Source organism: Octopus bimaculoides, chromosome 1 (assembly GCF_046866305.1).
Source record: "Octopus bimaculoides isolate indiv1 chromosome 1, ASM4686630v1, whole genome shotgun sequence".
Classification (NCBI taxonomy): domain Eukaryota; kingdom Metazoa; phylum Mollusca; class Cephalopoda; order Octopoda; family Octopodidae; genus Octopus; species Octopus bimaculoides.
Window position 1 is genome coordinate 94,619,351 of NC_142928.1, and position 62,977 is coordinate 94,682,327.

At 37.3% G+C, this 62,977-nt stretch overlaps 3 long non-coding RNA genes and 1 other non-coding gene across 4 annotated transcripts; 2 read left to right on the forward strand and 2 right to left on the reverse strand.

The window, feature by feature from the left end:
- Positions 1-10,442: 10,442 nt before the first annotated feature.
- Positions 10,443-38,275, reverse strand: LOC106875280 (uncharacterized). The gene is made up of 3 exons (XR_016242307.1): positions 37,870-38,275; positions 24,319-24,449; positions 10,443-10,638 (listed from the first exon to the last, which is right to left on the reverse strand). It is a non-coding gene; the product is annotated as an uncharacterized LOC106875280 (long non-coding RNA).
- Positions 38,276-38,563: 288 nt separating this feature from the next.
- Positions 38,564-41,647, forward strand: LOC128249889 (uncharacterized). Its single transcript, XR_008266024.2, has 2 exons — positions 38,564-38,703; positions 41,446-41,647. It is a non-coding gene; the product is annotated as an uncharacterized LOC128249889 (long non-coding RNA).
- Positions 41,648-49,212: 7,565 nt separating this feature from the next.
- Positions 49,213-54,614, forward strand: LOC149137629 (uncharacterized). Its single transcript, XR_016242341.1, has 3 exons — positions 49,213-49,347; positions 51,403-51,485; positions 54,480-54,614. It is a non-coding gene; the product is annotated as an uncharacterized LOC149137629 (long non-coding RNA).
- On the reverse strand, positions 52,454-52,584 carry LOC128250068 (U4 spliceosomal RNA). Its single transcript, XR_008266184.1, has one exon. It is a non-coding gene; the product is annotated as a U4 spliceosomal RNA (small nuclear RNA).
- Positions 54,615-62,977: the final 8,363 nt, after the last annotated feature.

The following is a 62,977-nucleotide window of genomic DNA, read 5'->3' on the forward strand; positions in this document are numbered from 1 at the left end:
CTAATTTCAGTGGAATCTATCCACTGGTTTTCAGAAATAGAGTTATTAATATTTCTAAGTCTCTCTAAAGGAGACTACGGCAGCGGTACTGGAAATTAATAGTTATCGCCAAGCCAACATGGCAGTCCCAAAATTAGGACGAAAGCTGCCGTGAATTAGCTCCAAGAAGCCATCGCCTCTAGCATACTAATAAAAGTAAAGTTCAATCTTGCTTGCTTGCAGCCAATGGGAAAAGACTATGAATTGAGTAGCCCCTGGAATATTAATACGAACAGAATAAAACAAGTTTCGCGTAAACCGGACCAGTAGTTATTGAGATATTCGGGATTTGAGGGTATAAATACCCAAAAAGTGCATAATGGGAAAATATTTCGAATATAATTTCATCCTGAAAGGGATGAAACTCTAACCTTTCGATTAGACATAGTGACTTGACAATGAAAACATGCGATTTGTTTTTTACAGTAAATGTTTCTATTTTCGCTTTTGTTAAGCAACATTTTAATCATTTAGAAATATTTTAAGTGAATGTGATTTCAAAAATGTAAGTTGTTTGTACAGTAAGTATTTATATTTTAGCTTTATTTAAACAGACAATATTTTCATATTTCTTTAAATTATTTTCAAGTTAATACCATTACAAAAAATTTTTTGGCATGTTTACAAAATATTTCAAAGTAAAAATGACTTGAAAAATACGGCGAATATTTCATAAAAGACCCGTTCGTAACCTCGGTGTGAAATAATTTTTTTCCATAGGTTTTTTTCGAGTGCATTCAACGTATCTCACCTCCAAAGATTTGGCTGCTATTTCTAGCAGGCCCTGCTAAAACGTAACAGTTATTTGCGATAAAGGACACGAAATACCTGTTGCGTGGTAACAGGGTGTGCAAGAAATAGCAGCCAAATCTTTTCTTTTCAGGGGGAAAGAAGCCGTTTACGCGTGATTTCGATGTCACATTCGTTGAAAGCATGCGAAATAAACTGGAAAGGAAAAAAACTCCGTTGCTGGGAAGCTCAGACTTTCCTGGTGGCCCAACGGATCATGGGTAGTCTAGTATATATATATATATATATATATATATATATATATATATATATATATATATATATATATATATATAATGACAGATAAATATTTAGATGAATCTTTATTTAACGATAAAAAATCCAAATATCACGACAAATTTGTTTCATATATATACACGATCGGCTTCGTTCAGTTTCCGTCTATCAAATCTACTCACAAGGCTTTGGTTGGCCCGAGGCTATTGTAGAAGACATTTGTCCAAGATCAGACGCTGTGAGACTGAACCCAGAACTATGTGGTTGGGAAGCAAGCTTCTTACCACACAGCTATGCCTGCACCTTCTCACAGCCACACCTGTTTCTTTGCTTTCTTTTACTTGTTTCAGTCACTGGACTACGGCCGTGCTAGGGCACCGCCTTAAAGGGTTTTAGTCGAACAAGTTGACCCTAGGACTTATTTATTTCTAAGTCCGATACTTATTCTATCGCCGAACCGCTAACAATGCAACACAGGTTGTCAATCGATAAGATGACAAACACACTCCACACACACACACGAGGTGCTCAATTAAAAAGATTGTCATAGAGAAATAATTAGAAAGGCTACAAATGTGGGAGGAAAGATATTGATAAATCAACCAATAAATAATTCAAAAGGTGAATATCTTGTGCAGATGACTTCTTTGGAAGAAGGAACCTCCGAAAAACATAACCAGCACCGTACTATTTCACGTCAAAAATCTTTTGAAGCTTACAAAAAAGAAATGTGTGTGTGTGTGTGTGTGTGTGTGTGTGTGTGTGTGTGTGTGTGTGTGTGTGTGTGTGTGTGTGTGTGCGTGTGCGTGTGCGTGTGCGTGTGCTTTTGACGAAAGATAAAAGCATAGACGAGGAAAACAAAAAAACGCAACTAAAAAATATAGCTTAAGCGGTTTTAGAAAACCTAGCCTTTCCATTTTGTCACTTTGGCATTTACAAAACCAAGTGCACCAATTATTATTGATATAAATATGAATTTATAATCTGGATATAGAAGCATTAGTATTTTAACTGAATAGTCGCAGTAACTGAGGTATCCACAAAAGTGCAATGCATTAGTAGTGTAAGACACACACAACCCGCGAAAGACCCAATGAAAAAGACTGAAGAAAACGACAAACCAATACTCTGTGTGGTATCTGTTTGGCCAGTTTTTGACAATCTCGCCGCCAGAAATTAAATAAGCCAGTGATTAACTCATTGGAAATCTGTCACCAACGACCCTTTTCTTCACCGAATGCGATATAAACAACGAAAAATAGATGATCTCTACCAATCTATATAGTTTGAGCATTTAGTTCTTCTTCCACTCTACTTCCAATAGAGATATCTATTTCCAAGCCTTTGAACATTTATTTAACTCACATATCACTCCATATTTCTCCTTTATCAGTTCTCTCCTTATTGATTTCTTTACCCCTTCTCTTCATATGTGCTACCTTTGACGTCATAACTCTAGCCCTAACTCTAACCCTAACCCTAAACCTAATTTACAAAATGATTCTGTATTTTTCAAATGTAATATGGAAGTGAAAATTACATTAAGGAAATATGTGAAGAAAAACCTTCCCAACTTCTTTGAAGTGAAACATCTTTTACTCTTAGTGTTGTTGAGAAAAGTTTATACTTTCAAAGTTATTTCGTATTAAAGTTGTCATATTTCCGTAATTTCAACCAATCAATGACATGTATTCAGCTGAATAAAATTACTGCTGTTTTTTGTCAACAACAACTTCCGGCGGTGTATATTTCGTTTGTTACTGTTATTTATGACATATTTCATCTCAATTACGTTCGTATGAATAAACGTGTGTATCTGAAGCATTACCATAGTCGTTCGTGCATTTCTACTGCTTTTAGGTTTTTTTCCTGTTTTTCAGCTACTATTTTCGGAAAGACCTCCTCCTCCTCCCCCATTTTCTCGCACGGAATTTTGAAATTGTTTGCCCCCCGTTACCTGTCCCCGCCAGTTTCTTCATTTTTCACTTTTTCCGTAACTCTAACCCTAAAACCCCAACCCTAACACCCCTACCTTGACCCTAAAACCCTAACCCTAACCCTAACCCTAAATCTTAACTCTAAAACGCTCACCCTAACCCTAACTCTAAAATCCAAACCCTAAAGTTAAACGCACGAACGATGTCATAAGTAACAGTGACAAACAAAATATACACCGCCGATAGTTGTTGTTAACAAACAACAGCAGTAATTTTATTCAGCTGAATACACGTCTTTGATTAGTTGAAATTACCGAAATACAACAACTTTAACACGAAATTACTTTGAAAATATAAACTTTTCTTAACAACACTAAGAGTAAAAGATGTTTTATATGACACATTCTACCAGTGTCCGAAGTTTGAAAGTGTTTGGTTACAAAAAAATTAATTTCTCGATCTGCCGTTGAAAGGGAAAAGATCCTAAATCAGTATTATATTGAGCAACTTACCTCGAAAGACAAGTTCCCACAAAGTAGAGACAGGCTAGTGGGGGGAAACGCCACTAAAGCTTCTAATTGCAATAAGAAAGTCATGAACGTTATCCAATCGTTTTTATTTTTTTGTTTTTGTTTTTTTTTCTTTTTCTACCCTTCCTAAAACATACGGCCTTTGAACCTCGTCTAAAAGAAACCGATTTCATGGCGAGTGCCTTAGCACAAAAAGTAATCTCTTAGTAGTCGTTTCAGTGATGTAGTTTCGAATCTCGGTCGAATCCTTGCATTTTCACGTATGTCGCTAATTTCCTTGAGAGTGAGTTGTCATAATATTCTTTTTCTCCTACGTCTAGCATATAATGACCTTGTAGAAAATAAAAGTCCTTACTAACGATAAAGTTCCATTTAAAAGTATCTATTATCAAATAAATACCAAAATGAAAAATGGGACGAATGTCACAACATCCCATTTCCCTTCGCCTGCGAGTATATAAATAAAGCCGTTAGTATCAATGAAAAGAAACTAGTCTAGAAAACGAGCAATTGAAGTAATATAATGATTAAAATTGAAAAGAAGATTATTGAAGAAAATTGAATAAATTCTCAATTATTATTAAGCTAACGATATTGAAAGGGTTAAAAAATGGAACTAGCGTTATGTCAAATCATTGATTAGATATGATTCGAGTATTTTGAGGGAGCTTTCTTTGATTTTCATGCATTATTTTGTTGTTATTAATTATTATTATTATTATTATTATTATTATTATTTATTGACCGTTATTTTCCTATTTATTCTATGTGTTGATGAAATCTTCCTAAATATAGTAAAAGAAAGAGTGAAAGAAAAGGGGGTACAAAATAGAAAGAAAAGAATGTAGGGGATGAGCAACCAAAAGAAAAGAGATAAAAGAAATGAATGCATGAATGAATGAACGAACGACTGAATGAAGAAAGAAAGTGAGTGCTGGGGGGGGGGGGGGGAGAAAGGAGCGAAAGAAAAAAATAGAAGTGAAAAGGAAAGAGAACAAGAAAAGAAAAGAATCAAGATGCTGTCAGTAATATTTTTGTAAGAGCTTGTAAGAAATCAATATTTTTATTAATGTTAGAAATCAATACCTTCCCAAGAACAACGTAGAGCAGGAGTAAATTCATAGCAAGCCTGCGATCGCGTTTCGATTCCAAGTTGTCGTCATTCCGTACTGATTGATCGTTCTCTCTTATTACGAATGGTGTGAGGATTACACAACTTAATTTCTGCCTGAAAGAAAATATTGTTTTCTCTTACAAAGAAAAGTCGCTGGTTGTAGCTGAATGAGTAAAACATTTAACTGAGTATATTTCAGCATTTATTTCCAACACTTCTATGTCCTGAGATGTGGAGGCGCAATGGCCCAGCGGTTAGGGCAGCGGACTCGCGGTTATAAGATCGCAGTTTCGATTCCCAGACTGGGCATTGTGAGTGTTTATTGAGCGAAAACACCTAAAGCTGCACGAGGCTCCGGCAGGGGATGGTGTCGAACCCTGCTGTACTCTTTCACCACAACTTTCTCTCACTCTTACTTCCTGTTTCTGTTGCGCCTGTAATTCAAAGGGTCAGCCTTGTCGAGGTCGATAAAATAAGTACCAGTTGAGCACTAGGATCCATGTAATCGACTTACCCTATCCCCCCAAAGTTGCTGGGATTAAGCCAAATTTTGAAACAAGTTTTACCAAATCATTCAAAAAATGTGAAATTTTGAATGCACTGGCGACTTCAAAGGATGAATGTCTGTGGAATGAAGATGATAAAGGAAGAACCAGCAGACAATTGGAATATTATAATTATGGACTGCAATGATAAAGAGAATCCGTAGAGAGAATATCATTCACTTTGATAACTATAGTATTGTTGATAAATGAAAGAACTATTGTTAGGTCGCTAACACCTTTGACCAGTAATAACAGCTAGCAAGGGTTACTTTCGACAAGGAACAATAAAAAGATGCAAGTTCAGTTTTTAAAGAACGACACAATAGTGACGCATTATTATGCAAATTATGGTAGCACTGCGTATAAGCTGATCAAAGTTATTTAAGGACAACAAGCGACTTTTGTGGCGAATAGTGCGATATGACAGTAATAATTCCATTTTGAATATGATGAATGTTGTGGATTTGCAAGGTTTTAATGAATTGTTGCGTAGGATATGTTTAATATCTACCATATAATTGTAATTTAAAACAATAGCTAATTTCCAATTCAGGTTTCTGTGTATATATTAAGCTAACGAATTCATTTTGATTCATTGTAGTTATCATCTTCGTTTTAATAGTTACAGCGTTATAAGGCGGCGAGCTGGCAGAATCGTTAGCACGCCGGGTGAAATGCTTAGCCATATTTCGTCTGCCGTTACGTTCTGAGTTCAAATACCGCCGAGGTCGACTTTGCCTTTCATCCTTTCGGGGTCGATAAATTAAGTACCAGTTACGCACTGGGGTCGATGTGATCGACTTAATCTCTTTGTCTGTCCTTCTTTGTCCCCTCTATGTTTGGTCCCTTGTCGGCAATAAAGAAATAAGAAACATTAGCACGCTGGATGAAATTCTTAGTGGTATTTCAATTGTTTTTATGTTCTGAGTTCAAATTCCGCCGAGATCGACTGTGCTTTTCGGGATCGATAAATTAAATACCAGTTGCGTATTGGATCGATCAAATCGACTGGGTCCCTCCTCAAAAATTTCGGGCCTTGTGACTAGAGTAGAAAAGAATATTTATACTTTATTGAATAAACTAATTAGAAATTTTAAAAACTTTTGCACGGATATACTGTAGTCTGATGGATGGGAGTTCCATAATGGCAATATTTCAAATATGACATATCCCAGTAAAACAGCAAGTTAAATATTCATAGGCGCTATAGCGCCATGATACCTTAGTAGGGTGTGTGTTTTGATGGATATACAGGATAATAATTAATAGGCGCAGGCGTGGCGATGCAATAAAAAGTTTACATCCCAACCAAATTGTTTCGGGTTCGATACCACTGCGTGACACTTTGGACTGGTGTCTTCCAGTATAACCTTGTGACGACCAAAGCCTTGTGAGTGGGTTTGGTTGACGGAAACTGAAATAAGTTGCTAATATGTGTGTGTTAACAATAACGAACATAAGAATGGGCATTCAACACCGAAAGTAGAGTATAAATAATTTGCTTCACTGTGCCGAGACCAAAACTGGCTGAAACTCCGAGTTTTTCATCAAGCGTGGATACGTTTCAACCACATTTAATTCATCTGTTGGCTATTTTGATGGAATACATACATTAACAAATAATATGGATGCAATATGATCTTCGATTAATCAGCGCAAATCCCGTGTTCGCATATTATGAATATAGAATAAGGGAGATTAGTCGTGCTTCGTTTAAAATAGTTATATCCATCGCTAACACCCTATAAGTGTCTTTGTGAGTAATGAGTGCGTGAATAGCGAAATTAATTATGATTGATAAGTAGATAAATCCAGTTTTTGTTACGATGTGGTGGCTCGTATAATCTCAATGACCTTGAGCGCTTTGTTAGCGGAACATGAGCTCCTAGGAGGGCCACATATGCTGGGCAAGTCAGACTAATAAGAGTCACCACTTACCAGAGGTAATAAGTTTGTGTAGGGTCAGCACCCCTACCTAGAAAAGAATTAAAGTTATTTGGAGCATCGACAATTCAATACCAAGAAGACCGGAAATAGAAAAGACTTCCCTCGGAGAAACAAGACGCGTCAAGCCCTGACCTGGAACCTACTAGGGAAGTGGAAGAGAGGACAGTCAACACCAGTGGTTCTCAACCGGGGTCCGTATAAGATTTCGTTGTTAAAGTTTAGGAAAAATAAGTTGATTATTCATCTACAATACACAAAATATGTTTAGCAATTTTTTATACAATTCCTAAAAATATTTATAAAATATAAAAATATTGTAGGGTTTTTAATATGCGGGTCCAGTAGAGTAAAATAGGAACCAAAGGGGTCCATAGACAAAGTATGGTTGAGAACCACTGCTCTAAGCAGAGCTGGAAGTGAAATACTGAGGTAGAGTTGAAAAGCAGGTATTCAAAAAGGGAGAAGCAGAAGGCAACCCAGAATAAGGAACAGCGAAAAGGCGTTCATGGCCTATGCTCTATAGGGAACGAAGGGCTTGGGTAAGTAAGTATTAAGTAAACAATTGATGAATAATGAGTTGTGGATGAGTAGTGCAATATTTTTAGGGATTAGGTTATGTGTGTGTGTGCGCGCGCGTGTGTGTGTGCGTGTGCGTGTGTGTGTGTTTACAATAACATAACGTTTACATCTGTTTCGTAGGCGTTCACTTATTCATTTCTTTATTCTCTTTGCCACACTCTGCTTTCGGGTTGCATTTGGATAGACCATCATATTCATGAAAGCAGGAATGGACAATAATTACGTGCACCTTAAACTGGTCTAGGCGCATGTCCCTACTATATTTCCACAAGAAGACATGCGCAAGCACTATACTAGTATTTTATTTCTCCTTACGTAGTCGCACTTCGTCAATCGTTTAGACTTTCATAAATTCGCACAAACATTCCGGCGGGAATGTTTGTGCAAATATTTCGATCTTACATTCAATGCTCGGAATACGAGTTTGAATAGCGCACAACAAAATAAATAAAATAAAATGAGATAAAATAAAATAAAATACGCTATGTGAGGAAAGACACTCACATTGCAGCCAGGTGGTTTCCGATTCAGTCCCAGTGTGTAGCAATTTGGGCAAGTGTCTTCTTCAAGAGCCCAAGCCGACCAATGCCTTGTGAGTGAATTTGGTGGAGGGAAACTGTGTGGAAGCCCGTCGTATACATATATATATATATGCGTGTGTGTGTGTGTGAGTGTGCTTTGTTTTTCTTACCCACACCGTTTGATGGTCGGTGTTGGTTTGTTTATCTCCCACATTAAATAGCGGTGCGGCAAAAAAGACCGACAGAATAAGTACCAGATTTTAAAAATGATAAATACTGAGGTCGATTTATTCGATTAAACCCATCAAGGTTGTGCCCCAGCATGGCCGCAGTCCACTGACTGAAACAAGTAATAGATAAAAGATAAAACACATTTAAATAAGATATACATAAAAGAAATAAAACGTGATGGATAGTCGTGAGAGATTATATGGAGTTATACAAAGCTGTTCCGTGGAATAATCGGGTAAGTGTTCGTATGCTTAATACCCACAACTGTATTTACAGGCGAATTTGGGTCCCAAGCGCGCAATAATATATTCAAATGCACAGGCGTGGCTATGTGGTAAGACGTCTAATTCCCGACTACATGCTTCTGGGTTCAGTCCCACTGCGCAGCATCTTCAACAAGTGTCTTTTACTATAGCCTCAAGCCGACTAAAGCCTTGTGAGTGGATTTGGTTGACGGAAACTGAAAGAAGCCACCTTATATATAAATATATATATATATATATATATAGAGAGAGAGAGAGAGAGAGACAGACAGACAGACAGACAGACAGACAAATAGACAGACACGGTTAATTAAAGAGAGTGTGTGTGAGAGAGAGAGTGTGTGTGAGAGAAAGAGAGGAGAATGAAGAAAGACAGATATGCTGAGATGGCTAGATAGAGAGAAAAAGGGGAGAGAGAGAGAGAGAGAGAGAGAGAGAGAGAGAGAGAGAGAGTCAGACAGACATCGACTGATAGAGAGGTTGATAGAGTGAGAGAGAAAGGGTCAGACAGACAGACAGACAGACAGATAGACCGACAGGCCGCGACGGATACATAGACTGAGAGAGAGAGATGTTTGTACGTATGTATGTATGTATGTATGTATGTACGTATGTATGTATGTATGTATGAACGTATATATGTGAGAGTGCATTTGTTTGACCTGTGTGAATACGAGTGTCAAGCGCTCGGTAAACATGTAAAATACTGAAACTTGTATTGTAATACTTTTATACAAGTATGCTGATACTATAGAGAAATTACTGAATAGGAAAAGTAGATTACCGAGCGACCTGGTAAACTTGTACTGGCTCTGCTTTTTCAAGAATAAATATTTCCAAGTTTCAGCGGCTGAAAATTTTCAGTGTGAACGATGCATAATGAAATTTAAAAGAATGGAAAATTTATGCGATCTCTAGCAATAGATTAGAGATCAAATCAAGCATCATGTAGAAATCTTTTAAAAACAGGGAAGAAAAATAAAACGAAATACGCAAATTTTCTTTGACAAACGCATGCATACACAGACATGTACACAAATACACACATGCACGAATACACGCACACACAATTGTGCTCATACACACACATATATGCATTATATATATTTTATGCATACATATATATACTTATATATATATGTATATATATATATATATATATATATATATATATATATACATACATATACGCAAATAAACATTCATACACACACACACATTCATACACACATATAGTACATATAATAATTATATATATGTGTGTATGTATAGATAGATAGATAGATACAGATATATATATATATATATATATATATATATATATATATATATATATAAACATATAGATATAGATATATATACATACATATATACACATATGTATCTATATATATACATATATATATATATATATATATATATATATATAAAATTGTTTTTAGTGCGAGAAAATGCGTTTAACACTACAAGTTCCTTGCTAGCAGACAATGACGTCTTCACGTAGGTTGTTGCTAGACCTGCTAGAAATAGCAATCATATTCCCCTGAAATAGTACTCTAGTGTCTTAAAAAATAAAAGGTAGGTCAAATTTGTTCATATAATCCTAAGTATACAAAAATACGTGATTATGATAGCTGGCATGCCTTTGATCATTGGTTTTGCTTACTGAAAACAGATCTAAAACTAAACAAAAACAACAACCAGATGCTATTTACATTTCTACAATTCAACAATTTTTAATTCTTCAACGAAAATCTCTTGTATATTTGTGGTATGTGTTAGCCTTGTATTTGGATTTAAGTTTTCTTTATTTTATTTTTTTTTCCTTCTTTTGCATTTTTACTTATTTTAGTTTATTTTTCATTTATTTTGCTTTTTTCTCTCAAATTCATTCACGGACAGAAAACTGTTAGAAAAAAAGTAGAAATTTATTCATGTGTAACGTGTTAAACATGAATGAATACTAAAAGATTAAGATAGCTACCATTTATTTTTATCTTATGCCTACATGACAACGGAATTGTTACATTAATTCAAGGAGAAACGGAAAAGAAATAAAGATGTTTGAGTGAATGACAAATTTAAAGTCTTGTGGTTTCTGAATTATGAAAAAAAAAATAATGATAATGATAATAATAATAATAATAATAATAATAATAATAATAATAATAATAATAATAATAATAATAATAACCAGGAAAAAAACGTGGGATAAGAAATGTCAGGAAACTCAATTTGAGTTTTCTGACATTTTTATATTCAAATGAATGCCGATGATGATGATGATGATAATGATGATGATGATGCATGACGACGACGACGCGGAGGCGGCGGCGGAGGCAGTGGCGGAGGCAGCGGCGGAGGCGAAGGCGAAGGCGAAGGCGAAGGCGAAGGTGGTGGTGGTGCTGGTGGTGCTGGTGGTAGTGCTGGTGGTGCTAGTGGTACTGGTGTCGGTAGTGGTGGTGGTTGGCGAGTTGGTAGAATCATTAGCACGCCGAAAAAAAAATGCATAGCGAAATTTCCACCACAACTTTACGTTCTACGTTCAGATTCTACTGAGGTTGACGGTGCCTTCTTTTCGAGATCGATGAAAATAAGTATCAGTCAAGTACTTAGGTCAATCTAATTGACTTGCCTTTCTCAAAATTACTGGCTTTGTTTCAAAATTGGAAAGAATTATTATTATTATTATTGAGTTACAGAGCGGTCATGCCATCAAAGTGACACTGGGGTAAAATATACGAAGCCCAGTATACCCATCATGACTATCCGTCTGATAAGGGTGCACCAGGAACATGTATCACAAACCATATGTGCGCGACATGGTGATCTCATATCAAGAAAAACAGTGCATGACCTTGCAGGTGGGACCCAATTACAATTTTCTTCAGGTTGAGTAGCCCATCCCGCTCAAAAGGTCCCTGAATAAGGGTCGTTTAAAGGTGCTGAACGAAACACCCGTGTTTCTTGAGGTGAGTTATTCAAACCCCACAGAAATCTTCTCAACACATGGCAATGATGTTCCCCCGCTACTTCTGCTCATGATCAGAGATGCACATATCATCAGCCACTAAGGGACATTCTCAACTGGTTAAGGTCAAACAACTGACAAACAAATTTGAGCAGAATATTTGCTGTAGCCCATCTTTTATACCATGACAAAACAATGTACATGATAGCATTTTCAATCAGTTAATATCAGAAGCCATGAGAGCCACTGCCTGGTACGGCATATTATTATTATTATTATTATTATTATTATTATTATTATTATTGAAGGAGAGAGCAGTGCAAAGTGACGCTCGGGTGCAAATATGTGAAGCCCAATACACCCATCATGTCTACTTTCTGATAAGAGTACACCAAGAACATGCATGACAACCATACGTGCGCAACATGGTGATCTCATATCAGCTGTCTAGAGAGACTGACCATTAGAGAGCTTTCCACTAGAAAAGGAAAGTCAGGAGGGAGAGGGAAGTGTTGGCCCCCACCCCACCCAATACCCACCCAGTATTTCTATTTAAAGATGAGTAAATGTGACGATGATGGCCCGTGTGAAGGGTCAACTCTGAACATACGCTTATAAGCCGGAGGGGGTGAAAAGAGACAGACGTCTGCCCTTGGTGGTTGGGCATGACCAGAATGTGGGGGGTTCCTTGCTTGGCCCTCCTGGAGGGAACTCCTCACTTTTGGGGAAATTTATTGCTTAAATTTTTTTGTCAATTGTTATTGTTTTTATTGTATACACGTATTTTTGTGCTAAACCTATTTCATCCTTGTTTTATATTGTCCCTTTATATTTTATGTTCGGCCCTCGTGGTCAACAAAGAAAAGATTATTATTATTATTATTATTATTATTATTATTATTATTATTAAGGCGGCATGCTGGCAGAATCGTTAGCACTCCGGACAAAATGCTTAGCGGCATTTGGACCGTCTTTACGTTCTGAATTTAAATTCCGCCGAGGTCGACTTTGCCTTTCAACCTTTCTGGGTCGATAAATTAAGTACCAGTGAAACACTGGGGGCTGATGTAATCGACTTGCCCCCTCCCCCAAAATAGCTGCCCTTGTGGTAAAATTTGAAGCTACTATTATTATTATTATTATTATTATTATTATTATTATTATTATTATTAGGTAGCGAGCGGGCAGAATCGTTAGCACGCCGGGCGAAATGCTTAGCAGTATTTCGTATGTCTTTACGTTCTGAGTTCAAATGCCGCCGGGGTCGACTTTGCCTTTTATCCTTTCGGGGTCGATACATTAAGTACCAGTTGCCTACTGAGGTCGATCTAAGCGACTGGCCCCCTCCCCAAAAATTTAGGGCCTCACACCTAGAGTAGAAAAGATTATTATTATTTGATAATGATGATGATGAAGAGGAGGAGGAGGAGGGATATCAGCAACATGTTCGTTTCGACTTGCTCGTAATTTTGGTTTTAATTTAACCAATTTCCAATGATTTGTATTCCAAAATTTTTCCTCCGCATGTCACATAAAAAGCTCAAGGGTTTCGGGAGCCGCTTGACTTCTAGGGAAGAAATTTCTCATTTATTTTGAATATTTACCGATTTCTTTAAAAAAAAAAATAACCAGAAAAACATGGTGTCGATTTTTGCGGGGAAAGTGTCAAGGGAGTGAGATCAGAAATTTGAAGAGCTGTTTTGACGCAGACTTCCCACCTTTAAAACAAAACACCACCATCACTGCCACCACCACCGCCATCACAGGCACCAACTGAAACAACAACAAAAACAAGGCAAATGCGAAGGAATACAATAGCAACAAGAAAGAAGACAACAACAACAAAGAAAACGAAGTGAGAACTTGGAATAAAAAAACAAAAAATTAAATCGATTTTTCAACACATCTGCACATTTCACCTCTACCACCACCGTTAACACCAACACAAACAATGAATACACTACAACTTGCAAATGCAGTGTTGGTGGGTTCGCCGATACCGTCCGCCAGATAGAAGAAGAAATTATTTTATCGTCAGAGGAGTTTTAAAATCCGAAAAATATACTTACAAAGTCTGGATGAAATGTTGCATTAATTATATCAGAATCAAGAAACCGACCTCAAAACTGTGGTGTATAAAACTTTAGCAGCAAAATAAGAGAATAGAACAGGTGACACAGTAGTTAATATAAAAAATGTCTCCGCTCAATCTGGGACAACAAAGCATATATCGCCAGGGAGAAAATGTATGGCACAGAAGAGGTAAGATTCCGTACAGTGACTGAAGCCAAGAAGTATTCTCAACAACCCTAACGAGTGATCAACTGCTTCTCAAATCAATATACCTACGTCATAAGGTAGTAAAAATAATGATAACGAATGTGCTCCTAGAATTAAACATGTGCTGCTTGGTAGAAACAATAAAAATTAAAAACACTAGTGGTTCACGTACACCAAAATATAAGCATCGTACACAGCTCCATTACATTACCGAATATCGTTCCACCGCATATCAAAATCATCCAAATATTGCAACATACGTACAACGTTTTAAAGAATAAATATCCCCACTGGAGTAGGGGACTTCAGAGGAAATATAAACGATAGACTGCCTAAAGAACTGCACGTGGAAACACCCACAAGTAGGCAGGAGAATAAGGCAAGTAAGCCTTTTCTCACCTCTTTCTTTCAGTCAAACATAGCCTTACTCAGATTAGGTAGTTTAAATGCAGGTGTCTTTGGGTTACCATGAAACAACGTCACCTGAACGACCTCATATCACTAGATATAGATGTGGTGGCCATCAGCGAGACAAGAGTTTCCGATCTACACGTCTTCACGCCCTATGACGAAAAGCCATTCCAGCTGTGACACTACTATCGGATTGTCTTCAAAAATAATTTGTCTAGGACTATATTATACAGTATCCTTCATTTTAAAAAACCATAGAATGTGATTTTAAGGAGATTTGGGTGGTATTTTTGGTTGTCCTGTAACCACGCATAAATAGGTGACAGTTTGTAAATAGGAGATATAGTTGATGATATCCCACCCACCCAGTATTTATGTTCAGTCGTTGCATATTTTATCTATCTCAGAGGAATGACCCTAATAGTATTTGAATTCACAACAGAGACAAAATTAAATGCTGCAAAGGATTTAGTTTATCATTCTACTACTGATGGCACTCAAACATAATCAAAATATACGGTGATATTGTCCGATAAATTTTCAGTTTCAGAAAATTTTGCAACGAAATCGAATCAACTTAATTCAAAAGCATTAATCATAAAACACAAATTTACAATTCAGTTCCTGTGCATACACCAAATTATTAAATGAAAATTTGATTTTAATATTTTTGATCTATTGGGTCATCCCATAAATAATGCGGTTTTATATACTTCTTATCTTTCAACATTAAGATAAACAAAGTTCTTTTTTAATCTAAAATATACTCTCCTTCATTTTCTACAATGCTCTTCCAGCTATCAGGTAGACTCGCAAGGCCCCTCTTCCAAAATTCACTTGTCCGTCACGAAAAATACTCCTCCAGTACTGTTCTGATCTCGTCTACAGAATTCATATTTTTTCCGTCCAAATGATTTTGAAGACTGCAGAATAAATGATAATCAGATGGGACAGTATTCGGTGAATGTGAGGGTGGGGAACTGTTTCTCATTCAAACTGTTCCAGCCTTTGGAATGTCATCCTCGCTGCATATGGCCGAGCATTATCCTGATGGAAGATCACCTTTTGTCTTGAAAGCAAAGATGGTCGTTTTTCTTCTAGCGCTGACTTAAGCCGCTCAAGTTGCTCGCAGTAGATCTTTGTTATCGTTTGGTTTGGGTTTAAAAGTTCAAAGTGGACTAAACCTTTCATATCCCACCAAAAAGATAACACCTAACGTGGGTGAAGATCTTCTTTAGCCTGGGGTGTCGGTGTTTCTCCTTTCCCTACCCACTGTCTTCGGTGCTTGACATTTTTATAGAGAACCCAGTTCTCGACACCAGTCACTATTCGGTCCAAAAGGTTCATTCGTGAGACGTAACAGCGAAGAAGAACACACATTCACACTCTGCGCACGATTAGACTGAGAAAGTTTGTGAGGAACCCATTGACCTAATTTGCTGACTTTTCTGATGCCAAGCAGGTGTCGATGGATGGTTGAATAACCAAATCCAAGCTTTTCTGCTAGTTCATCAGCAATTATTATGAGATTTTGTTCCACCAGAGTTTGCAAGACGTCCTCATCGAGCTCTACAGATCTTCCAAGATGAGGCTCGTCTTCTAGGCTGTAGTTTCCGGCTCGGAATTTCTGGAACCACTGTTGACACTGGCTTACGCTTATTGTCCGATCCCCATAAACTGCATTAATATTCCTCGCACTTCCCGTTGCGTTGTTGCCTTTATCGAAGTCATAAAGCAAAATATGCCGAATATGCTCCTTTGTCACTTCCATTATAGCTTTGAAAATATAACTGTTAGAATCGAATTGCACTCTTCAAAACTTGCACTAAGAATAAGGACAAGGTAAAATTACTATATGCTTTTATAGAAAGTTGATGCAGGTAGTTTATCCCGTCCCCCTCCAGCTTTTAGTTCACACAATTAAAAAAACCACATTATATATGAGATGACTCAATATAAAGTTTTATATATAATAGTTCTAACAATTCCCGTTAATACATTTTATCTTACCTGGGTGTAATAGATTTAGCGCAAGAATTTATGTTTCTGTGAACGTTTAGAACATTACAAATCTCAGTTTTTCATCTATAACCTAAAATTTAATTAAAACTAGTCGTAGTATTTCAGTGTGTGTAGCTCTGACACAAAATATTGCAGCATGCTGTTTACTATATTCTACTCTAATAGAAATTAAAAGGCCTAATTTAACATTTGATGGGGGAAATATTACTTTTTTCTTGAAAGGCTATTTGATATTTCATTAATTACACTCCGTGACTTATCTTTGAGGTCAATACTTGCATGTATAATGTTTGTTATGAAGTCATCGTGGACCCACATACGTATAAAAAAAATAGCGAGATTTTTTTCTTTTTTGTAATTCTTTTAAAATGGCCGAGTATTTTTTTTAATCTGTACACAGATATGTTATTTATGCAGGGTTCATTATTAATTCTATCTATTATGAGAGCAGAAAGACTGTGTGTTTTGTAATTTTCTTTTAGTGATGAATAAGTAAATGTTATTGACAGAAGAATATTTTAAATATGAAGCAGCAAAGGTTTATTAGTTTGGTTAGATAGTCTATAAAAAAATTCGGATCTATTTTAAAACGGGGGCCACATTTTTCATTAATGTTTTACGTAGTGTTTTTGGTACCGAAAGACTTTCAAACTTCGTATATTTATCTATTTTGTGTTATAGAACAGAAAAATATTTTTGTATTCGAATTTATTTCATGTAAAAAATTGTCTTATTTCGATAATTTCAACCAATCACTGACAAGTATTCAGTTGTTTACATTTACTCCTTTGGCTGATTAAGCGATGTAAAGCGTATTTAATCTTCATACCTTCGTTTTATTTGCTTTTTTCATTTTAAATTTGCTTTAACCCTAACCCTAACCCTAACCCTAACCCTAACCCTAGGGTTAGGGTTAGGGTTAGGGTTAGGGTTAATTGTTTCAGAATCGTTTGTTTATGTAGTCGGCACTTAATGTATATCGGCTGAATGGACGTCAGTGATTGGTTGAAATTACAGAAATACGACAACTTTAACATGGAATAACTTATGGATTTCTTTTTTTTTTTTAAGAAGACTAAGAGAAAAAGATGTTTTATATGACACATTCTACTAGTGTTCCAAGTTTCAAAGTGTTTCGTTAATGAAAAATGTGGCCCCCGTTTTAAAAAAGATCCAAAAATTCTACTGCTCCTTTAACCACAAAGTCAAACACGAAATAACAAGTATGGCTACTTTGAATATGAATTCCCATTCCAGAACCGTTTCATAAATCTGAAAAAAAATTGACCTAATATTCACAGAAATGTTAAGGATGAAAACAAAAGGCAATTTATCTCTGCATTTGAATGTATTTTTCATTACTATTATAGCCACCAATATTATAAGGAAATTGCAATAACATGAGGAGCCAGTAGCAACGGTGAAACGTCCGATTGTGTTTTGTATTCAAATAGCAATGTAATGGAAATTACCTCCTTTTTTATCTGCTTTCTGGAATCAATAAAATATGTAGCATTAACATCAATAATTCAATCGGTTTTACTGACCATGCTTATCCGCCTCTGCAAATATTGATCCAGTTCTCAAACGAAAACAAATATGTGTATAAATTGCAAGGAGTTAGAGCATAATATACCTGCACTCATGGTTCTGGTTTGGTGAGGACTCAATTAGTAACTGGCGTGACGTTAAGATACTCTACATACCACAGATACCACTTTATCGTTATCATAGTATGAACAGCCCATATCACTTCGACACATGATTAACTTGAACCGTAAATGTCTTCGACGCAACAATTTTCCATTAAAAAATATGAACTAAAGGAGGAAGCCTTCATGTAGTCGCACGACATGTTAAAAATAACCGTAAAATCCTCATCATATCACATATTTTCTTTAAAAGGGAAGGGAACAATCGAAAATATAGTCCGAGATATATGTATGAAGAAACGGCGAGACGGTCACAACTAGGATGCTTTGATCATCGGTCTACTCAATCGAGACTGGTCTGGTCTAAATAACAACAACATATCAATAATGACGATAATGATCGTCTCTACATTGGCCACTAAGGGCTCCACAAAAGGTGAAAAGGACATTAGTGCAAAACAGAAAAAAACATACAGAAATTTATACATATACACAGATTTACAACAATGAGATAAGAAAATTTTAGCAATGAAAATTCTCAAACAAGAAAGAGAACCCCAGAAAAAGCACTGTCAGCCTGACCACTTAGGCAAGCACCCTCCCCATTCAGTTCTCCTCCAATCCAGAAACGCATGCGCAGAGAAGGCCCATTCGCTTGGACCCTGCTTGTCAATGTCATCCACCGTTCAACGAATTTGTTAGAAAGTAACACTTGCCTCTCCACCCTCAGTTTTCTTTTCAAGTGAAACCTGTAAAAAGCTGATAAGGATTTGACCATTGAAGAGAATGGCAGTCTGCAGCTCTTTCAGTCTCATCCACCACACAACCTTTTTCACCATGGTCACCAGACAGATATACACTGCTTGCCCTTCGCGGCGAAAGGAGGGCGACGGAATGATCCACATCTGAACTCAGCTGATAAATATTACACGTGACAGCAAATGTTCGATATAAATCTATAAATTGGCAATAGTATGGCACTGGATACGTGAGCTCAAGCCTGTTTCGTTGCTCTCCGGGCACCTCGTGGATTTCGACACTATTGTGACTATAGAATTTATCTCGAACTAGCAACGCCCCCGGTGGTAAAGGTAAAGATTACCTTTTCGAGTAATAAGGGTTGGTTTCCCAGTTTCATGGCGTCCTCACCTGGATGGGACGCCGGTCCGTTGCATGATTATTCCTTTTTGCCGGCTGATTGGACTGCAGCAACGTGAAATGAAGTGTTTTGCTCAAGAACACAACGCGTCACCCGGTCCACCAATCGAAACCACAATCTTATGGTCATCAATGATGGACTCTTCAGTCGAAAATGACTTATGAGTGTTCAGTTTCTGCTGAACAACCTGCACATACAATTTGTTTATAGTGACCAAATGTATGTACTGTGCCTTAGCTAATTCCCCCATCAAATCGACATTGCCTGTACTGGTGCACAAGTGTGCCATGAATCACATGTCGAAATGATCACAGAGCAACGTGAAATGAACGTGAAATGAACGCTGCTCGGTTCGGGAATCGAACCCGCGATCTAGCGCTTTCACAAGAATAATATTATCATTATTTGGAATAATAATAATGATAATCCTGAAGTTTTGTGGGAGGAGACTACATCAACCCCAGTGTTTCACTGGTATTTAATTTATCAACCTCGAAATGATGAAAGGCAAAGTCGACCTCGGTGGAATTTGAACTCAGAACGTAAAGACAGACGAAATGCCGCTAAGCGTTTTGTCCAGCGCGCTAACAATTCTGCCAGCTCACCTGGATTTTGTGGGTAGGGGGATAGTCGATCACATCGACCCCAGTACTCAACTGTTACTTAATTTATCGATCCCGAAAGGATGAAAGATAAAGTCGACTCGATGGTATTTGAACTCCGAACGTAGCGATGGGCGGAATACCGCTAAGCATTTCGTCCAGTGTGCTAACTTCTTTTCTACTCAATGCACAAGGCCCGAAATTTTGGGGGAGGGGTCAGTCGATTAGATCGATCCCAGTACGCAACTGGTACTTAATGTATCGACTCCGAAAGGATGAAAAGCAAAGTCGACCTCGGCGGAATTTGAACACAGAACGTAAAGACATACGAAATACCGCTAAGCATTTCGTCCGGCGTGCTAACGTTTCTGCCAGCTCGCCTCTTTATTAATAATAATAATAATAATAATAATAATAATAATAATAATAATAATAATAATAATAATAATAATAATAATAATAATAATAATAATAATAATAATAATAATAATAATAATAATAATAATAATAATAATAATAATAATAATAATAATAATAATAATAATAATAATAATAATAATAATAATAATAATAATAATAATAATAATAATAATAATAATAATAATAATAATAATAATAATAATAATAATAATAATAATAATAATAATAATAATAATAATAATAATAATAATAATAATAATAATAATAATAATAATAATAATAATAATAATAATAATAATAATAATAATAATAATAAGAAGAAGAAGAAGAAGAAGAAGAAGAAGAAGAAGAAGAAGAAGAAGAAGAAGAAGAAGAAGAAGAAGAAGAAGAAGAAGAAGAAGAAGAAGAAGAAGAAGAAGAAGAAGAAGAAGAAGAAGAAGAAGAAGAAGAAGAAGAAGAAGAAGAAGAAATTGATGGGAAAGGACTTTGATTTCATCGACTCTAGTACTTGATCAATATTTTATTAATTCTGGAAGGATAAAAAGCAAAACTGACGTCGGTAGGTTATGAGCAGAAAACATAAAGAAACGAAAGTAAGTACCTCAAGATATTTCATCTCAAAGTTTTACCGATTCCACTAAACCAGCCACAGAGAATTTGGAATTATGTTAACGTTGTAGTATCGAAATATTTTTCAAGGACCTTGTAAGTCAAATAACAATTTCTTCATCTTAGGATTTTATTTGACAAAATAAAATATTGAAGTTATTTTCTTTGTGTGTGTTATTTTCTTAGAACTATATTGATTTTTACATTCGAAAGAAAATATTGAAAATCTTTGAGCTAGTAAGATTTTAACCACAAAAATATACAATCCTAAAATCTAAGTTCTCAAAACACGATCTGTCTTCTTGTTTTGTTTTGTTCTCGTTTTTTTTTTTAGATGAGATCTTTAAAAGATGATGGGTGGAGGAGACGAAACTGGTATATTACTGATATTTATTTTATAAATATTTATCTTATATGTAAAGTGATGGTATGTTGTCAACTTAATGTGACAATCTCATGAGAGGGAAGAATGCTACTGCTATTTAGCCCTAGGAAACACCGTTTCCTGTGTCCTTATGTTTACAAAGAGGGAGATAGGCACCTCCACCCATCAAAACCAGCATCCAGAGACTAGTTTCAGAGTCATTGCTCATCATCAGTCTGGAGTAGCATGGCTTGCTAGCTTAATTCTTTATTACAGGTACAAGGCCTAATTACAGAGGGGACAAACAAAGACATGCGGGAATATAAAACATATGAAGGATGAATGTGAAAATTATATATTTACAATGCAAATGAGCCGGCCATCTCGCTCTCGCTGCGAGATGAAACCGTGTATTTCTTTACCATTAACTTATTACACAACTTCTAGCCTCGCTCCGAAGTGAAACCGCAACTACCCTTTTCGCTTCCGCCCTATAATTACACCTTTTAAACAAATGTTCAAACAGGATTTACTTCTTATTTTCCTTTTTTTCAACCAAATGTATATCACATTATTTTTTAAAAAGCATTTTGGAAACCTAATTCATTCAACACTTGCAAAATGACTTGTTTTTTCCTTTTTTCTTTCTTTTTTTCTTAAAAGTTCAAATAAATATTTTCTGAATTACAGTCTTTACAAAATTGTATCGACTTACCTCTTCTGTCTCTCACAATGTCTTTCACTCTTACACTCCTTTACGTTGGAGTATCCTATCTCACTATAATTTGCCTTTTGTTTGTGTTTTTCATGTTGTCTCTTTTTGTTTCTATTTTCCTGCTGTTTTGTGAGTTCTTCTATCTTCGCCTCTAAGTCTGTGTGTTCGTGTTTTTGTGTGTCTGTGTGTTGGTTTGACTGTAACTCTGCGTGTTTCGTCTGTGTGTCTATGGTTTTAGGTTTCCGTACTTCTGAGTTGTCTTGCTTCTGGTCTGCATGATTCCGTTTCTGGTCGTGGGTTGAGTTTCTTCTTCCATTCCTTTACATTTCTTCATTTTCACTGTCGTCGGTGACTTTCTTCTCTCTCTTTTCCTGGGTTTTACTCTACCAAATAGCCATCATATTCTGTTCTCTGCTTCTGCTTTTTTTCCACCACTGTATCTTCCTGTACACTCTCTTTCACCATTTCTCCTGCTGCTCTAGGGCATTTCCTTCTCAGGTGCCCTCTTTCACCGCATCCGTAACATTTTGGGGGTCTCCCCTCCAACATTACTTCCAGCTTTTCACCGTTTGGTAATTCCACAGTTTCCGCCATTTCGTCGTAATATTCTGGGGTTACTGCGCAAATTACTTCAATGCCATATATCCACCAATTCAATTGTTGAGTTCTGCTTACAATACAAATGTTCAGATTTTCACTTCCCTTCGCCAGCTCTGAATTAAATATTGCGACTATTACCCATTCTCGGTCTATCGACAGTGGGATTCTTCCCACCCTGACCCTTACAATTCTTTTGCCCAAACTGCTCAGCACCAGTGTCCATTTCTCTCCTAGTATCAGTCTGTTATCATTCATTTTCGCCTCCTCTTCTGATGCAAAGCTGACTATTATAGTCGCGTATTTCCTTCCTCTTGTAAAGTAAGTTATTCCTTCACCCATTTGTTCCTTCAATATTTCCTCAATCTTTTCCTGCGGTGCATATTCTATTCTCCTATTTTCATTCGAAAATGTTCTGAATATCACCGTCCTGCTTTCCATTTTTCTTTCTTTCCTCCTCTGGCAGAGTCATTTTTATGTTTGACCCTTCTTTTTCTATTATGTCATAATATATTGCTATCTTCTCCTCATTCCACTCCATCTTCTTTGGCTTCAGCACACGTGGGTCTATAGCATCTCGACCTCCAGTAGCTTCTGCGTAACTCTTCTTTTCTTCCATTATTCACTTCCACCCAACGATGGTGGCTTCGCACAAAAAATTTCGCTTTGAATTCTTCAAAAAACAACAAAAGGGCGTGGCTTACTAGCTGTCGATGCCTATCTGCCTTTGTAAACATTTAATAATTCAAATGAAATACATTCACTGATTTCGAAAATAGAAATAATTCATTTCTAAATCTCTCAGAGTGCTGCTACTGTATAAATCTCTCTGAGAGATTTAGAAATGTATTATTTCTATTTTCGAAATCAGTGAATGTATTTCACTTGAATTATTATATGTTTGACAGCTAGCAAGCCATGCTATTCCAGAGTGATGATGAGCAATGACTCTGAAACTAGTCTCTGGATGTTGGCTTTGATGGGTGGAGGTGCTAATCTCCCCCTTTGTAAACATAAGGACACAGGAAATGTGTCAAGACCAACAGGAAATGGTGTTTCCTAGGGCTAATTAGCAGTAGCATTCTTCCCTTTCATGGGAATGTCACATTAAGTTGACAACATACCATTACTTTATTGTGTCGCTACTATATAAATCTCTCTGAGAGATTTAGAAATGTATTATTTCTATCTTATATGTATTTATGTATTTATTTATTTCCACAGATGGCTGGTGACATACAGAGCGATTTGCTTCGTATCCTCTTAGAAATGATAGAGACGACATCTATAAGCTGAAGAGCAAGTGTTCCAACTGATTACTTTCTCAGCAATCATCACAGATGGCGGTAAACCACAAACAGTTTTATATATGAGAAATTATAACTCGTCCACTGAAATGTTTTAAATATGAACGCTAATTTAAAAACAAAACTGTGAAATCTGCAGCAAACCTACCACTTACTGACTTTCAAACAAAAATTTTGTCACGCTTGTGCCTTGGAGAGGAATCTCGGCGAAGGTTTTCAGACTGTCCATAACAGACAACAAATGTCGTTGAGCTATATTCCATGTTTATCGAAATAGCTAATTTAGTGTACACAAGAATGAAATTAGTAATACGAATAGAGTTAGGAAAATACATTAGCTCAATGATTAAACTATTTTAATCATTTCGGATGATAACTCTTAAAATTTCTATATTATTATACCGCCTCAAAGGCGGCGAACGGGTAGAATCGTTACCGAGCTGGGGAAAATGCTTAACACCATTTCCTCCGTCTTACCTTTTAAGTTCAAATTCCACTGAAGCCGACTTTGCTGTTCATCTTTTCGGAGTCCATAAAATAAGCGTCAGTCAAGTACTGTGGTTGAGGAAATCGACCCGACCCCTCCTCCAAAATTTCAGGTCTTATACCTATAGGAGAAAAAATTATTATACCTCCTCGAAAAGCATAGATTTCACTTATTTGCTGAGTAAGAGAATCATGCAGTAGATGTACAATATTGAACAAGAGTAGGAAAGAAATAGTATCAAATTTCGGTTACATCTGCTTAATGATTTTTTTTTTTATCACTGCTTTGGTTAGTACCGTGAAGTCTATGTTTCGCTGTGGGTGTCTAATAAAATGTAAAAATGTCTGGAGTTATTTTCTGTACTTGCTGAAATAAATATATATTAGCCATTCAGTTGTACTTTCCTCATCTCATCCGTATTTTTAACTAGAAACTAATGCAGATCTGAATCGGCTATAAATCTTTACAAACGTGCTCCAGAGATGAATAAATTGATTTGTCTCCTATTCGGAGAAAGATATTTCCTGATGATACGTACAAATGGGTAAATAGCGTGTAATACGAGAGAGAAAGGCAAAAGAAAGCAGAAAAGATGATCGACAGGAAACGCTGGAGTAAATATTATGAGACAGTAAGATAATAAGCAGATGGTCAACAAGGACGCCTTGCAAACATTGATATGAGGAAGGGAGGGTGGAAATTTAAAAAGCGAGAAAGGTGTGAATTTAATGTCAAAAAAGATGTAAGATGAACTATTATGTGTGTGTTAGCACTCTGTCGCTTACGACGTCGACGGTTCCAATTGATCCGATCAACGGAACAGCCTGCTCGTGAAATTAGCGTGCAAGTGGCTGAGCACTCCACAGACACGTGTACCCTTAACGTAGTTCTCGAGGATATTCAGCGTGACACAGTGTGACAAGGTTGACCCTTTGAATTACAGGCACAACAGAAACAGGAAGTAAGAGTGAGAGAAAGTTGTAGTGGAAGAATACAGCAGGGTTCGCCACCATCCCCTACCGGGGGCTCGTGGAGCTATTAGGTGTTTTCGCTCAATAAACACTCACAACGCCCGGTCTGAGAATCGAAACCGCGATCCTATGACCGCGAGTCCGCTGCCCTAACCACTGGGCTATTGCGCCTCCACAAGATGAACTATTATACGAGTCGTTAAACTGCAGATATGTTAAAGAAAAAGATGACGACTATGAGAATGAAAGGAATTTATTATTGCCAATAGATGAGAAAGTTTCCATCGCAAAAGTGAAGTATTTTTCTTTGCGCATAGGAGTGTAGAGCGAAACATAGTGTAAGATGACAGAGCAAACTGATTGTTTATTCAAAAAGCAGCTTGGGGAATCGAAATGTCTGACTACAGTATTGTAAAGTTTGTAGATGTTATTGTGGTCACCGAGAAGATGCTTGCGGAAATAATCTTCCAGACGACAGATGTCTCAAAAACGCTGGATTTTCCTTCTCAGATCTCCAACAATTATTAAGGCTCTACAAAGGTTAGGTGAAATTCACAGTTGGATGATGCTGCTCATCTCATAGACATTCTAGATTGCTTCGAAAGAAAAGACATCCGATTGGTTAGCAGTCGTTCACATACACAACCCTCGACTAGCGTGCAATTTCTTTCCCCTCTCTCTCTCTCTCTCTCTCTCTCTATCTCTCTCTCTCTCTCTCTCTCTCTCTCTCTCTCTCTCTTCTTTCTTTCTTTCTTTCCTTCTTTCTTTCTATCTTTATCTATCTCTATATCTCTTTTCTTTACACACACACTCTCTCTCTCTGACTCTTTCTCTCTCTATTCTCTTTCTCCCTCTCTCTCCCCTTCGCTCTACCTGCCTACCTTCTACCTACCTACCTCCCCACCTACCTTCTTCCTGCCTAACTTCTACCTACCTACCTCCCTACCTACCTACCTACCTACCTACCTACCTACCTACATACATACCTACATACCTACCTGTCAATCTATTTCTCCCTCAACTTCTCTTTCTCTCATTCTTTTTTCGTCTGCTTCTACAGCGGCCTCTGCTTCTCAAACCGGCTACTCTCATACCACCTGTCTCCAGACACTTCTAACACATTCAGCTCTCATGTTTTCGTCTTCCATATTGTAACCCATTCACTACGCCACTCAATGTTTCCTCTCTAAAACGATAACGGTTCAGTGAAATTCCCTCTTTGCATTTTTTTTTCATTGAAGCACAAAAATTACAACTAACTACGGAGTGTCTGCAAACCCAAAATTATAGAGATTTGTAGAATTTACTTATGATAGAATAACTAAGATTGGTAGAGTAGAGAAGTGAGTGGTAAGTTGGAATTGGGCTTTGAGGATGATTATGAATCTTGCAGACTGGGAAAGAAGAGAACAGTTTGATGTCCAGTGGAAGCGAAATGAATCTCATACCAAATGTTCCATTGAAGTTGCAGAACTTACGAGGGAAAGGTGGCAAAAAAGGGTTATCTACATCCGGAGTTTGCATATTGTAAGAATGATACGGCTTCGACAGTTGTCTGAGCCCAGTAGAGAGCAGTATTGATTATCGATTCAAGATGACAGCAGGCAATTTGCGCAATTATTCGAATTTGGAAACGAGGCATAAATCTTTGCAGCGTAGTACAATCGAGTCAGAGAAATGTTTAGAAAAAAGTGAGAGTCTTTTCATATACAGACATATATGTGTGTGTCAGTGTGTGCGTGTGTGTGTGTACATATACATATACTCTTTTACTTGTTTCAGTCATTTGACTGTGGCCATGCTGGAGCACCGCCTTTAGTCGAACAAATCGACTCCAGGACTTATTCTTTGTAAGCCTAGTACTTATTCTATCAGTCTCTTTTACCGAACCGCTAGATTATGGGAACGTAAACACACCAGCATCGGTTGTCAAGCGATGTTGGGGAACAAACACAGACACACAAACACACACACACATATACATATATACGACGGGCTTCTCTCAGTTTCCGTCTACCAAATCCACTCACAAGGCATTGGTCGGCCCGAGGCCATAGTAGAAGACACTTGCCCAGTGGGACTGAACCCGTAACCATGTAGTTGGTTAGCAAGCTACTTACCACACAGCCACTCCTACGCCTATACATATATATGCACATACATACATATATGCACGTATGTATGTATGCATGTATATATATATATATATATATATATATATATATATATATATATATTATAATGGGGATACCCAGGGTAATCCCATAAACCGACCTCCCCCATTAAAATTATACACTGCTCTACATCTTAGAGTGTGCTTCTTCTCTGGATTTATGTTTTCTACAAACGAAATATATATATATATTTCTGTCTATTTTTCCAGTTATCTATGCCTATATAAACATACAAGCATGCACATATAATGCATACACGCCTGCGTTTAAAGATACGTCAAACACACGTAGAACAGGTGTCCATCTTGATTGCTAGTAGCAAACATTTAACGACTTGCAACTTTAAAGGCAGGTGTTTTTCACTATTTGTCGAACGACAGAACAAGATAGGAATTGTTACATGTTGCTGTAAAGGGAGGTAACTTGAGCAGAATTAACTTTCGTTAACAAGGGAGCCGACTCTTTGAATCTCCTTTGTTACAGTTGGTTATTTTTCTTTTATGGCTCGATCAATTGTAAATGTTCCAAGGGAAAGGCTTGTCTTTGATATCAATTACAAATTAACTCTGATTTTCTGTTGGAAGAAACAACAGTTTTTATTATGTACAGTTTTTAGTATGCACAGCAGAATCAGACAGAAACTGCATTTACGAAAGCATTTAAAGAAGATAAGCTATGACGATAATATTCTTTTCCACAAGGCCCGAAATTTGGGGGGAGAGGGCCAGTCGATTCGATCGACCCCCAACTGGTACTTAATTTATCGACCCCGAAAGGATGAAAGGCAAAGTCGACCTCGGCGGAATTTGAACTCAGAATTTAAAGACAGACGAAATACCGCTAAGGATTTCGCCCGGCGTGCTAACATTTTTTATTTCTTTACTGTCCACAAGGGGCTACACAGAGAGGGGACAAACAAGGACAGACAAACGGATTAAGTCGATTATATCGACCCCAGTGCGTAACTGGTACTTATTTAATCGACCCCGGAAGGATGAAAGGCAAGGTCAACTTCAGCAGAATTTGAACTCAGAACGTAGCAGCAGACGAAATACCGCTAAGTAAACCTGTGTTGGTCAAGGAAAGGTCAATCCTTTGTTTAGGGTTTGACCTACATTACTGACCATAGTCTTTATAACACAGAACATTTCCTATCTCTACGTCTTTTGTGTCAGTCAGACCAAGGGCAGCACTCTCCTCAGCCGCAAGAAAGACGATGCCACCTTTACCCTTTCTTCTTTTATAGTTAGTACCGTGCATTCTTTACTCTTTCCCTCTCTACAGACAGACAACCTTTTTCTTCACTATCAACTACTAACCAGCGAGCCAATCTTGTTGTTAATATCACTAGAATTGCTACTGTCTTTTTTAACTACCTGTCGGGCAAATGAATAAACATATGTAAATAATATTTCTTCCTTCTTGGTGTTGTTTCTTCGATGTTCACTGGTTACTCCGACGCGAGAACCTTTAAGCATCACATCTACACGTTACATTCGGCAGTGGGCAACATCATATCGACATGATATGGCACATCAAATTCAGCCACTACACACACACACACACACACACACACACACACACACACACACACACACACACACACACACACACACACACACACACACACACACACACACATACTCGCACGCGCTCATGCACATGGAGAAAAGGAAAGATGATGATAATTTATTAAAAATTATGTATAAAACACAGTTAGATTCTATATGGAAGATATTAGGATCTTCAAGTTCATACTATTAAAATCGTTAGCTATATTATATGTTTCATATTTTTTCTCTCCTCCTTAAAAAAGCAGCCTCCTCTAATTAATGCAAGTAAATTTAACAACTGTAATGTTTTCTTTAAAAGCATTACACCATTTACTTTTTTCTTTCATTTTTTTTTTTTCTTTTGCGAATTCGTTCATCGTCTAATAAAGGTCATTCAGTGAGAGAGAGTTACATAAATTATAAATTTACAGTGCCGTGACATTTTGCATTCTCGTAAACATTAACATGCTTAATATAATTTCAAGAACATAACAAGGTGTTGTAAAGCAATTAAATAATGTTTTGTAGATTGCAGAATCGGTAGAGCACAGCTCGAAAATTCTTTCGATAATTAGCTTAGCCACATCGGTTAGTATTCTGAGTTGTTATTGTCATTGTTGTTCTTGTTCTTGCTGTTGTTGATGTCACTAAGACTGTACTTCTTAAGGTCAATAATGTCGTCGTTGTTGTTGTTGTTGTTTTTGTTATCACTGTTGCTTCCACCCAGCTTGACCCCGATTGAGTAAACCTTCGATTAAAAGGATTTCAGACGCAACTATCCCGTCTTATTTTTGTCTGACATAGTATAATTAGAATCACGTCATACAATATGTCTCTCATATTTAAAAAAAAAAAAAATTAGGTGTGATTTCAAATAGATTTGGCTACCATTTTCTAGAGAATAATTATCTCGACATTGATTATTGGCTTTCACCTTTTCGAGATACATGAAACAAAATGCCAGTGAAGCACTCAGATTAGTTGAATATATTCATATTATTGTTGTTGGCGCTCCGTCGCTTACGACGTCGAGGGTTCCAGTTGATCCGATCAATGGAACAGCCTGCTCGTGAAATTAACGTGCAAGTGGCTGAGCACTCCACAGACACGTGTACCCTTAACGTAGTTCTCGGGGATATTCAGCGTGACACAGTGTGACAAGACTGACCCGTTGAATTACAGGCACAACAGAAACAGGAAGAAAGAGTGAAAGAAAGTTGTGGTGAAAGAGTACAGCAGGGTTCGCCACCATCCCCTGCCGGAGCCTCGTGGAGCTTTAGGTGTTTTCGCTCAATAAACACTCACAACGCCCGGTCTGGGAATCGAAACCGCGATCCTATGACCGCGGGTCCGCTGCCCTAACCACTGGGCCATTGCGCCTCCACATTCATATTATACCTGATTTTAAAGGCAGTGAGTTGGCAGAATCGATAAAACCTCGGGAAAACTACTTTGCTGTATTTTGTTCCAGCAGCTCTTTGCGTTCTGAGTTCAAATGTCACCGAGATCAACTTTGCCTTTCATCCCTCGGGTGTTCGATAATAACGACGGATCCACTACCCTCAAAATTGCTGTTTTTGTGCCTGTATGTCTTAATGATTCTTTCTACAATAGGCACAAGGGCCCCGTAATATTGTAGGGAGAGGACAAGTCGGTTATATATACCATACTACTGAACTGGTACTTATTTCATCGACTCCGAAAGGACAAGTGGTGGGATTTGAACTCAGAACGTAAACAGCTGGGGAAAATGTCTCTGAGCACTTTGTTCGGTGTGCTAACGATTCTGCCAGCTCACCACCCTTCCCACGCAATACCTTTGACCTTTTACTTGTTTCAGTCATTAGACGGCGGTCATGCTGGGGCACCGCCTTGAAGAATCTTTAGTACTTATTTTTAAGCCTGACATTCATTCTATCAGTCACTTTGCAGAAACGCTAAGTTACGGGGACGTAAACACACCAACACTGGTTTCAATCAGTGGGGGGGGACAAACACAGACACAAAGACACACATACACATACACACACGTGTGTGTATACATACATACATGCATACATACATACATACATATATATATATATATATGTATGCATATGTATATGTATATATATACTTTATTTAAAAGCAGCAGAAATATAACAAAAGACTGTTACTCTGAATTTCACGTTCCCGTCCAATGAACGGGAACGTGAAACTCAGAGTAACAGTCTTTTATTATATTTCTGCTGCTTTTAAATAAAGCATATTACTCTACCTCTGGTATTTGAGTACTCTTTTTTCCACCTTGTTGCACATTTTATGTGCTTACTCCGGTATGTATATATATATATATATATATATATATATATATATATATATATATATATATACACAAACCACGGGCTTCTTTTCGGTTTCCGTCTACCAAATACACTCACCAGGCTTTGGTTGGCCCGAGGCTATTGTAGAAGACACTTTCCCAAGGTACCACGCAGTGGAACTGAACCTGGAACCTTGTAGTTGGGAACCAAGCTTCTTACCACACAGCCACGCCTGCGCCTATAATATATATTATACACGTCTCTTTGGTCTTTGTTGATTTTCATACATTGTATTTCGTGTTATCACAACACTAAGCTTTCACTATGAGATACTCGCGCATATATAGCGTATGATTCATTGGCCTACACAGTACATTACTGAAAATAAGAGGCAGTCATTTGAAAATATTCTCCATCTCCGAATTTGAAGATATAGATTTTATATAAGCTTGTTACCAGTTCGATACATATTCGAGCATGTAAGACGGCCATTCACTGCAGTTTATCATGGAGAAATATTCCCGTTGTAGACAAAAAGGCCTAAACACACTATGGTCAGTTCGAAGCATCCTCCATCCAGATCGATAGATGCATACATTTCGAAGTGTTTATTTTCTCATCAGCATCGAACATTAGAAAGAGACTTAGGCTTTTCCTTATAAGAATCCAATCGAAATATTATACTTTGACTGGTGACGCTGTCCGGCTTCCTTGCCGTAGTAAATATAAGGATTATAAGTCCTAAGCAATGTTTGATATAAATATAAGCATGTTACCAGTTCAAATATGTTTGAGATATATTCGAACCCGCAAGAAAGTCATTAGCTGCAGTTTGTCGTGGAGACACCATAATCAGCTCAAAATACACGATGATCAGTTCAAAGCATTCTCAATCCAGATCAATGGATGCATGCATTTCGAAGTAGCACGCAGACTACGCGGTTTAAGATTCAGTCCTATAATCCCATTGTGCCTTAAATTGGGCAAATGTCTTTTACTACAATAGTTCCGGCACGACCAATGCCTTGTGAATGAATTTGGTCGTGGAAAATTGTATAGAAACACGCCGCGTGTATATATATATATAATTCAAAAATCCATATATATATATATATATATATATATATATATATATATATATATATATATATATATATATATATATATATATATATATATATATATATATATACATACATACATACATACATACATACATACATACATACATAAATAAATAAATTGAATTAAACGCAGGTGCTATTCAAATCTTTTTACTTCCGACATATGTTTCGAAAAATACATTGGTATTATTCCAGAAGGAATAAAATGATGTAAAACAATGCAATCTTCTCATCAGGGAAAGAAAGAAACCAAACATATCAGTTAGACATTTTAACAGAATGTGATGACTGCGTATAAGGTGAAGGGAACGCTAGCAATTTTTTTTTTTTTTAACCGTTAATCGATATAACGTCAAAGGCAGTTTATAGAAAGAGGAGGAGAAAGAAAGAAATTAGCAGAAAACTAATAGCGGAGAGATACAAAGCGAAAGGTGAATAGGAATAAATCTTAAAGTATTGGAAGTAGATTCATTAAGTGGAAATGAAATGTAAGAAGACAGTAAAGGTCGAATTTTATAGAATGGTAGAAATCACTAATAGGAACTAAAGGTATGTTTTTGCCAATGTTAGCAACGATAAACGCGTTCTTTAAACGTGTTTGCATGAGGAATCTCTGAGAACAGGATGAAATACATTTCATCGTTACGAAGCGGACAGAAAGCTTTACCTTTATCATACGGAAATGATTTAGATAGAATATTCTATTCCAAATCAAATTGTTTATTCTGATCCTTTAGATACCAAATTAATTTACTAAGCCCAGTGTTGTTACGTTTAATGATCAAAAATTATTTTGGACAACTGAAATGGAGAACTACCTATATAAAACAGACGTCAGAACCGGAAGTAATTTTACATTGATAAATTGAGTTTCTAGTCTTAGAATTACTCCTAAGGAAACGAATGCGATTGAAATCCACATCAGAAACACTAACATCGCTGTTATTATTGTTTAAAGAATGGTTAGTGTTAACAATATCAATGTTACTATTTTCATTAAGTGGATTTGTATTTAACTACATTACTATGCGAAGAGATGATTTGTGAAAGATTTTTTTGCGTTAGAAAACCCTATCCTGATTCGGTGTGAGTTATTTGATATAAACGTTTCTCTTAAGGATATACCCATTCTCCCAAGGAAGGTTTTCCTTAAGCAACTCATTAGTACGACAAACTCCTTTGTTAACCGTATTAGATGGCTTGCCTTTTTCTTCGACAATAACGACATTAAACAGCCCTCTAACGATCTAACTTCTGAATTCAAAAAATTGTTTAAATCTAAAAATAATCCTCCACCTAACCCAAGATTGAAACAGCTTGAAGACGATCTCTGGTCTATCGAGAGGAATGTGAAATTTTCAGTTAATAGGTTATAAACAAGTTTGATCCACAGTTTTCATATATATGAAATAATGTGTAACACCAACGATTTGATTTGCATCCAATGATATAGAGGTCCTTGAGAAAAAGGAAGAGTTTCTCTAATTGTATTTGTAATTCTCTTGGCGAGAACATGGTCAAATAATGAAAAGTTTACAAATAAAATGCAAAAGTATTTCTTAGTCTACTATCTTAGCGCCGCTTACCATTTTCTGTACTTATTGACCCCACCTCCATATCCCTCAAAGCCCTCACTAATTCTAAATTGTAACTTTAACACTTGCCTTTATTTTGTGATTTTTTTTTTTTTTTTTTACAACAAGACTCAGGTTAAGAACCACTGGTATAAAACTTAGATATTATTATCGTGTAAAGACAAACATCTTTTTCAGTTAATAGATTATAAACAAGTTTGATCCACAGTTTTCATATATATGAAATAATGCGATTCTTTAAAATCAAGAAACATGCTGAAGCATTATCAAATCATTATTGTAACATACTAAGAAATATTAACTTAATTTTAAAAAATTGAAAACTCTTTTTAAATTTTAGCAAGATGAAAGGTGTGATATATTTAAAAATAGGAAATAAAACAAATAGTATGCAATATGGTCTATTATCGCTCAATATAATGAAGTCTCAAAAAAATTAAAACACAGATTGAAAAAATAAAAAAATTTTAACAATAAAACCAAAATTTTTATATTAAATGTTTATGGTAAAGATATAGTAAATTTTTTTGTAAGAAAAAATATAATATAAAGCCAAATGTTAAACTAAAATTCAGATTTAAATATTACAAAAAGTACTAGGTAAAACTCAAAGCTATGCAAAATCTTTTCTTTTTTAAAGAAACTTTTTTTTATATTTTCGTACAAATAAATACAATATTTTATGATACAAATCTTTCGTATAACTTTTCTTTTAATTTAACTTTTATTCCAAATGTTTTTGTTTTAATTTTTTTTTTTTCGGAAATTTTTACTCCAAGCGTTCCAACTTGGGCTAGCGTTCTAATTTGGGTTAGCGTTCTAACTTGGGCCTTCATATTACCTTACACGCGCCTTATTTTTTGTTCACATATTTGTGTTGTCCACTGCACATCAAATAATTTGCAATGAATACAAAGTAACGGAAGTATATTCGATTTGGATTCGTGTCCCTCCAAAGGAGAGACACAGATGTCCCCCAGACTGTCACAGAAGTCCCCGCAGACTGTCACAGAATTCCCCGCAGACTGTCACAGAAGTCCCCCAGACTGTCACAGAAGTCCCCCAGAGTGTCACAGAAGTCCCCCAGACTCACAGAATTCCCCCAGAGTGTGGTATGTTACAAAACTTTGAGCAATGATGGAATGTGACCCTCACGCTTGGAACGCTATTTAAGGACAACACATCCTGTTCTTGCAGGCAAACCCAAAGCATTCTTTGAAACAAAAAGACATTCCTTGAAGCAAGCTGAGTTGGACGGTAGTGGGGTATTTCGGCAGCAAACTTCAATAGTTGTTGAGGCTTCCTATGAGATCATCATGTTGATTGCAAAGAGCAAGGAGAGTCATAACATCGGAGCGTCTCTCATAAAACCAAATCTACTCCGTGCAGCAGAACTCGTTCTGGAGAAAGATAGTGCAAACAAGCTTTTCCTGGTCTCCCTATCAAACGATACGGTCAATGGAAGGATCGACGAATTGTTTCAAGACGTCAAAGATCAAATTCTCAACAAAGTGAGAGATTCTCCTGTTTTTGCCATCCAGTGTGACGAAATTACTGATATCGCTCAGTATTCCCAGCTACTGGTATCTGCTCGTTTTGTCTCAGGAAACTATATAAAAGAGGAAACGTTCTGTCACCTATTTTTCATGATGTATCAAACTTCTTTCAGGAAATCCAACTTTCGTGGGATTCGCTAGTAGGAGTGTGCGCTGTTGGAGTTCCAGCCATGCTTGGTCTGCAGTTTGGATTCATTACTGGGGTGAAAGAAAAAATTCCATCTGTTGTTGGTACACACTGCATATTTCATCATGAAGCCACAGCATCCAGAACCTTATCTACTGAAATGAGAAATGTCTTGAACGTGGCTATCAAGGTTATCAACTTTATTAAAGGTGGAGCCTTCAACAGTCGTCTTTTCAAACTGTTGTGTAAAGATATGGAATCTGAACATGAAGCATTGCTTTTTCACACGAACATACGATGGCAATCAAAGAGGAACAAGCTTGGACGGCTTTATGAACGACGAGAAGTAGCAATATTTCTAGATTTGTAGCAGAAGGCAAATCTCCATGACAAGTTCCAGTCTGAAGGCTTTCAGCTATCTCTAGCTTACCTGGAGGACATCTTCGAAACGTTGAATACTCTCGACCTTAAACTACAAGGGAAAAACATCAACATTCTCACGCACCACGACACCTTTCGAACTTTCATGGACAAACTCGACCTCTGAAAATGTCGAATTCAGTAGGGAAATACAGCCAGTTTTAGTTACTTGATTCAGCGTTAAAGAAACAATAATCACTCATCTGACTTGAAAACAGAATTCATCAGATACTTCCCAGATACAGATGAAAAGTGTGAAGCTTGGAAATTCATCAGGGACCCATTTCAGTGTGAAGTGACTGACGTTTTGGATGACGTGCAAGAGGAGTTTCTTGAGCTGAAGTTCAACTCCCCATCTAAGGAAGACTTCAAAGAACTGGATCTTGAAGCGTTCTGGATCACCCTCTGGTATCACATCAGGCTCTTCGGATTTTAGCTATGTTTGGATCCATGTATCTTCGTGAAGCTGCATTTTCCACGCTCGTTGCTGTCAAGACCAAGTACAGAAACAAGCTGAACGTTGAAAGGAACTTACATTGTGCACTCCTTGGCATTCAACCACGCATTCAAGATCTTGTAGCTAAGAAGCAGTGTCAAATATCTCACTAATAATGTGACTAATTCATATTGATTAAAAAAAGAATGGTGTGGATTCAAAGTGTCGATGTATAATGTGATTGATCTATATATATAAAAATGAGAATGTGTATCTGTCTGTCTGTCTGTCTGTCTGTCTGTCTGTCTGTCTGTCTGTCTGTCTGTGTGAATCCCTAAAACTCGAGAACTACGCAACCAATTTCATTCAAATTTTACAGATGCCTTACTTAGGGTTCCAGTTGTGTTTTAGTCAAAAAAAATTTTAACTTCTTGCAGAGTTCGAGCCCACGGCAACATAATATCTCCTCCACTATTTACGTATTACGTGTCAAAAGTGAAACAAAAACACTCATGTCAAATACTTTCACTTTAAAAATGAAACTATTCTACTAACTGAAACAATCACATTTTGATACTGTAATGACAGATACTTTCAGAGAGAGAGAGAGAAAGAGAGAAAGAGAGAGAGAAAGAGAGAAAGAGAGAAAGAGAGAGAGAAAGAGAGAGAGAAAGAGAGAAATAGAGAGAGAGAAAGAGAGAAATAGAGAGAGAGAGAGATGTATATGTATACATATAGATGTATATGTACACGTTATTCCACTAACTGAAACAATCACTTTTCGATACTGTAATTACAGATACTTTCAGAGAGAGAGAAAGAGAGAAAGAGAGAAAGATAGAGAAAGAGATGTATATGTATACATATACATGTATATGTACACGTATATGCATAGATATATATAGATATAGATCTATATGCATACATGTATATGTATACATATGTGTAGATGTATATATATAGATGTACATGTAATATGTACACATATATACATATATATACATGTATACAGATATCTATACATATATACACCCATCACACACAAACACATGCACACAAACACACACATTAGTCATTTGTTTTCTTATCCAAAACTACGTCAAAAGTACTGAACGGATCTTTATGAAATTTGGAAATTATATTCTATGTATAACAGCCATAACTCCCATGAAAATTCATATATTTTTGATGTTGATGAAATTTTAACCCGAACATAACAGATGAGCATTATTTGTAATTCAACGGTACAACAGTGTAAGACTACCCTTTCAGATATACTTACATTGTGATTTCTGCAATGTGGTGCATAAATTGTCAAGTAAATGAGACGCATCTTTGCCTCCACTGATTCACTTGCAAAGTGTTGAGTAAAATTATTTCGTTGCAGACCTCCTTTGGGTCTTTTTATTATCACTGCGACACATAGTCCCCAGTTGGTAACATTGATTTCAAGGCCCTCCTAGATGAGAGACTGGCATTCCACTTAATGTCTATGTTCCATGCTGGCATGGATTGGAGAGTTATTAATGTAGAAATATGGTATCGTAGCTACTAACAGTTGAGGGTTGCGTAGTCTAGACGACGTTTTTAGATTTCATTATTCTCTTTAACCCGGGCAAAGCCGGGTATTTCTGCTAGTATATTATAAAATATTGAAAATGTGAAATAAAAATAAATGAGTTTGATGGTTTTGTTACGAAAATGTGACTATTATTACGTCATAATTAAGAAGTTATCCAAAAGATTCTGTTTAAGAGAAAACTTCAGTTTTGAAAACAATATTTCCCGTCTAAAAAGTCTTGAAAGAAAATTTTGATGTTGTCGAATAAGACATTTCTACCCAAAGATTCAAATATCATAAAAAGATGAAGACGGCTGTGACATGCAGAATGGAGATAGGATTTGGGTATCATTTAAAAGTTTATGTGTATTAGCAATGTAAATGAAAAAAAAAGAAGATGCATATGACTGAGAATCTAAACTGTGTAGGGGACATGACTCACCGGCATAGCTAAAATTGCAGACCGCCAAATAACATTGCAAAGGAGATTTACTGGCGCTCTGTAGTGTAACCAGTAACGCTGTCGCCTTTGATTCGAATCCAGTCAGATGCCCGGTTATTCTTTTCTTTCTCAAATTTGTTTTTTGTATTGTCTAATATCAGTTTAAATTGAATGCACTAAATTAATTTCTTGTTGGCACCTCATTCAGACAGACAGATTTATAGAGGAGTGGACAATAGTCGGTTGAATCGATTTCGGTACTTGACTAGTATTTAAGTCTTATGTGGGAATTTGCAAAAATGATAAAGTTAAGAGACACAACTGAATAGTTCGTCACTCCTACATTTCTGACATCTTTCGCTCGATCAGAAATTATCCCCTGACGTCTCTGCATCGAGCCTTCACGGCTCATGAGATCGGAGTTAATCCGGTTCTTCAAGGTCTTTAAAGTGAGAGTATAAAACTTTCCCCTTAACAGGACGCCAGTTCGTCGTAGGGTGCTGTCTTAAGGCATGGACACACTATGCAGTTTTTCAGAGGGGCCCAAATCTGATCTATGTATGCTTTGCATTGCTGTCAATGAATAAATACTATAGGGTCCAGTGCATTGATTTAGCCAACATTGTAGGCCAGGAGGCCTACAATACTGGCTAAGACGGCTCTGGTTAATACCCAAGTGTCACTGGTATTCATTTTCAGTTGAATGTACAGGAACAGTTGAATGTACAGGAACAGTTGAATGTACAGGAACGATAAACTTTTGTATAATTGGAATATTAACGTTAAAACAAACCTTCAGTCTCACTTAACACTAAAGCTAGATTTTATTCTAACCATTAATTAACAAAAATCGCACCAAACAGCATCGAATATATTATACATTCGTGCGAAGTTTGTTGAAATATTTAACACGTTTGAGTACACTCAGACATGTAAAGTCCTTTCACTTGGGGAACAGTCTTGTGAGAAAAAATATTCTTCGTAAACGATGCATAAAAACACATTGAGCCGTGAATGACATCATTGCTTTGTAGGACGCATTGTTTCTGTGTCGTTGTGAGTCATCAGCACCAAATACCAAATCAGCGTTTCAGATCCCGAACAGAATGATTCGTTTGTTTATTAGAACACCAAACAAGTCGAACGTTGATATGCATAAATCTTGATCAAGCTAGAATTTTATTAACTAAAGTTTCACGAGGCTGCTTTGAATAAAATGTGAGTGTACTGTAAGATTTAACTCGTTTGAGTACACGCAGACGTAAGGAAAACTTGCGCTGTGGAAATAGTCTGGCGAGACAATACTCTGATTGGATCGTAGAGCGCATGCGTTGCTGCGTGCCATCAGCTACGACTACTACATCTGAATCTCACCGCCCGAAAGGAATGATTCGTTCTTATATTAGAACACTAATCGGTACTTTCACTTATATTATAAAGCTTGGTCAAGCTAGAATTAATTACAATTTGCACGAAACGGCGTTGAATAAAACATATTCGTGTATATTCATATTTTATGCGTTCTAGTACATTCGGACGTGTGAAGTGCTTTCGCTTCGGAAATAGTCTCGGGAGAAATCATTTCGTCCTAAACGACATATGTTAAAGAACATTCAGCTGTGAATGACACCATTGCATCGTTGAACGAATGCGTTTCTGCGATGTTTCAAGTCATCAGCTACGAATGCCAAATCTGCATTTCACAACCAGAAAAGAATTATTCGCTTTTTTACAATGGCTGATGTACGTGAATCTTGGTCAAACTACAACTAATTAAGTCGCACGAAGCAACGTTGAATAAATATTCTTCGTGTAAAGTCATATTTAACACGTTCGCAACACGAATATTTTGACTGTTTCTCCAGCGAAAGGTCTTTACACGCCTGAGTGTACTCGTGCGTGTTAAATATTATTTTACACGTAATATATTTTAATCCTAAATCTAAACTTAACAATAACCCAACCCTAAAACACTAAACCGAATTTGAGGCTAAATAACAACATTATGGTAAATTTCTATATTAACATCCGCACGATTTTCACTAAGAAAAAACAAAAAATTGGATTGGATTTTTTGCGTGGAATCAAGTACCCTGACCTCCTAATATGCAGCAAATCCCTTATTCTGGTTCGGAAAAAAATGGAGGTGGGGTGAGGGGAACCCGCCCCACCCCCCTCCAATCCTAGAATCATTTGAAATTTTTGTTCGTTGAATGAATTCCTGTGACCTCCCAACATGATACAAAACCCTTTTTCGGGTCCGAAAAACAGGATGGGGTGAGGTGGAAGCCCTTTTTTTTTTACCTTAGTGAAAATCGTGCAGGTGAAAAGATCAACAGGGGTGGGGGTTAAATTTCCCAGGATTCCACCTCACCCCACCCCGTTTTTCGGACCCCAAAAGGGTTTTGTAGCATATTATAGGAGGTCACAGAAATTCATTCAACGAAAAGCAAAAATTTCCAATGACTCCGGGATGGAGGGCCCCACTCCTTTTTTCCGAACCAGAATAAGGGATTTGCAGCATATTAGGAGGTCAGGGTACTTGATTCCACACAAAAAATCCAAGTGAAAATCGTGCAAGTGTTAATATAGAAATTTACCATAATTTTGTTATTTTGTCTCAAATCAACCCTGATGCAGCAAACCATTCCAGCCTGGTAAAAATCCCTGCCGTTAATTTGGTGTGGATGGGTAACATCAAATAATTCAATCACAACATATATTCAAATTAAACATGAAAAAAATTGTAATATCATCATCACTTACATGGAAAAATTGAAATGCTATCTTTCAGTATTTTATAAGGTAAAATCTTAAAATTATTAATTGACACATTATTAATTATCTTATTACAGCAATACCTGGAAGAATCATGGATTACATGGAAAAATGCGAGCAAGAAAAGTAACATTCTTAAGATTATAAACCTGGAAAAGTACAGGACAAGTTATTACACCTGTAAAACTATAGGACAAGCGATTACTTCTAGTAAAGTAAAGAATAAGTAACTTTTTACTTACAATATTGCAGCTAAAATTAAAATTTGAATATTAAAAATTATTTTATTATAATTTACAAATTCTCTTACAGGCGTAGGAGTGGCTGTGTGGTAAGCAGCTTGCTTACGAATCACAGCGCTAAGATTAAGGCTAAATTTAGCGCTAGCACTAATGTAAATATAAGGCTTAGTACAAACAAACACTAAAGTTAATGCAATGGCTAACACTAACAATTACCTGAAATATGAAATAACACTAAAATGGAACTAACCCTAAATTTCATAACGTTAATGTAGATCCTAATCTTAATGCTAACATAGCACTAACCCTAACATTAAACGAACGCTATATATAATGAAAACCTTAATCTTTTCCCCAAACTGAACGATATACATATAAGCTAAAACCTAAACCCATTCAGAGTCCTTACCTTAAACTTAACACAATAAATCTAATAATAACATGACCTCTAACCATGAACGCTAAATCTTAACACATACTCTAATCCTAACACTAGCCCAAAAGCTAATTTTAAACCTAACCCTAAACTTAAAGTTAATGTTTAATCTTTAATATAAACTGCATGTTAATGGAAACTCTAAAACTAAATCTATCCCTGAAACCTAAGCTTAAATCTAACTTTTAAAATAAACTTAACCCAAAATCGAAACTTATTTTTAAACCTAACTTAAGCCTAATATTAAATTTAACATTAACACTAACCATAGACATCAATATAATACGAACTCTAAATCTATAGATTAACATGAACCTAGTCCTAAACTTTAAAATTTCCTCTAATGCTAATATTAAACATAGTAACTTCAACTGTGGTTATAAAACTAGACCACAAGTAAACGTAATGTTAATTCTAAACCAAAAAGAAATGTAATCTGAACCCTAAGAACAAAACTAATACTAACAAAATACTAACCCTTAACATAGATTGGAACCTAAGCCTAATCCTAACATAATCCTAAAACTTTTTCTGTAATCCTGATTCTAACTCTAATACTATTCTACTCTAACTGCTATGCGCTTACCTAACAATAACGCTAACTCTAACAGTAACGCAAACTCAGAACTTAATTCTAACCCTTAACCTAAAAGTAAATCTAAACATAATCTTAAACTTAGTTTTAACACTAAATAGAAAGGTAAAACATAACTAACTCAACAGGCGAATTTACCCTGACACTTGCACGATCTCTAAACTTACCCTTCACAAACTTAAACCTAAAATTAATGTCAGCACTCATAATAGCTTTAGCAATAACAAAAATCTAAACATAACACTAAATATAAACCAAGCCCTAAAATTTAACAGTAATCTAACAATAAGCACTAAACCGCCACCTAATAGTATCTCGGACCTTAATCTGAACCATAACTATAAAACTAACCAAAATCCTGACGGTAAACTTAACCTTAATCCTTACACTCACCATAACCTAACAATAGCAATAACTATCACGCTAAATTAACTTATTAACCGTAATCCTAATATTGATTCTAAAGCTAAACTATAACACACTAACTCTCAACCTAATGCTATTCTTAATTATAATACTTCGCCATCGCTAACACAAACGTTAGCCTTTAAATGAAACGTAACTCTCATAATAAACTTAATGCTAAACCTTACGTAAGCCGAACTAAACCAAACTCTAATCATGACCCAAATACGAGCATTGAGCCAAACATTAACACTAGTAGAAAACCTATCGTTAAAATCAATCCTGATCACGACCCTAACTCTAACACGACCCAAAATATAAATATGAGGTTAACCTTAAAACAAAAGTAATAGGAACGCTAACCGTAACCCGAGTATGAACTATAACTCTAAAGACGAACGAAATTCCGCTAACAATTCAGTCAGCCTAATATCAAGACTACCACAAAGCCAACGAGTTGCAGAACCGTTAGCACGCCGGGAAAAATGCTTAGCGTCATTTCGCCCGTTTTAACATTCGGAGTTCAAATTTCGCCGAGGTCGACTTTGTTTTTCATCCTTTCGGGGACACTGGATTCCATGTAATCGACTTACTCCCACCTCAGAAGTGCTGGCTTTGTGCTGAAATTTGAAACCGATATTAAAATCATCACTAACCCTAAACTTAAATCTGAACATAACGTTTAAAATGTGTAAATTTAATACTAGTTCCATCTCTAACCTTAACATAGAAATTAACACTAAACTAAACCAAACATTATACATAAATCTAACCATAGAATTAACCTTAACCTTAAAAATAACCAAACATCATTAACCCTTAATTTAAAACTAATTTAAGAATAAACTTAAATGTAACACTAAACCTCATTATAATACTAATGTCAAATCTATCCCTAACTGCTAGTATAACACTAAACTAAAACTGAACGCATGACCTAAAAATAACCAAACATTAAAAAAAACATTAACCCTAGACGTAATCTTCGATAGATTGTTAATCTAAATCCGAAGCATAACACTAACTCTAACCCTAACCTTAACCTTAAGTATAACACTAATCCTATACCAAATATTAAATGTGAACTTGCCTCTAAAGTTAACATATAACCCTAAAACTAAACCCTCGCTTAAACCCAAAATTAAATTCGAAGATAATCTACGTGGTGTTCAGGTTACATTTGACATTTTGCATAGAAGGAAAAGGAAAAAAAAACATAATATTCCATCCAAAAATAAAAGTATTTTAAAAAAAATAAAAAAATATCAACTAGATTATAGTTGGAAGATAACAGCTTACTCAAAGTAGCCAACCTCAAGATTCCACCAAAGCCTGAAGGCTCCTCCAAAACCTGGTTCGTGCGTTCCTCACTGTGTCTCTGTGAAGATCTTCGAACAGGCCGTCTGTGATGAAATATCTTTTTAAACTCCCTCAAAACATCTACAAAGTATTCTTTGTTGACCGTCTAGCTTGAGGGAACCTAGTGGGTGTAGATGATGCCCTTGTTGTTGGAAAAGGGATTCATCATGAGCTTCCTGGTTGACCTGCTTTGCCTTACCTCTTGTGCCAGCAAAAAGCAAATGCTCGGTTCATACAAGTTAATCCATAAGCAGGCTGGAGCATTTCATAAGTTTCTGTAGCGTTTTTTCCATGTTTAACACAAAAATTTATTGCATAATGAGCTTCCAAATTGTCTTCACGTCCTAACTGCATTCTCCAAAATAATTAGTTGTGATAAATAGTAGGCTGTTGCGGTCGTCTCATTTAATTTGGAATAAAGAAAAGTTGGCAGGTCCATACTAAAATTATAATAATCTGGGATAGTTATAACTGCCTCTCCTAAAAAAAAAGTCTGAAAACTTCTGGAATGAACCTCGTAATTCTATCATTTGTTTGTTGGCACTCCGTCGCTTACGATGTCGAAGGTTCCAGTTGATCCGATCAACGGAACAGCCTGCTCGTGAAATTAACGTGCAAGTGACTGAGCACTCCACAGGTACGTGTACGCTTAACGTAGTTCTCTGGGATATTCAGCGTGACACAGTGTGAAAAGGCTGACCCTTTGAATTACAGGCACAACAGAAACAGGAAGAGTGAGAGAAAGTTGTGGTGAAAGAGTACAGCAGGGTTCGCCACCATCCCCTGCCGGAGCCTCGTGGAGCTTTAGGTGTTTTCGCTCAATAAACACTCAGAACGCCCGGTCTGGGAATCGAAACCACGATCCTATGACCGCGAGTCCGCTGCCCTAACCACTGGGCCATTGCGCCTCCAATTCTATCCATAAACATGAACTTAATCTCAAAGGTACAGTTAATGTGAAGGTAACTTATCAATCCATCAATACAAGTATGCGTAACAAAAAAATTAGCGTTAACGCTAAATATGATCCAAACTCTACGAGGTTGTATCAAAAGATTGCCGGACTAGTTATGTTTAATAAGAAAAAAATGACTTATTTACCTAAGTTTTAACATCATCTCGTACGAAATAGTCACCTTGCGCAGCAATACACTGGTCCCAGCGTTCCTGCCACCTTTGGAATCCGGTCTGGAAGTCATTTAGCGTAAGCGAATCGAGGACCTTTTGCGATTTAACACCGTTGTAGAGATCCAGAGCGTCAACCAGGGACGTTCTTCCGCTTTTGAAGCGTCTGCACCACTCGAAACATTACGTACGATCCATTGCCTCGTCGCCGTAAGCTTGACGAAGTGTACTCAATCTCTTTGTAGCAGACTTCCCAAGTTCAACGCAAAATTTCACGTTAGCTCTTTGTTCCAACTTCCTGTCTATGACAAAATCGCAGATTACAGCTTAGACGTGATCACAAAAACACAAATTTCACAACCTGCAAAGTAAACACAACGATGTCACTTGGCTCACTGCCTCATGAAGGCTACTGCTAGCTCTCACTGCGCACGCAACCGTGTACTGCCATCTGCTGGCACGTTACGGAACTAGTCCGGGAACTTTTTGCTACCACTTCATAAATCGAAAAATATAAGCACAAACCAGCACGAAACTCACTAAACATATCTCTAAAGCTGGAATTAACGATAGACGTAAACCTAACCTTAATTCTAAGCAAAACCTTAACCGAAAGCCTAACACTAGTACTAATTCTAAACCTAAAATTAAATTCAAAACTAACCCTAACTATAACCCAAAAATATTTTTAGTAATACCAGCCTTAAGTTTAACATTAATCGTAATGTAAGTTCTAGCTTTATCCAGTAACCTAGCCGTAGCACTTAACCTAAAATTCATTCTAACATGAAACCTAACCCCGACCTTAAACCAAGCCCTAAATCTTGCAAAAATAATCTAACCTTAAGCATAAAATTAAGCACAGTATTAAGCAGAACAGTAAATATAAACCTAAATCTAAGAATAAATTTACCTGACATTAATCATAACAAAACCCTGATCCTAACTCTAAACCTAAATCTAAAATTAACACTAATGTTAACTTTAACCCAAATTCTACATTGTCTGACTCCAAATCTAATATTAATACTAACGCTAAAAATAAAGCTTAAAAGGAAACCTAATGTTAAACATAAATAACCTTAAGACTAGCATTAACAAGAACGTTAGCCTAAAACAAAAGCTCCTGATCACCATAACATTAAACGTAACGCTAAACCTAGCATGAACCCGAACTATAAACCTAAAGTGAATCTCAAAACGTACCTAGAACTTAACTATCATTTACACGTAAAATATAATACTAACATTAACATAAAACTTAACGCTAACTTTAATTCAAATATTAGCCCTAATGTTAAACCTAACATATCGCTAACACTAAATATAAACATAGGTCTAGTCTTAAAACGAACGAAACCCAGTAGTGAAGCTTAACAGAAAAACTACTGATCACTCTAAAAATAACAGTAATGTAACGGTAAATATTAACTAATGCTAATCCTATTGCTAGCTCTACAACTAATCATAACACTAAACCTAAACTTAACCCTAAAATATCACTTGTCCTAACACTAGGCCTAGAAGTAAACTCAAAACCTGACAGTAACACCATCTCTGACAATCTTCAACTCTAAACAAGACTTTGAATGTAATACTAACTTCAATCCTCACTATAAAACTAACCCTACCAGTAACTCTAATATCTAACCACACATACCGCTAACCTAACACTCAAGCCTAGCACTAAATTAAAATCTAAACCTAATACTAAACTAACTCTAAAATTAATCCTAACCAAAACACTAAAACTAATTTAGTTCTATCCCCGAAACTCTACCTTGCATTAAAATTAACCCTATTAGTAACCTTTAACATAGATATGCCATTAACCCTAGCTCTAAACTTAAAACTAAAATTTTTAAAAATGAAAACTAACCCCAACATGAATCTTAAAGCTAACGATAATCATGACGCAAATCCTAACTCTAACCTCAAACATGGTGCTATCTCTAAATTTACTCAAATAATAAATATAACACTACAAATTAACCTAATCCCAACCCTAACTTTCACGCTAATTATTGGGTTGTCAGATAAAAATGTTCGTTGGGGTTTTTTCATTCATTTTAATCCTTATTTTTCAACAATTTTAACGAATCAATCAATTGTTATATTCTCCATCATTGTTCCTGATTTCTTTGTAGCTCCGGGGTCGGGGAACTTTTTAACCAATTACCCCCAAAATATATTTATTTACGCCGACATTAACCCCTTGATTTGAAAAGAAGAAAATCATAGATTCTTCGAATTCAAAAGATTTATTGAATCTATTTATACGAATCTATTTATACGAATCTATTTATACGAATCTATGTACATGTCCAATAAACTGGACCGATGCAGTATTGCCAGAAGAAAAATTTCTGTCATAACAAGGAACACGTTTTTTATATAATTCTATTTATGTCTAATGAGTCCTCATTAATCCCCACCCCCACCCCCACCCCCAAGAATTTCATTTTTACCCCCACTTGGAATAATTCACTGACCCGTGCGCTAGTATACAGTACAGATGACGTGAATGGCTTTTGGTAGCTTTGGAACCGTTATTATAATCAAAGAGAAGCACATGTCGAAAATGTTTTTGTTTTTGTTTTTTTTACTTGGCACTCAATCTGAAGAGAGGTAAAAATTTATTCACATTTAAAAAATGATAAACAAAAGTTGCCTAGGTAGAACAAAGCTACATGAAACACTACGATAAAAATATTTATCATATTAATTCAGGTAACTTTGGAAAGAAACGAACGAATTTATTTGACAACCCAATGACTAACCCTAACACTGACAATAAACCTAAAATTAATGCTAATACGAAACCGAAGCCTAGTCTAACTCCTAAAGACTAAACCTAAACTTAAATCGATCATTTAGGCAAGTATTAAAATATATCGGTAAAATTGACACTAAATAAGACCAAATGCTAGAGGTAATTAGTACTAAACAATATGAGAGGATAAGCTCAAGAATCAAGAATTCTTCGAGAAGACAAGATGGTTGTTGTGATCACATGTTTCTACCTCCATAGGCATCATCAACACAGCAACTTCTCTACCTTACCTTCACTAGATCACACTTAGACATATACCAAAATAGAACATATTCATTTATGACCTTAGGTCATTTGCATAAATGAAACGAAAATGAGCAATGAGAAATGCCTCCGAATGGCCAGTAACGTGTCTTTGAACAACAAAGACGAATAAGAGTACATCACTTGCAGGCGCACACACACACACACACACACACATCCATCCATCCATCCATCCATCCATACATACATACATACATACATACATACAAACAAAACTATATTGAGGTGATATGACAAATAAGATCGATAGACAAAAATTGTTGCGGAAGAATAGAACTACAAATAAACAAGCATAAAACACTGATAAAAGTATTTTCCGTATTAATTCCTATTCTTTTCTACTCTTATAGCATAAGCAGAAAACCTCTCTAATCAATATTATAAGAGCCGTGTCTCTCTGTCCGTATGTCCGTCCGTCACACGCTCAGATTCTCACAATCAGATGATTTTCAAGTAATTTATTTAGAGAAAAGAAATAAAAATAAAAAAACAGTGAATTTATTTAATTTTTTCGTTTAATTCACATATGCAGCATAAGGAAAAATAAAGTTTGTTTATTCTTTTTTCATTTTTATCTTGTCAAAGTTCATTTTTCGCTCACACGCCACCGAAAAAAAAGATGGCCATGAATATTTTACTAGCAAATATAACAAAGGACAAAGTGTTTCATGATGATCAGAAAAGGAGAAAGCTGGGGAGACAGGAAGAAGAAAAAGAAAGGTAATGTTGAACACAGAACCTTGACTAAGGAACATTGTATATAAAGAAGTCGTTTAATTAAATGTAAATATTGCACAATGTATATTCATTAAGTTTGCAGGATATGTAATGTAATATCTTGTAGTAAATATAAAAAGATCATTTATTAAAACTTCGTTCAGAAAGACGACCTAAATTTTAATAATTTATCAATTTCAGAAAATGCTAATATAAATAACAAACATTTCTGAAAATGAAAAAATAGGGGGAAAAAAGTTAGTAACTTTGTAATTTTTTCAAAGCCTTTTGTTTTTAGCTTAAATACATTTTACATGAAAGACAGTATTTTAAATGGATAGAGAATTTTGATTTGAAATTTTATCGTTTTGCTGTCAGCAATGTGACGGGTGTTGAACTAGTATATATTATAATGGCTAAAGAAATTGCATAATGTTCATTTTACACCCAGAGCATTAGGAGAGAAAGAAAAATTAAGCAGCGGCGACTGGGGTATGCCAATTAGATCAGGGATTGAGATTTATCGCAGGGAGGGCGCTCTCTCTCACTCTCTCTCTCTTTCTCTCCCTCTCTCTCTTTCTCTCCCTCTCTCTCTCTCTCCAACAATGATTGTAATAACGAAAGAATAACTTGGTAGAGTTCATTAAGCCCATCACAAAGGATTTAATAGCCCAGTCTCTTGAATGAAACATGCTTGCTTGTCTCCACTTTCTTTCTCTCTCTTTGTCTCTCTCTCTCCCTCCCTCTCTCTATTAACTTTTTCCTTCCAACATAATTACCGGAAATTTGTATTTTTTTTTTCCGTGAGATATTTTTTATTCCACACCATTAGGTAGTTTTTAACCACATAAGCGACATCAGATGATTTGGAAAATATTGACCATAAAAATTGACCATAAATCATTTCAAACCCAACACAAAATAAAACAATCCCTCACTCTCTCTCAGTTCTTTTGCTGTCTTCTTCTCCCTCTCTCCCTCTCTCTCTCACACACACAAACACACACACACATACACACATACATACATGCACGCACACAAACCACACCATTTGTCGACCAAAATGTCTTTCCAATCGACTGACTAACAGAAAAAAAAATGGAAATGAGCTAAATCAATCAATCACTTATCAAAATCTTTATTAGCGACATCAGTTACTAACTGCAAATGTCCGAGAGAGAAAATCTGGAAGAAAAAAAAATCATTCTTTTTGAACTTTTTTCCTCTGAGACTTTGAAATGGTCAATCAAGTCAGTCCAGTGTTTTTTTTGTTTTTTTTTTTGCTTTTCTTTTTCTTTTCTGTTTGTGTCATTTTTTTTTTGTCTTTTTTTTAATTTGGATTGACTGACCACTTTGATTTTTTTTTATTATGTTCCTAGTGAGCTCAGAACGTGGACTGGTTTCAATTTCTGGGAGAAGATAAAATTATCTTCAGTTATTAATAAACATAAACACAGCTGGATGCTCTCAGGAAAAATCATAATAAACGTCACACAAATTCATTTCTCTTCCTCCGTAACATTGTAATTCTGTAATTCTCTGATTAAGATGTTCATTTATTGTTGTTGCTTTTCATATTAATTTTTTTATTTAGTTTTCTGGCAGATAGCATTAAAAATGAATGAATGCATCGTTGAGAGCTGAAATTTTATAAAATTGTCGATTAAAGTCGGATGTTTTTTTTTCTTTTTTTTTTTTTTTTTGTCTTTCACCCCGCCAGAACTCATTAAGTGGGACTGCATACAACGGACAAGAAACTATATATTTATTTGTTCATATCCATTGTAGTTTTTATGGCAAGGCAGCGGAGTTTGCGAAAACAGTGTAGCACTGGACTAATTTAGTCTCGTTTTCTTTCTGTTCTGGGGTTCTTCAATTTTATCTCTATTCACCCCAAGGTCAAAAAATGTAATACACCATGAACAAGGATCGACCCAAATGACAAATGTGTGTTAGTTACAATGGCATTGTGAGAAACCATAATTAACTTCTAGTTTTTATTCCTGCACAAAACTTACTCCAAAATTTGTGGCAATCTCCGCTTGCGTGAAACCAAAGGATAATCTGATTGCAAGCGTCGCAGAGGAGTCAACACAACGAGCTTCTTTCATCGGAACTCATGTGAAAAACTAGGTTTCCAGGTAAGTGACAGCGTCAATAAATCCTTATTTTATGAACATGTGTGTATGTGCGTGTGTGCTTGTATGTGTGTGTGTGCATTTATTATTTTTTTGTTATTTTTCTTTAATAAAACTGTGGATTGGTTGAATCATTCAAGGGTCGGACGAAAAGCTTTGCGGTATCCACATTTTTACGTTCTAAATTCAAATCGTGCTGCGGTCGATTTGCTTACCCTGAGGTTGATATAATCGGCTGTTTCCTTTCCCCAAAATTCTATATCTTGTACCTAAGTACCATAACTACAAAAAGAGAAAAGTAAAAATTATAATAATTCAATTATCTTCATAGAAGGCACGTGGCTTAGTGGTTAGGGCATTCGGCTCGCGATCGTAATGTCGTGAGTTCGATTCCCGGCGATGCGTTGTGTCCTTGAGCAAGACACTTTATTTCACGTTGCTCCAGTCCATTCAGCTGGCAAAAATGAGTAGTACCTGTATTTCAAAGGGCCGGCATTGTCACGCTATGTGTCACGCTGAGTTTCCCTAAGAACTACGTTGGGGGTACACGTGTCTGTGGAGTGCTCAGTCACTTGCACGTTAATTTCACGAGCAAGCTGTTCCGTTGCTGTGCTGCAATTATCTTCATTATCGTTAAAACATTTCCTACCAAACGGTAATGTATGCATATATATCATCAGCATTGTTTAATGTCCACTTTTCCCATGGATTGGACAGAGTTCATTAAGGAAGATTTTTCTACGGCCGGATGCCCTTCCTGTCACTATCCCTCACCAGTTTCCAAGCAAAATATATTTCCCCATGGCCAGATATGTTTCCACAATATTTGAAATGAATGACACTGCTTGTATAACATAACAGTGACACTCATTTGTAATCGTTACAAGATAAGGAAACGCAGACGTACACTCACATATACACACACGCATACATACATATACGTACATGCATATATGTGTGTGTGGGAGAGGCTATATGTATATGTGTCAGTCCTTGATACTTAAAATCGAGCGCATACTCGATGTCAGTTGGACGATACAACTAGCAATAATCACGCCTAGGATTTACCTCATTGGCCATGGTACCGCCTCTGCACAAAGCTACACTCGTCTTCTGTTATAAGACCATTCTTAACTAAAATAATTTTATAGGAATATTGAATCGACTGATACTTTTTGTCATTGACCTGGGTTTAAACGCAGATCATGAAGAGCCGTACAGCAAGTGCTTTGTCCGACGTTCTAACGATTCTTTTCATTCCTGCAATAATAACAACTCGTATCTGATAATTTGTCATCTTTATTGTAAGAATCGATAAAGACCTTAGTCAATCACTAGATTATTTAGCGTAAGCGTTTGTAACAATAAATATGAAAACTCAACACTGAATATTAAGTGTTATATATATCATATTGGAAGCCGAAATTTTACAAATCGTAAATCAGATCTTCGGGCACTAAAATCAACCAGATCAGAAATGTGGAACTCGGAGTAACGATCCGTAAATGTTCAGTTTACTGTAAAAATATTCGGTATTATTACACAGTTCGGACACTCCAAGCTGTGTATTGAGTGGTCTAGAACTAACCTTTCTGGGTTAGTATTACATATGATGATGGTGATGGCCATCCACTCGTGACCGAGGAAGACCATTGCCGACCTTCAGGAACATTGTGCGCTCTAGGACTAACTTATATTTTGCATTTGCGGCTCCGTTGGAGGCTAATGAGCCATGCTCTTGACAAGCATACACGACTGCAAACATTGCAGATCAAGCTTTCCCCATTCACTATATGAGCCGTGCGCTTTCGCGCAGCTTGCTTAAGTTCTTCATGCTGGATACGTGCTCTCTCAAAAGCGTCGATCCCCTCCTTAACCTGCTTCCGCCATTTGTGGCGATGACAGGCATTGTTCTCCCAGTCATACATACATACATATATACATACTGGGGGAATGTACCAGTGAAGACCTCAATAAAATGTAAGCACAACAGACCTGATATAATGATTTGGGATAGAGGAGAGAAACTTTGTACAGTTGTGGAAATTAGCGGCCCAGTGGGTGTTAACATAAAGCTGAAGATCAGTGAAAAAAAGAACACCTAAGTTGAACTATTGAGAAATCTGCAGTTACTCTATCCAGATTACAAGTTCAGGTTTATACCTGTAATTATTGGGGTCCTGGGATATGTAACACACTGCCTAAATAACAATCTTGAGAAATTAGGCTTCTCGAAACCAGAAAAGAGAAAGCTAATTCGAGGACTACAGGTCCAATCTATCACTGGAACTGTAAAAATATGGAAAAACTTTCCAGAAGTTTATCATTTAAATATATATATGAGCATGTCTAGATATGTAACTATATGCATGATAATACATACATAAAACATACAAATCTCACATACATACATACATACATACATACATACATACATACATACATACATACATGCAACAAAAATGCCCTATTGTTGATGTTGAATTTCCAATGAAGGAGCTTTGGATCTAGGTTAGAAACCGGTTCTTTCTCTATTGGCAAGAAATCGTGAAATAAACTGAATAATGACATACATACATATAAACACACAGGCACGCACATATATGAATGAAATTACAAATGTGAGATATCATACTGATTACTCTCCTCGTTTTCTTTTTCTATCTCTTCTTTCTCTCTCTCTCTCTCTCTCTCTCTCTCTCTCTGTTATCTCTCTCTCTGTTATCTCTCTCTCTCTCTCTCTCTCTCTCTCTCCACACACACACATGTGTATGTATGTATATATGTAATGTATGTATGTATATGTGTGTGTATGAATGAATGAATGAATGTATAGATAGATAGATAGATAGATAGATAGATAGATAGATAGATAGATAGATAGATCCACGTGCGTGTGTGTGTGTGTGTGTGTAATTTTTCCACATCGTTTCACCTTTCAGTCTGACAGGGTCTTAAAAACGAAACTTTTATTTCGCTTTCTTTTTCTTGCGCCAGTGATCAATCTCCTGTGAGATGGTGGGTAGCAGCAGTAGTAGAGATGGTGACTACAAAAGCGGCGATGGAGAAAGCGGCGACAATAGCAATGGCGTACATAAATAAAAGTCGGGAAGAGAAAAATTATGAGCAGATGGCAACAAGACGGACATTTGCAATTTCCATTTTATATGTTTTATACATTTGTTTTATTTTCTTCCTTTTCTTTTTACTCTATTACCTCTTTCTCTCTCTCTCTCTCTCTCTCTCTCTCTCTCTCTCTCTCTCTCTCTCTCTCTCTCTCTCTCTCTCTCTCTCTCCCCTCAATTCATTCAGTGTTTTGTTGTTTGTGTTCTTGCTTCTTGCAGCTCTATTATCCACGCGTGTGCGATAAAGAATAAATAGATGGCGGGAGCGAAAAGGGAAATGGGGAAAGGGATGAAGGGAAGGTGATGGGTGGGGAGTCTTTATTCATTATCCCTTGTATTTTACTTGTTTCAGTCATTGAACAGCGACCATGCTGGGGCACCACCGCCTTGAAGGGTTTTAGTCGAACAGATCGACTCCAGTACTTTTTTTGAGTCTGGTACTTATTCAATCAGTCTCTTTGACCGAACCACTAAGTTATGGGTACCTAAACAAACCAGCACTGGTTACAAAGCAATGGTTATGGACAAACACTAAGACTCTCTCTCACACACACACAAACACGCGCGTGCACGCACACACATAACAGATTTCCACAGTTTACGGCTACCAAATTCACTCACAAGATATTGGTTGGTCCAGGGCTATAGTAGAAGACACTTGCCTAAGGTGCCATGCGGTGGGACTGAACCCGAAACCATGTAGTTGTAAAGCGACCTTCTTAACCAAACTGCCATACCATACCTGCGTCTATATGTAAAATGATGAAGAATGGAAAAACCTGAATATACAATGAAGACAAGGTCGTGCCAGGCGCTAAGAGGGTGCATTGGACAGCACTGCCCCTTCACTATTCAATGGTGCACCCCTCAGATTGACAGTGATATTCTTATTTCAGAACTCCACTTTAGCATTATTACAGATTAGTGGGTAAAGACCCCCTTCGATCATGAATGACCATGAGATTGCACCTAGAAAGTTACCCTCCAAGGCACACGTCCGGGCAAGGCTGTTTATGAAAGACCAGCAGTCGCCCATGCATACCAGCCTCCTCTCTCCTCGTCACTGATGTTATCCAGGGGGAAAGCAATGGCCGATACAGCTTGGCACAAGTGACGTCGTAACTCATTTCTACAATTGAGTGAACTGGAGCAACGGGAAATAAAGTGTCTTTCTCAAGAACACAATAAACAGCCCGGTCCGGGAATCGAACGCGCTACCCCATGACTGTGAGTCTGATGCTCTAACAACTGAGCCATGTGCTCCCAGAATATTCTGAAACACCCCCAGGCACGAAAGCTTGGCGACGGGTCTGCGCAAAGTAGAGAGAGAGGGGGGAGAGATAGGGAGAGAGAGAGAGAGAGAGAGAGAGAGAGAGAGAGAGAGAGAGAGATGAAGTGACTTGAACATTGGTGCAAAATGTAAACGACCAACAAAATTGATAAACAGATCCATAGACAACCAAACGAACAAGAGAGAAAGAGAGAGAGAGAGAGAGAGAGAGAGAGAGAGAGAGAGAGAGAGAGAGAGAGACGGACAGACAGAGACAGACAGACAGACAGAGGACAAGTGGGTGATTGGTTAAAAAGTTTGCTTCACAACCATGAGGTTTTGGCTAAGACTATATGGTGGAGAGTGTAAGTTTGGCTAAACTTGTATGTTGTGTGGAGAAAATGTCAGTGCTATCTTGCACTTCAGCTGAAGAGTTAATTTTCCTCTCTCTTTGATGAAGAGTCATTCTCGAAACGTCACAAGGTTTCCATAGTGTATAAGTAACTGAGATTACAGCACTGTCCACCACCCCTGAACGGAATGCCGGTCCGTCAAAGGGTTTACTTACCAGCAGCTTGCTGAAACTCATTTACAGCTGAGCAACTTGAAATGAAGTGTTCTGCCCAACAATAACAACGCACCGCCCAGTCTAGGAGTTGAAAGCATGATCTTACGATCCTGTGTGCAACACGCTAATCACTAGGCCACGTGTCTATACACACAGATATCAAAATCCAAAATCAACCCATAGATAGAGAGAGAGAGAGAGAGAGAGAGAGAGAGAGAGAGAGAGAGAGAGAGAGAGAGAAAGAGAGAGAGAGAGAGAAAGAGAGAGAGAGAGAGAGAGAGAAAGAGAGAGAGAGAGAGAAAGAGAGAGAGAGAGAGACGGACAGACAGAGACAGACAGACAGACAGACAGAGGACAAGTGGGTGATTGGTTAAAAAGTTTGCTTCACAACCATGAGGTTTTGGATTCGATGTCAGTGCGTGCCATCTTATGGAAGTGTTATTTTCCCATAGCTTCAAAAGCGGCGACCCGACAGAATCACTATCACGCCGGACAAAACGCTTAGCGATATTTCACCCGTCTTTACATTCTGAGTTCAAATTTCACCGAAGTTGACATTGCCTTTCATCCTATCGAGATCGACAAAAGCAAGTACCAGTCAATTACTTGGGTCGATGCAATCGATTATCCCCTCCCTTCTCCCAGAATTTCTGATCTTGTGCCTACAGTAGACAGAATTTTCCATAGATTCGAATCGACTCATACCTTGAAAGTAAAACTGGGTAGACGGAAACTATGTAGAAGCTCGCTGGATGGATTGTACATGTAATTCAAAGGTCCGACCGTATCATTGTGTGTACACTGATTTGGCCTCTGGACTGGTGCAATGGACAAAAAGATCGTTTAGATCTGTGGTTCTCAACCATCTTTTACCGGATATATTTTCTCGATAAACTTTCCTCACGGTGAACTTATGGCGGCAGGCTTTCCCTGCGGTGAATTGATGGTGGTGAACTTAACCTGTAATCGGTTACCAGGATGGAGTTGTGGACTGGTGCATTTTCTAGGAGCAGGTGCCGCTAATTCGAGTGGAAGAGTTCTTATCTTTTACAACGAAATCTCTTCCTAAAGGGTTTTAGTTAAATGAATCACCCTAAATATTTATTCTTTTAAAGCCTGGAACTTATTCTATCGATCCTTTTGCTGAAGCGCTAAGTTGCGGATATGTTAACAAACCAGCAATGGTTAAGAAGGGGTGATGGAAAACAAATACAAAGACACACAGGTGCATGTACGTACAGGGTGTCCAGGCTAAATTTGACAGTCTGCATAAAAGGAAAAGAAAACAAAATATCTCATCCAAAAATAAAATTAAAAAATAATTTTTTTTAGAGTATGGCAGAGAGATAACAGCTTACTCAAATTAGCCGCCCGCAGATTCCAACACAGTCTGGCGGCAGCTTCGGAACATGGAACATCGTTGTGTCCCTGTGAAGAGCTTCGAACTCCTCCTTGATCTTGGCCCCCCGCTCGGCCTTGGAGTTGCAGACAGAGCAGTTGATGTCTTTCTCAACTGCGCCCTACACATAGTAATCCATAGGATAACAATTGGAGGAATTAGGAGATCAGAAATTGGAGCTGGGGAAGTTGTAGAAATTCTTCAACAACCACTTCTGACTCTTTTTCGGAGGTATGGTAAGGGATTTTCCAGCAGTAACCCTCTCCAGTTAAGGTTTGAATCACGGTCTCAGCAGCTTCACATAGTCGTCTGAACTGAGCTTAGGCCCTGTTCCAAGATGTGGGTGGTATAATGTCACCCTCACTGAAGACATACCCAAAGACTATCATATTTTGGGGAACTTAGTTTACATGATGTCCATGTCAGGTCTTACAACCATTACAGTGTTCACAGAGCATTGAGCAGCATAATACAGGAAACCCTTTTCCAATATTCAGATGGCATCCAGTCCTCCGTGTCAGCCAACTTTTTCTCAATATCTCTAATCTTTATGCACTCCAACGCTGTTTAGTGTTCACCAATACATCAAGCTGTTCCTAAAAAAAAGATAAAAATCATCAAATTCATCCTGAACACTCTGTACGTACATCCATCCATCCATACATACATACATAAACACACACACACACACACACACACACACACACACACACATGATAGGCTCCTTTCAGTTTTCGTGTACCAAGTCCACTCACACTGGTTTGGACGGCCCGGTGTTATAGAAGATACCTGCCCAAGGTGCCATGCAGTAGGACTGAACCCAAAACCATGTAGTTTGGAAGCAAACTTCTCGCCACATTATATTGCATTCATGCATATCTGGGTAACACACATCTTAATTTCTTTGAGTAGAGATTACCAACCCCTCACTCAACCTCTTTTTTTTTTTTCATGCGTGATATCAGCTGGTATCCATATTTGAATGGCAAAAGCTAGATGAAGATGAACTGCCTCTGAGAGAAGGGGAGAAACGCAGGAATAAGCACTCGCTTTCTCTGTGTCTATCTTACTGTTTTTCATACACTCGCATGCACGCTCTATCTACCTACCTATCTACCTACCTGCTTTCCTTCCTCCCTTCCTTAAAATATATAAGCGTATCTAAATAATTACACTTGGAGCAGAGAGTAATTTTCAGAAACTTCAGACACCATGAGATGGTCAACGGCCTGTCCTAATCAGTCACATCTTGGACTCGGGGTCTACCCTGTATGCAATGAAAGATTTTATGAATATGTTCCCTACCTACTTTTCTCTTGGGGATTTACAATTGCCAGGTGAGTTTTTGTTGGGTTTTTTTTTCACTTTTTTTTTTTTTGGCAAGTACCAATTCAGTATTACAGAGCCATTTGCTGTTATTGTTGTGCTTCTTCTCTTCTTCTTCTCGTTATTATAATTATTAAGAAAACGGTAAGAAGGTAGCACGCCTGGCTAAATGCATTGCGGCACTTGTTCGTCTTTACGTTCTGAGTTCAATGTTGACCGATGTTGACTTTGTCCTTCATCTTTTCAGGATCGGTAAAATATGCACCACTTGAGCATTGGCGTCAATGTAATAGACTAGCCCCTCTCCCAAACTTTCGGGCCTAGTGCCTATAGTAGAATGGATGATGATGATGATTATTATTATTATTATTATTATTATTATTATTATTATTATTATTATTATTATTATTAAGAAGAAGAAGAAGAAGAAGAAGAAGAAGAAGGCGAGTTGGCAGAAGCATAAGCACGACGGACGAAATCCTTAGCAATTCTTCCGGCTCTTTACATTGTGAGTTCAAATACCGCTAAGGTTGATTTTTGCCTTTCATCCTTTCGGTGTCAATAAAGTAAGTATCGAGTGAGCAATAGAGGTCGCTGTAATTTTGACAGAAACACTACCTCCGGCACTACCACTAATATCATCTCAACTGAAAAATTTTTCTCTCAATGAATAAAGACAACTCCAACATGATCACCAACGATAAAACAAACACAAACGGCTCGATTTGTAGCAAGAGCGCTTGCAACAATGAGCGCAGCCAGGCAGCTGCAAAGGCTTCTTTTTTTTTCTTTCTTTCTTTCTTTTTTTTTTTTTTTTTGCAAGCGCTGAAAAAATCTAGATAGATACCATGTAAGCCAAGATCTAAAATTGGTCAGATAGGCTGAAAAAATTGTACGAGGCGTAACAATAAAGCCACCACCTTTAGTATGCTAAATACTGTGCACAAGGATGCACGGTAGTATACTGCTGCAATGAAACAAAATTGTGTCGGGTGGAAAGTGCAAGTAGAGCCCAAATACAAAAGTACTTTGGTCGTACAAGACGTATATTACACGAGGGAAAAAATACAGCACAGTTGCAGAGAGATTTGAATTAGGAGCAGAGGCAAGATTTCACTCTACAATAACACTGAAGAATGAGGCTCTTTACCAAATCCTTAACTTTCACAGCCAACGCCTGACAAAAGTGAGAGTCATAAACGTACCACCAGAAATAACCATTACCTGGTTAGTGGCAGTCGTCTTGGCCGATTCCGTAGAAGATGCGAAATCTTATAGGCGAAGATACTAAAACAAAACTGGTCATGGATAGGTATGGAACTAACAATACAAGCAAATCAAGAAAACATCGAAGACATATCAAATCTGATTGACCTCCCGGGTGGCACCCACCTATCTGTGACAGTGCAGAGAAGAAAGCCAAAATGTCGCATATGTGGAGCTGTGATACATTTGAAGACGTTCTTCCTCCACTGAGTTGAGAAAGAAACGAGACACTCAATGCAACAAATACGGAGCCCATAGCTACAAAAGTAGGAAAACACACTAATAGCATCAATGACAGAAGTAACAGCAATAGAAAAGGCCACAGAGGCTGCAACAACAGCAGTAGAGGCACCAAAGACAAGAGCAACAACAGTAACAACATCAGTGTCAGGAACACCAGCAATACCAAAACACCTAACTCTCAGAAAAACTCTGACACCAACAATAGGAATATCAAAAGCAGAATCCTTCAGAACCAACATCGTCAACATCCGATATTAGTTAGTTTTAGTAAAGAAACAGTGATAGAAAATTCTGGAGTAGGAGAATTCCAGAGAAAAGGCGATTAGAAAAGATATCGTGACTGATATGCCGGCGGCGAGATTAACCCTTAATTGACTCTTCAATGCTAAGCACGGTATTGTCAGAGCTAGAGCATGAGGGAATGAAAGCTATTAGTTTGGCCCGGAGGGCATAGTCGCAACGCGGCAACAAAACCACAATTTGGTTTTTGAAGAAGGAAGAGGTGCGAGCTACTCGATTCCAAGCAGATGTATGAGAATCTTCAGTGGCACTTTACTCAACTATTTGGGGCGGACGGTGGACCAGAAACGGAATGGGCTTTACCGCCTACCTCGACTGTGGATGCGAAGTTATGCGAAAAGCTGATAACAACTGCTGAAATACGGGAAATGATGACGGTCTGCACGGTGGGGAAGTCACCGGAGCTGGATGATCTGCTCTACGAACTATTTCATCATACGCTAGACTTGTTCTGAAGTTTCTCAGTAGATGTCTACTGCAACTGGTAGCAGAACACGAAATTTCCCAGTCCTGCGAAAAGAGATGTGGTGCTGCTGAGAAAGGGTCCCAACAATTTTAACGAATTCGAGCCCATAACTCTGAAGATTATGCTCAACCAAGATGATGAAGCTTGCTATCGATACTCATAGACAGCATGCAGATACTTGCTATATCAAACAGATCTATCCACAACAACCCCCACCTCGCATGATACACCATAGAAAGGTTGGATAAAGAATTTGGCATGGGTGGGGCTTTAATCAGTTTAGTTCAGTCGAAAGCTTTCGATCGGGTCGGTCCTCAATACAGCGACATTTGCTCGGTGGACAGACTAAATAGCTATCTGATAAAGTTCTTTGGTATCATGCGATCGGTCCGTCAAAGATGCTCCCCACCGCCATCTACTCTTCTGTAGGAACTGACTCTAAGAGTCACTACCGTAGAAGCTGAAGGTTTCTAGGAGCAACCCGTGCGAATTAAGATGCAAAGGCTCCACGTATGCATATTCGGACATCATCGTAATAGTGTTGGTCACCAAACACATTGAGGTGATTATCCTAAGGGAATGCGAGGCGGTAAAAAAAGCAAAAATTAACCAAAGTGGTTAAGCCTGCAGCTCTGTACCTGGAAAGGCAAGTCCATACCATTCAACAGTGCCATTGGGCGCAGAACGGATGAACTGGTTAAGTTGCTTGAGATTGGGCTTAGTCCAGACCTCGAAGCTGATCAGAGTTAGGAAGAGGTGACGAGCAGGATAATTAGTCTCACCTAGGGCAGGTAGGGAACTATTAAACGGAGGGTCAAACGGAGGTGGCGAATGCCTACATCACTGTTCTGCTTTTTATGGAATGGATGCGTCCCGCTTGTCAAACGACCCATTTGCTGTCAGCATCCGCTGCTTGGAGGACTGGGCGTGACGGGTTAATGATGCACAATCATGAGCTGAGGCAACAACCTCTCCACATTTTCCTTGATGTTGAGCAAGTATGGTCGCCAATTGTTAGACGTGCTTTTCCGCAGCTCGTCACTTTAATATGCAGTCCTGAATCTAGCGTAGACTGAGATAGGGTGCCTGGCATCTTGAGTGCTGTCAGGTCCTCATAGCCCTCTACCTGTCGGGCAATGTGGTCGGTGGATATTCCACCATTGCATTCTATTGAAGGTTAGTGTTGTGTAAGAGCGATGGCGTCTTCAGGAAAACTTTGAGCGTCTGGTCTTTTCCAGAGAACTTTCGAGTCGGAGTCCATGGATAACTTCCAGAAATTCCAAGCTTGGCAGTTCTACTAGGTAAGATGGGGAAATATATTAGTGCCGTTATCCGCGCAAGCCTGCTCGAGATGCGCACAGAGCGACAGAAGCGTCCTACACACGCTCATACAACGCTCCAGCATTGCTGATTTGTGGAGTTATGTCAAGCAGCTGCTATCAAGTGCAGGACGGGTCCAGCTATTGGTCACCTCTTCACCTTCATTTTGGTCAGGAAGCACGGACAGTTTTTTTATGTCTAGTGTTGTTAGT